The sequence below is a fragment of the Danio rerio genome, chromosome 1 (genome assembly GCF_052040795.2).
Source record: "Danio rerio strain M-AB ecotype USA chromosome 1, GRCz13ab, whole genome shotgun sequence".
NCBI lineage: Eukaryota > Metazoa > Chordata > Actinopteri > Cypriniformes > Danionidae > Danio > Danio rerio.
In genome coordinates, this window is record NC_141021.1 from 18,373,147 (window position 1) to 18,445,235 (window position 72,089).

The window sequence follows — 72,089 nt, forward strand, 5'->3', positions numbered from 1 at the left end:
ATAGCAAAGACAGTTACGCATATTTAAAAAAAAAAAATAATAAAACCACGAGTAAATCTGATAATAGGCCTGATTTAATGAGATCTTGAGAAGGTGAAACTGCGCGAATGGATCAGGATAGCAGGAGACAGAAGCAAAGCGATCTTAAGGCAGCCAGAAAACATAACAGTAGAGCTAACGCTGGGTTCTTCATGAAGATTAGACTGAGTCATTTAATTATTTGTTTTCACTTGGCACATGATTGTGAAGTGAACTGAATTGTGATTGTTAATATGATTTATGTTTGTAGATCCATGTTTTTATTATCCATGACTGACCTATAACATTAAATGGCAAAAAATAATTAAAGACCCTTCAGAAATGTGGTGCTCTTTTTTTGTGCTATCACCATTTTAATGATGTCATGTTCTGGGAAAACTGAAATTGTTTGGTGGACGTTGGTCACAGTAATTTTTATTTTCTGGTTTTGAGCATAACCATACGTAAACAGGTAGTGTGCCTGCCTCCAGGCAAATTATGTACTCCAACCTTCTCCTCTTCACTTTTTGTAAAGAAAAAGAATGGTGTCTTTTATTTCTCTGTATTTAAAAACGGAAGAGGTCCTGGCATGCAGTCTGCTGTGGGTTCACAGGCTCACATCTACCCTTACACATAATCCAGTCTTTAGAAGAAGCAACAGCAAAATGGATTTGTTTGATATATGAAGGGAATGTCCCAGAAGAAGTGGTCAAATACTTGCCTGAACAGCTTAACGAACTTGGACAATACGAAGATGGACTCAAATTGTAATTGCATTTAAGTGGTGTAGCTGTATCTACAATTTGTCTGTAATATATAAATACATTTTCATTTTTATTATTATTGTTTTTACAGTTAGCAAATGTTTGCTTCACTACAACTGTGTTTATAATCATCCTTATATGTTCAGAGTTGTGTTTTTCAGCGTGATGTTATTGGTTTACTTGCAAACCAGCTGAGCATTTGTTAAAGACATCGGTGTCACTTTTTTAAATGCACCAAAAATGAGACTTTATTCACACTGAAAGGTCAAACATGCAGATATGAAGTATAAAATACTATAAAAACTGAAAATTATGGTGTAACAATTGGATAAGAATTCAGACTGATGAGAGTAAAAAATATATCTCTGAATTAAAGCCCCAATACAAAGTGAAGGCAGTGAAGCATGGTGGTGCAAGCATTATGACATGAGCATGATTCTCCTACTATGGTGTTGGGCCTATTTATTGCATACTAGGGTTCGCAGATCAGTTTGCATATGTCAAAATACTTAAAGAGGACATGCCCTTGAAATGATTGTTTCAACAAGAAAATAACCCCAAGACACAAGTTGACTTGGTTATGAAGTGGCCAGCCCAATCCCCAGACCGTAATGCAATTGAGAACTTGTGGGATAATATCAAAAATGCTGTTTCTGAAGCAAAATCAAGAAATGTAAATGAACTGTGGAATGTTGTTAAAGAATCATGGAGTGGAATAACAGCTGAAACCTGCCACACGTTGATTGACTCCATGCCACACAGATGTAAAGCAGTTGCTAAAAAAAAAACTATAGTCATACTGTACAACTTTAGTTTAGTGATTCACAGAATTGCAATAATGTTTGTACGAATTAGTTTTAGTTTGTTCAGTCAACGTCAAACAATCAACACCCCTTTCAACTAATTACCCAATTGCACAGCCTTAAGAACTTGCATATCATGAATGCTTGGTCTTGTTTTTTTTTTTTTTTAATCTTTCTACTGGACCTACAGGTAACTTATTTGCCATAAAGCAATAAAAAATAAACTAAAAACCTGGATTATTCTGGTTAGTCATGTTGTACTGCTATTATTTTGAACAATACTGTATATTTTTTTCAGCCTTCAGATACATTTCTTGTATTATCTGCGTATGTATGCCGTTTGTATGTTTATGGTCGAGCCTTGTCCTTTTGTATGAGTTCTCTTTTGGTGTCCTGAATCAGTTTTTGCTGTGGTTTCCAGTTTTGTGTTATACTTCAAATTATTTTATTTTAACCTACATATTTATGTTTGGAACCCAAGTTCAAAAGTTCACAGACATGACATTTTTTATACAGCCTATGATAATAAACAGTTCAGTATTTGCCTTATGAACACATAACCACTTGAGGAGATTGCATTAAACCATTCTAGTTTAAAGGTAACATTTACTTTATGATTATTGTGAAATGGGAGGTTCATTCCCCTGTGGCGACCCCAGATCAATAAAGACACTAAGCCAAAAAAGAAATTTAATGAATTAATGAATTAATGATTGTGAAGTGATTCCATTTGATAATAAATAAATAATCAGATTCCACATGATGATAAATCAAACTATAATCCTACTTAAATATACATCTAAAATCCAAAATTATGTTTCTACAGCTGAAACTTATAGATATATATCACACAAAACATATACAGCATTTAATAACAACTGAAGTACAAGTGTATGCACTAAAGTAATTAACAAAGTGACTGGCACTGCCTTTTAAATAAAACAACACACCAACATACCAAAGTAATTCAAGCTATACTTCAGTCATCCACATTCCACTGCAGTCCTCACAGTCTTTGTGAAGCTTTTTTTTTTGGTCTGTGCAAAGTGTCTGTGTGCAGCCCAGTTTTTCCCAAAGCACCGACAATACCAATATAACAGTGTATAGCGCAAAGTGAATGCTGAAATAGAATGAATACACTCAGTGTTACTGCATGTGTCAAACTTATCTGTCCACACTCATCCAAAGTTGAGTACGCTTTTAAACCTGCAAGGACACAGCTGTGCATAAGACTGAACAGAACCCGGAATTAAGTGCACCTGAGCTTTTAATAGTCTTTGGCCAGTTGTCAAACCACAGGCTCTGCTTTTCTGCACAAATGGTAACCCCAAAAACTCAAACATTCCAGAAATCTGTATAAATTCCAAACCAAGAGAACATTAAACAATAACCGATCTCCCCCGATGTTAATCTTGAGCAAAAATACACAAAAACCCACCATATTTTAATGTTTACTTGAAATAGTCATAAGCACATCATGTTACTGCAGAAACTAGATATTTGAACTCATACTTAAACTCATTCCTTTTAAGTCCTGCTTAAAATGATTAATTATTGAGTTTACATATTACTTTCTCTATTGATCACAATGATCTTTAAATATATGAGTTAACATTTCATTAAGCAAACTTGACAGTTCTGTCTTACATTGAACAGCAAATATAAAATGTATTGTACTGTATTTATGTTGGTGTCATGGTGCAGTGGGTAGCATGATCGCCTCACAGCAAGAAGTTCACCGGTTCGAGTTCTGGGTGGGTCAGTTGGCATTTCTGTGTGGAGCTCCCGTGTTCACGTGGGTTTCCTCAGGGTGCTCCAGTTTCCCTCACAATCCAACGACTTGCGGTATAGGTAAATTGAATAAGCTAAATTGGCCGTGATGTATGTGTATGAAGGCAAGAGTGTATGGGTGTTTTCCAGTCTTGGGTTGTGGCTGGATGGGCATCTGCTGCGTAAAACTTATGCTGGATAAGTTGGTGGTTCATTCTGCTGTGGCGACCTCTGATTAATAAAGGGAGAATAAGCATTTTTTTTTACTGCGGTATACCTCAAAAGAGTCACAAATTTTACATCTTATTACCCAAAAAAGACAAAATGAAGCTTTTGAAAATTATTGTCAGAGTGAAAATAAAAAATAAATGTACCCAAAACAAACTTTACAGTGTCTTGTTTATCTACAGTTAGCCAAATGCATTTTTTGCTTCAGTATCTGTGCAGTGTTACCTGTACATATAAACATTATATTTAAAGGCCCATGAACCCCCGATGAGTGTCGAATAGCGAAAGAGGGAAGGGTTTGCATGATAAGAAGAGTTTCCTTGCATGCATAACAGCTGTTTTTCACATCGGCAACACAGACACAGGGGAGACAGAGATTTAAAGAGCAGCATTTACAGTGGGTCTGAGAGCTGTGTGGAAGTGGAGGATTTTAATAATATTGTAATGATATATCTGCACTTTCAGAAATAAAGATACGCAAGCTGTCACTTGGGTTGTACCTTTTGGAAATTGTACATTAAAGGTCCATATTAATACCTCAAGGGTACATATTAGTACCTAAAAAGCACAAAATTGTTCCTCTTACATTTTTTAGGTTCTAAAATATACTTTTGACGTACCAATATGGACCTGTTAAGTACAAATGTGTACCTTTTGAAAAAGTACCACCGCCAGTGACAGCTCGCGTACCATTATTTCTGAGTATATAAACTAACTAAATTATTTTGACTAAGGTATGTCTTTAAAAACTGATAAAGCACTGCTGATGATCCTAACTAACTTTGCCAACTGAATAAACATAAACAAAGAACACTGATTACACACTTATCAAATCTGTAGAGACAGGACCATTTTTGAGCATTCACCATTTTCAGATTCGAAAAGCTCTCGGGTAAAAAATGTTCCTCACAAACATACTTTTGTCGCATGTCCACACGTGAGCTGTGCTCTAATCACTGGGAATTGGAAGCAAAACCTTTGTTGGGGCACATTTATAAATGCAACACTGACGACCGGTACAGACAGCCAATTAACACTCTGAAATTTAAACAATGAGCTCCTCGTGATGTTTCTTCAAAATTTCTTTTTAAACCAGAAGAGCAAATTTTTAATTTTTAAAAAACGCACAAACAACCTACTGGATTTTTTTACTTTTAGTAAAATATATGTTTACTGTTTTTATCAATGTGGGCACACACACACACACACACACACACACACACACACACACACACACACACACACACACACACACACACACACACACACACACACACACACACACACACACACACACACACACACACACACACACACACACACATATATATATAAACTGTCAACATCTCAAAAAATGTGTTTTGGTGTTTCCCTTTAAATATTCTAACATTTTATTTATTCATTAATGTGTTTCTTTTTTGGTTGTTTTAAGGATTAAGCAAAATTTATGCTATCATTAATTATGAATCCGAAACAATCTCTGTGGGTGTAACAGATTTATGCTCTTTATAGCACAGATGCATAATTATCAGGGTAGTACAGTTGCGTATACGTATATTTAACACATCTACTTTTAACTGCAGCTTTAAACACCTCCACACTCTCTCTCACACACAAAGCCAGATGATTGCTCCACATTTCAGATCAATGCTGAGGGAGACACAAAGAGAGCTAAAGACCTCCACCAGATCAGTGCCATCACCTTTTCTTTAAAAATTATTAATTATATTCAACTTGAGACAAACTAATGAGTCTCTAAGGACGACGGTGCCAGACGTACAGTCTACCACATGCTTAAGTGGAGTCCGATGTGCTGTGATCAGAGATAGTCATCCATTCATGATGTGACTGGACACCATATATCAATGTCAGATATGAGATCACAGGTTTATGACCGGGGCAGTAAAATCCATTCTACATCTTCTCCATTTTAAATGAAGAAAGATAATTTAATTAATATTAGATGTGAAGAGGCTGTTAAGAGACAACTACACTAAAAAGGAGAGACTTGGATGTAATATGATATATATTCAGCAGGGAATAATGCAGTAAAGCAGACCATTAAAAAGCCTTTCTGAATGGGAATTATGTCACTCTAGAAGATTTAGCGTGGTTATGATCTGAAATGTATTTAATTAAAGGTCAATTTGCACACAGAGTCTTTTAAAACCAGTCTTAAGCCAGACGTTCGGGACTATCGATCAGTTCAGCTATGCATACATCATAAAAAGTACAGCTTTTAAATTAACTGACTATATATTAAAACAGATAGTGAAATAATAGTAGATTCAGGTGGCACAGAAGTCATTCCCCATTGCTCACTTATTCATTACGCAACTACTCAGGCAAAACCCACTCTCGAATCTCAACCTAGGCAGAGCAGTGAAAATTAAACCCATGTTACATGATGCATTACATGCACTCAAGCACCATCGATCATGAAGATGAAAAGGAAGAGAACGTTTCCATGCTTGTTGGAGAGCAGGAGATATATCTTTTCATGGCAGGGTAATTGGCCGGCTGAGATACGCAGAGCGCAACGGGATATAAATGGTCCTTTGATGGCTCCTCAAACGGTAATCCAGCATCTCACTTTCCCCTTCGCTTGACTTAACACTCACCATCCCTCAACTCTCAAAACACCCCGGTGTACAGAAGATGATGTTTTCCTGCTGTGACGTAAGTGATCGCAAGTGTTAGTGAACAACTCTACCACATCCTTATCAGAACATGAAAACAAGTGGAACAGCAAGTTCTGCGATGACAGCCCAAAAGTCTTTGAAAAATTACTCATAGAGTATGGTTGAGTTGAAATATGTAACCCACAAAATCAGAACGGGTAAGTCTGTGAGACTGCCAAACATGCATTACATAGGTAAAAAAAGATATTTTTAATTTTATGCTATAAAATGTTTATGCTATATAGAATATTAAGTAAAGATCATGCTCTATGAATAAATTTTGTAGAGTGGAGGAACTATGACGTCCCTTTGTAGGCTAATTGGCTGCTAGCATCAAACAGGTTCCCTCGAAAAAAATCCCTATAGGATTTTCCCATAGGCTTTTGGAAGATTGCAAATAATAAGCTCTGTGTAATAAGCTCAACTGACCCAGCCGAGGCCTGAACCTGCAACTGTGAGGGCACAGCACTACCTACTGCGCCACTGCGTCGCCTTGACTAAAGATTAAACCAAAATAAGTACAAATACTTTTTGAATAACTTGTATTTTGCATTCATTTTAGATCTAGATTTATTATGAAAACGATTTGTTATTGACCCATAAGCCACCACTATCAACCACCTTTAGTATTCTATTTAGACCTTCAACACACAATCTTCTATTGATGCACAGTCTCTTCATTCAGTGGTAGGCACACTCTCTATTATACAGTCTAAAGCTGGGGTGTCCAAACATGGTCCTGGAGGGCCTGTGTCTTAGCTCCAACCCCACTCAGACACACCTGAGCTAGATTATTATGCTCTTATGAAGCTTGTTCGACCTCATGAGGCACTACAAGAATTTGCTGCCGCCTGACAAGAGCAATGCATTCTGGTTAGACCATTTGCCCGATTTAATCGGCGCTGCAGCCATCTTGTGATCACATGTGCCGTCAAAGTAATTTGGGGCCAAAACGAGAGGAGGTAGTCAGGTGTGCCACTGCAGTTGGTCAAAATTGGCTGCTGAAGCTTTTGATGATGACACTTTATTCTCATTAGTCAGATTATATGATGACAAGGACATGATGTGTGTTACATGTTTTTTATTTTCATTTTTTTTACACATATATATAATTAAATTTTTTATATTTAAATATTAAAAAAACATGAAAGCATAAAAAAATTAATAAAAAAAATAAAAATAAAGTTAGGCTATTTAAATATATTTGTGTTGTATAAGAATAAATGTTTGGAAAACATTCTATATTAAATAAAAATAATTAAATATTTTCTGAATCTCTTAAGGTATGAGGAAAGAAAACAAAAATGATTGTAATCATCGTTACCATTTTATTTTTTTATATGCTTCTTCTTTGTTCCTTTCTTTTCTGTGTATAAAATCACCCTCTCTATATGCAGGGTAATGCTTTTGTATTATTATTACTATTTTTATTACAGGGTTCTTGTTTATATAATCTATTTCTGTCATGAATTGTACAGTGATGTTTATATTATGTTAACAATATCTAACTATCCATGCACGTTTTTTAAAATACTATACTGATAGATGACAGGCAGCGTTTGACATTAACTTTTTTGATCACCAGCCACAGTGGCTAGTAGTTTTCCAACAGTACTAGCCACTTGGCATTTTCACTAGCCACAATTTTGACTGTGGCATCCTAAAATTACTCGATTTAAATTATGTGTTATGTCCACATACCTCGTCATTCATTTAACTTTTTTTGTGTTGTGACCTTGTTCAGTGAGGATGAGCAAATGTGTTGGGGTTTCATAGTGTCGGATTGCAATTCGTTTTATTTCACATGACTTTTTAGGGCTCAACATTATGGATTTAACAATTTTCTCTTCAGCGACACCAAACTAATTATTTTCTTGCCACAAATTTTAAATAATGTGTGTGAAAAACATTCCATGTGAGATAATGAAAGGATGATCGCGCGCACACAGTTAATGTTAGGACCATTAATACTCTGTTCAAAGAATGGTTAAAGCGAAAGCGGCAACCGCTGGTGCTTAAAAAAAAATCTCAAGCTCTTGAAAACAGCAGGACTGTGGGTGTACAGAGAACCGATTTACAGAAAACGCACCAGTTGCGTTTTCAGGCATAATTACTTCTTGCAAGGAAATGGGACATGAGAGCTTTTAACCACTCGCGTACATCACATCAGCTCTTTGCGTAACACACTAAAGCTCTAATCAGTGAGTGAGAATCGCCTGTGCTTTACCATGCTCCTGATCATCCTCTTATTCTGTATTTACCTGCTTTCAGTTTTTTAACACATACTTTTTATGTGGTCATAAACTAAAATTAAAATTTTTAGTGGTGAGCCAGCACTGGCAATTTAAAAAGTATTTTCAACTGGCTAGTGGTGATGTCTGTCCAGCCAGACCTGAACTCTACCCGCATTTGGTGTGATTGTCAAGCCCTGGTAATATGTGTTTAGGTAGAACTACAAAACTACTTTTTCCGTTTATTTTGTGAACATAATTGAAAATTTCTTGCAGTTACAGAGAAAGAAGATATTAAAAGAAGACAAGCTTTATTTTTTTCAGACATCAAATGCAAAAAAAAAACAAAAAAAAAACAGCAAAACAAAAAAATTGTTTAGTTGCTTAAGCATATTACTGAAAGCACTAAGTGTCTGACTTGACTGCATTTTAAAAACAACCATTCGCAGACCAGTGTGGATCAACTCTAACAAGTCTATTGCCTTGCTAGAAACAACCTGGGAGGAGTGTTGGGGCAAATTCGAGATAAAACTTCAGGACACAGACCCTCAAGGACTGAGTTTGGGCCTCCTAGGTATTAAAACTTCTCCTACTTCACAATTTCACTACTATCATACACATGTACACATGCACACACAAACACACATACACCTTAATGATGCTAGTCACTCACCTCCTCAAGGAAACTTGTCACACAGTGCAATGCTTGAAGTTCCCATAAGGACAATGGAGTGAATCTTGCGAATGCTATCACATCCCTCTATCATCATCCTTTAGCTCAGGGCCGGTGCTGTATCCCTAGAGACTGTGTCACTGGAGCATATCACTTATAATGAGGGGCCCCTGAACCCATCAAAACTCATTTAGAGAGCAGACTGACACATACTTGTACAACCTCATATTTTGACACAAGCTGTTGCAGTCACCTGCATTTCCTTAAGGTCTCGAGGGATGAATGTATCCCAATTTTAAGGCCATTTTAGTATCCTGTGTGTCTGTATGAGTGAATAGGCATAAGACTAATAATAATACGTTTAATGCAGTTTTCCACTACCACTTGCTGATTCAAAACACTGCATATTTCGTATGTGTCCTGTATTTGATGCACCAGTTTTGTGCTCTATATTCTCCAGCGGTTGAGCAGAATCCAAGAACCAACTGTGCAACATTTATGGTGGTCCAGTATTAAGAAACACTCCACAATTTGCCTTCAAAGTACACAAAATACTTGTATTTCATTGCAGAAAATTCAACAGCACACTATTTAATGTGGTTTATTGATTTTTATTTATTTATTTTTTTATAAACACACATTCCAATTTTGGTTCTTCCAACACATTTCAAACAGAGTTGGAACAGTAAAGCATTTATCACGTTGTAATGTTGCCATTCCTTTTCATAACACTTAAAAGACATTTAGGGACTGAAGACACCAAGTGATGAAGTGTTTCAGGTGCAATTTTTCCCATTCTTCCTGCATACAAGTCTTAAGGTGGCAACAGGACAGGGTCATTGTTGTACCGCTTAAAAAAAAAATTGGCTCTCCAAGTACCACCATAAGGACCGGCATTGAAGTACAGTAGCATAGTAGCAACTACAGTTCTGCACAGTTCAAAAAAGAGGCAGATTAATTCCTATTATTAAGTATATTTATTATTGTCAGCCATTAAACATTAGAAATAGTTTGAACATTAACACTGCACTCTTAATGAATTAATAAGCATCAACGTTAAACATTTTACTTTAATTATTCTGCGAATCCTCTGCGTAATACACTAGAAGGAAGCCTGCCTACCACGTACCACAGTTTGAGAACCACTGCTCTATTGTAGACTCTTACTCTGCAGCCAGGACTTTTTAATGTGTGCAGAATGTGGTTTTGCCTTGTCTTGTTGAAATGTGCATCGGCGTCCCTGGAAAAGAAGGCAGCATATTGTGCTCCACAATCTCTAAGTACTTTTCAGCATTAGTGGTGCCACCACAGAAGTGCTTGCCAAGGGCAATGACACAACCCATGGCAGACCCTGGCTTTTGGACTTGTTGCTAGTAACAGTCTGGATGAAGCTTTTCTTTTTTGGCCCAGAGCACACAGCGTCCATTTCTCAAAAAAAAAAAAAAACCCCAAAAAAACCCCCCTGAAATACTGATTCATCTGACCACAGTACAGGTTTTCACTGTGTGATGGTCCATCCCATCATTATCCCAGAGAAGTTGACGGCGCTCATGGACACTGTTAACATAGGGCTTCCTTTTGTCACAGTACAGTTTTCACTGGCAATTGTGGGTATAACTATGTATTGTGATACTTGACAAAGGTTTGCCAAAGTAGTCCTGAGCCCATGTGGTGATTTCACTTATAGAAGAATGATGATTCTTGATGCAGTACCACCTGAAGGATCGGAGATCACGGTTGTTTAGCTTAGGCTTGCACCCTTGTCCTTTACGCACTGAAAGTCCTCCAGATTCCTTCAATCTTTTAATTATTTTTTGCAGTGTTGAAGGTCAAATCTCCAAACATCTTTCTATATTTCTTTAAGAAACGTTGTTTTTAAATATTTAAATAATTTTCTTACATATTTGTTTGAAAACTGACGATCATCACAATAGTATCTGGATGCAGCCTTTATGACGTAAGCTGAGATTGCATCACTCAGCGATGCACTGTCAGACACAATGCACTTAATGGAGTGAGTGACGTCACTGTGATGGGTAGGGTTAGGGGTGGGGTTAGGTGAGCACATTAAAAAGCATTGGATGCAGCTCAGATTGGACTGCACCGAGTATGTAGCCAGACCCCTCTCGATCCTCAGCCCATCTTTGCTCCTAAAGGACTAGACCTTTCTTGAATGCTGCTTTTGTACCAAATCATAATTAATTTACCTGATTAACAGCCCTAAACTGCTCCTGTCACAACTTTTTGTTTTTGTTTTACATGTGTTGAAAGTCTAGATGACAGAAAAAGATGTATATTTACAAATAAATTGATGTTGACCAGACAAAACATGAAATATTTTGTGTACATATTGTCTGCAATGCAAGTCAAAGTAAATTTGGAAATCACTACTTTCTTTTTTTATTTTTGCTTTCTATACTGTCCCAACATTTTCTGATTTGGGGTAGTAAGTTTGAATTAAAGTGTTACTCCAATGCCACAGCCATATCACCCTGCAGCCCCAAACAGGTTACTAGACCACATGGGAAAACTAGGTTGCTGTTGGAAGTGGTGTTAGTGAGGCCAGCAGGGGGCGCGCAACATGTGGACTGTGTGAGTCCTAATGCCCCAGTATAGTGAAGGGGACACTATATTGTCAGTGGGCACCGTCTTTCGGATGAGAGGTTAAACCGAGGTCCTGACTCTCTGTGGTTATTAAAAATCCCATGGCGCTTCTCGTAAACAGTAGGGGTATAACCCTAGTGACCTGGCTTAATTCCCCCCATAGGCCCTTACCCATGATGGCCGCCCAATTATTCCCATCCACCGAATTGGCTTTATCAGTGTCCACCACTCCACCAATAGCTGGTGTGTGGTGAGCTTACTGGTGCCATTGTCCTGTGGCTGTCGTCGCATCATCTAAGTGGATGCTGCACACTGGTGGTGGTGTGGAGAGACCCCCCCTCATGGTTATAAAGTGCTTTGGGTGTAAATGTGACAAATGCGGTATATAAATACACAATACATATTCCCAATATATGCCATGCTGTGGGACATCAGGGGCATTAACAGTCTGTGTTTTGTGTTTTTTTTATCATGATTTTACACTTATGGGATTTACATGAGAATGAACGAGGAAACAATAGTGTTTGAGGTACACCATATATCATTTCCATGTGTCCGAATTTAAGTGTTTCACATTAATATAATCACATCTTCCAACTTAAACTGGATGTACAATAAGGAACATTTTCTTAAATTAAAGCTACAGTATAGTTTGATCTCTACAGAACCTAACAATCTGCTTGTTGTCATAGAGTGAATTTCCTTGTGATTTTAAATAAGGTATGAGGTAATATGTGTACTGGTATTTGTGCTATTATTTAATATACCTAAAAAGCATATCTTATCCCATTTTTTTTTGTGGTTTGTGCACCATATCAACATCGACTCTGCTTGTTTGCAATATAAAATTTCATCTGAATCTCTACACATACATACATACAGTACATACAATAATGAATGAGTAGATATTCAATGTAAAAGACCAAACAAGCTAGCAATATGCTTTGATATGCTGATGCTGACAAGGGACTATATGGAGCTTAAACGAGCTACAGTATATACATTTGGCTAATTGGTTGGAGGGTGCTATGAATGTGAAACTATTTTATTTAGCCTAATATTTACATATATTTTTTAAACCCCTCCTTCCTAATAGAAAACGTGATATAATTCACAAACCAAAGTCATTAGCTTAGCACACAGTGCACAGGCTACAGTGTTTTTTAATTCTAAACTAAATGTCAACTCGAGCCAAGCCAGCAGAGGAAAATAAGGCATATCCTCCATTTGTTTACACCATATGTCAATTAAAACGTAAGTAAACTAATGGTAGCAGTTTACAACTAACCATATCATAAACACACAAATGTTACAGTCACAGCTTATGCTCGCAGCTACATATGTGTAAAACATGCTTGAGTGAACCAAGTGCTAAAATGCAATTGCTTTCCGTTTTCTCTCTATGTCATACGACTTTATTGGATCTGTTAATAAAAGAAATTAAATGAATTTGGTCATATTAAAGTGTCACACACCATTACTCGCATATCATTTCATCTACTGCAGAGGCAAATTATACCACAAGGAAAACTGTGGCTGTACATAAATATTTAAAGATGAACAGACTCACGGTTCAAATGATTTGTATTCTAGACATTTTAATTAGCAACAACAAATCCAGTGAAATGAGCACCTTTGAAATGCACAAGCAACTGTCAGAGTAGACTGATTGTCTTTGTTTAACTGTTTATTTTATTTATACACAGATATTAAAAGTTTGCCATTGCATCTGGTATGGAATGCAAATGCAATACTTCTTATAAATCCAAGAATATTCAAATATATTGTAAGAGTTGCTAAGTATATAAGTTAAAAACTGTGTGGGAACTTGAAAACATTATAGGTCCTCTCATACACCCAGAGCAATAGGGCCCAAGATGTGCATGGAGCGATTTGTTGCTATTTTTATACCAGAACAACTCTAGTTTTCTAAAATGTCTTTATCCACAAAAGTAACAGAGCAAAGTGTAAAAGTAAAGTAAAGAGTAAGTAAAGAGGCCAAATGGAGAAGGCTCAATCTTTATCTTGCACTGCAGATGGTCTGTTTTACTGTTTTCTGGATAGTAAACCATGCAGTTTTCCACTTACAAAGTTCACCATGTAAATGGCAAATGCATCATGGCGCGACATAACTGACTCTTAAAGGGAATGGGAGATGAGACTCTGGCCCCGTTTACACTAGTGCGTTTTAGTTTTAAAACGGCATTTTAGAATGAAAACGATCCGCGTCCACACTCGCGTTTTACCCAGCGTTTCTGAACTGTTCTCCGTCCACACCAAAACGCTGAAAACGCACATCACGTGACCACACACACACTCTTTGGCAAGAGCTGCAGCCCATCTACCCAGGATATTTAACGGGATATTTCATTCATCTTGTTGTCTTTATCAAACGACATATTCCCTGACTTTGGTCATTGGAATCTATTACTTGTTCTCAGGTTAATGTAACCACGATTTAATGATTAATGTAACCACGTAGCCTATTCTGTAAATTGACTGATCGCTTGCCTTTATTTCCTATAATGTATAAACTTATTGTACGTTATACTTTTATAATGGCCATTATCGATTATTAAAACTTATATTCAGCAAAAAAGAGGGTATGTTTTGTATTTTCACTGAAATTGAAAGGAGACAGTTGTTATCGGCTCCGTTTTGTTATAAATATCCACACAGGGGAGATGACGCTCATACTGTATATGCAGCACGGCGCCTCAACATTTCTGCTGTCTGTTTAGTTGTTAATATTAAAATGAAAATAGGCAGTTCCTTATATCATGTTTACATTTTATTGTTGAGAAAGTGAAACAACGTAGCCAGGGTGATGTGAATGAAGTTATAAAATACACTGTTCCCTTTGAAGATTTACCCGTGTCCTCGGTTTTCCATATCAAACTGAGAAGAAGAGACTGCAGCCTTGATCAAACTTGTGAAGTCTAAACTTACACGGAGAGGATGCGAGACTGAACTGTGTGTTGGGGCTACTTAATATTGAGGAAAAGCCCCAATCAGAAAGGCGAATCTCTGCAGCCCCGCCTCCGTTTTCAGATGTCTCCGTTTTCCTCCATCCACACTGAGACGGAGCAGCAGCATTTCAGAATGAAAAGGGCCTCTCCAGCGTTTTCGAAACGCTCCGTTTTCGGCGCTCGAGAACTCCGACGTAGTGTAGACGGATGGTGTAACCGTAGAAAAACGCATGCGTTTTCAAACTAAAACGCATTAGTGTAAACGGGACCTCTAATTAGTTTAATGCAGGTTATTCTCAAAACACATCCTTAACTCATTAAGAGAATAAGCACAACTCTGACCATGCTCTGGGGCACAACTGTATTTTTCCATCCTTAAAATAGCAAAAGTGGACTTGGACGTGCCCTTATTACGTTAGCATCAATTGCTTTAGACTTTGCGCCTAGATTGTTAAAATAGAGCCCTATATGTATTATCCTGTGTAAATGGATATAATGCTTAAATCCAAACTTGAAGACTTTTTTCAAATTCATTATCAGCATTACACAGCTGATTGCTTCAACAAAATACATACTTAAATTAAGTGTAAAAGCAATCATTTTCTAACATTGCTTATTTCAAGATTAATCAATTAAAAGTGTTGTTACGTTTGTCTACACATTCAGTCTTCTGTTTATACCTATTCTCAGCTAGTGATGGGAAGTTCAGATCATTTTACTGACTCGGGTCCTTGAGTCTCGTTCATCGAGATGAACAAATCTTTTTTCGAGTCATTTCCTTCATTTGGTTCAATTTGCCAAAATATTATTAAAATGTTACGAATTACTTCCACACACATCTACAACTAGCCAAAAAGGTTGATTACATGACAAATAAGTGGTAAATAGAATACTATAAGAAGGAAAGAATAATAATTCAATGTTTACCTGCTCTTTTGTCTATGAAGGTATTTTTGTCTCTTTGCACAGCTCACCTCTTCATGTCTTCAAATGTCAGTGTTTTGTTCACGTTACACTGACAGTCACATATAATCTGAACCAATGTACACAGTCTGAGTCGATAGGAGCCATGATAATTAGTTCACCTTTCAAGTCTTCTGGTTCTTGAGTCGTTCGTTCATCACGTGACAGAATGACTCAAACACAAAGACTCGAGAGTTGAATGGTTCAGTTCTTTTTCCAGCTCTAAACGCATATGATTAGCCCGTGAGAAACGAATGACTCAAACCCAAAAGAGGACTCGAGAGATGAACAGATCAATTCTTTTTCCGGCTCTAAACACATATGATAGGCTTCTGCCTTTCCGCATTGAACAAATCAAAATACATGAAATGAACAATACTATAGACATAGCCATATACTTTTCTCTCTGCTACTTTCAGGCAGACAGTTCTGCAGAATCCAGTCACGCACCAGCCGGCTGAAGGAAAGTTTATTCCCTCTGACTATCAGGGTGATGAACACTTAACACACCTCACACAATGGCAACATGGTGCGTTTTTGAAATGTAAAATCGCGTTCACTGTGATTGGAGCACTTTTACTAAAAGTTTATCATTGGCTGAAAAACACTAGCTATGCAGTTAGCTCATTGGTTTGTTTCGAAGCTTTGAAAGGCTATTTTCACCCATCACTACCGTAATTATAATGTTGTGTTTAATGTGATATTTCTTTAGGATGTGGTTTCCATGAAATATGTATTTCCGTTTTCCCTTTACTGCTTTTATTCGCGTCATACTAATCTTAACTCTTGGTTTGTTTTCTACCAATAGATTTACCTTAAATAAATATTCTTTGATCAACATTTTAGTGGTTAAATTATAGACTCAAGTTTACTTCTACTTTATGTGGTAACAACTTTAGCATTCAAAATCTAGATACACATTGTTAAAGTCTACACCTATAAAGTAATTCATTACACAGGATCAATAGAGCTTTAATTATCAAATACAGCAAAGTTCACAACTTATTAATTCACGTCAAATCCATTGTTGATAACACTGTCAACAAAATTCATTAACAAATATTTACAGTAGGTTAAATCTGATGTTAATACAATTATTAAAAACCACTCAGTTTATACTCTTTTCCTCCCTTGTAAGATGCAACAAAGAACATTCATCAATGATACAGAGCATATGATTCAAATCATCTCTCTACATCTGATTCATGCTCTGAAAAGAGTATCAAGAATTATCATCGTGGTTTGGGAGACTCATCACTTTAGAAACACAGTTCCTAGTTAAGAACTATAGAAATGATCCCTGAAAGTATACTCTTACATTTCCAACTGCAGAAGGAGGTGCAGTCCCTTCCGACCCTCACTGTCTTAGTGACGGTTACTTCAACACAAGCATTCACTCACATGCACGAAACAACGATTAGAAAAATAACACCTGCAACGTCTTTGTTTTTAAAATGATGTACGCTTAAAATATGTGAACACTTTGAACACATGCAGCTGTAAAATGCATTTTACAACTCTTGTTAATAGCTAAAGTTGGTAAATTGTGCGTAATATATTTTTATGTAATTTGATAATTATGTACCCTCTCCTCTGTGTTTTTATTTTTTTTTTTAATTTTCTTTTTCTTTGGTGGTGGGCCTAATCGCCAACAATGATAAGACGACCTACAGAGAGGAGGTGCACACTCTGATGCAGTGGTGTCAGGAAAACCACCTCTCACTTAGCATCAACAAAATCAAGAAGCTGGAGGTGGCTTTCAAGAGAGAGAAGAAAGAACACACTCTTATCACCATCAAAATGACATGGGTAGAATCAGCACTTTCAAGTTTCTTTGAGTCCACATCGCTGAAAATTTGACATGGACTGCTCAAACAGATACAGTGCTGAGGAAGGCACAACAACGCTTCTTCTTCCTCAGGCGTCTCAGGGGGTTTGTAATGAGCCCCCATATTCTCTGCTCATTCTACACCTGCACTGTGGAGAGCATCCTGACTGGCTGTATCACCACCTTGTCTGGAAACAGCACTGACAGCAATCCCAAAGGCCAACATAGGATTGTGCGAACTGCTGGATGTATAGTAGGAGATGAACCTCCCTCCCCCCCAGAACATCTACACCACTGCAGTGCATGAGGAAAGCCAAGAGAATCATCAGCGACTCTATCCACTAGTGATGGGAAGTTCGGATCATTTAACTGACTCAGATCTTTCAGTCTTCTTCATCAAGATGAACAAATCTTTTTTCGAGTCATTTGGTTCATTTGGTTCAACTTGCCAAAATATTATTAAAATGTTACGAATTACTTCCAAACACATCTACAACTAGCAAAAAAGGTTGATCACACGACAAATAAGTCATAAATAGAATACTATAAGAAGGAGAAAAAAATAATAAGATGTTTACCTGCTCTTTTGTCTATGAAGGTATTTTTGTCTCTTTGCACAGCTCACCTCTTCATGTCTTTAAATGTCAGTGTTTTGTTCACGTCACACGGACATTCACATATAATCTGAACCAATGTACACAGTCTGAGTCGATTGGAGCCATGATGATTAGTTCACCTTTGAAGTCTTCTGGTTCTTAAGTCGTTCGTTCATCACATGACAGAATGACTCAAACACAAAGACTCGAGAGTTGAATGGTTCAATTCTGTTTCCGGCTCTAAACGCATATGATTGGCCCGTGAGGAACGAATGACTCAAAAACCAATAGAGGACTCGAGAGATGAACAGATCAATTCTTTTTCCGGCTCTAAACACATATGATAGGCTTATGCCTTTCTGCATTGAACAAATCAAAATATATGAAATGAACAATACCATAGACATAGCCATAAACTTTTCTCTCTGCTACTTTCAGGCAGACAGTTCTGCAGAATCCAGTCACGCACCAGCCGGCTGAAGGAAAGTTTATTCCCTCTGACTATCAGGGTGATGAACACAACACACCTCACACAATGGCAGCATGGTGCGTTTTTGAAATGTAAAATCGCGTTCACTGTGATTGGAGCACTTTTACTAAAAGTTTATCATTGGCTGAAAAACACTAGCTATGCAGTTAGCTCATTGGTTTGTTTCGAAGCTTTGAAAGGCTATTTTCACCCATCACTACCGTAATTATAATGTTGTGTTTAATGTGATATTTCTTTAGGATGTGGTTTCCTTGAAATATGTATTTCCATTTTCCCTTTATTGCTTTTATTCGCGTCATACTAATCTTAACTCTTGGTTTGTTTTCTACCAATAGATTTACCATGAATAAATATTCTTTGATCAACATTTTAGTGGTTAAATTATAGACTCAAGTTTACTTCTACTCTATGTGGTAATAACTTTAGCATTCAAAATCTATATACACATTGTTAAAGTCTACACCTATAAAGTAATTTGTTAGACAAGATCAATAAAGCTTTAATTATCAAATATAGCAAAGTTCACAACTTATTAATTCATGTCGAATCGATTGTTGATAACACTGTCAACAGAATTCATTAACAAATATTTAGAGAAGATTAAATTTGATGTTGATGTGTTTATTGAAATCCACTCAGTTTATACTCTTTTCCTCCTATGTTGTAAAATACAACAAAGAACATTCATCAATGATATAGAGTATATGAATCAAATCATCTCTCTACATCTGATTCATGCTCTGAAAAGAGTATCAAGAATCATCATCGTGGTTTGGGAGACTCATTACTTTAGAAACACATTTCCTAGTTAAAAACTATAGAAATGATCCCTGAAAGTATAGTCTTAACTTTCCAACTGCAGAAGGAGGTGCAGTCCCTTCCAACCCTCACTGTCTTAGTGACGGTTACTTCAACACGAGCATTCACTCACATGCACGAAGCAACGATTAGAAAAATAACACCTGCAACGTCTTTGTTTTTAAAATGATGTACGCTTAAAATATGTGAACACTTTGAACACATGCAGCTGTAAAATGCATTTTACAACTCTTGTTAATAGCTAAAGTTGGTAAATTGTGCGTAATATATTTTTATGTAATTTGATAATTATGTACCCTCTCCTCTGTGTTTTTATTTATTTTTTTAATTTTCTTTTTCTTTGGTGGTGGGCCTAATCGCCAACAATGATAAGACGACCTACAGAGAGGAGGTGCACACTCTGATGCAGTGGTGTCAGGAAAACCACCTCTCACTTAGCATCAACAAAATCAAGAAGCTGGAGGTGGCTTTCAAGAGAGAGAAGAAAGAACACACTCTTATCACCATCAAAATGACATGGGTAGAATCAGCACTTTCAAGTTTCTTTGAGTCCACATCGCTGAAAATTTGACATGGACTGCTCAAACAGATACAGTGCTGAGGAAGGCACAACAACGCTTCTTCTTCCTCAGGCGTCTCAGTGGGTTTGTAATGAGCCCCCATATTCTCTGCTCATTCTACACCTGCACTGTGGAAAGCATCCTGACTGGCTGTATCACCACCTTGTATGGAAACAGCACTGACAGCAATCCCAAAGGCCAACATAGGATTGTGCGAACTGCTGGATGTATAGTAGGAGATGAACCTCCCTCCCCCCCAGAACATCTACACCACTGCAGTGCATGAGGAAAGCCAAGATAATCATCAGCGACTCTATCCACTAGTGATGGGAAGTTCGGATCATTTAACTGACTCAGATCTTTCAGTCTTCTTCATCAAGATGAACAAATCTTTTTTCGAGTCATTTGGTTCAACTTGCCAAAATATTATTAAAATGTTACGAATTACTTCCAAACACATCTACAACTAGCAAAAAAGGTTGATCACACGACAAATAAGTCATAAATAGAATACTATAAGAAGGAGAAAAAAATAATAAGATGTTTACCTGCTCTTTTGTCTATGAAGGTATTTTTGTCTCTTTGCACAGCTCACCTCTTCATGTCTTTAAATGTCAGTGTTTTGTTCACGTCACACGGACATTCACATATAATCTGAACCAATGTACACAGTCTGAGTCGATTGGAGCCATGATGATTAGTTCACCTTTGAAGTCTTCTGGTTCTTAAGTCGTTCGTTCATCACATGACAGAATGACTCAAACACAAAGACTCGAGAGTTGAATGGTTCAATTCTGTTTCCGGCTCTAAACGCATATGATTGGCCCGTGAGGAACGAATGACTCAAAACCAATAGAGGACTCGAGAGATGAACAGATCAATTTTTTTTCCGGCTCTAAACACATATGATAGGCTTCTGCCTTTCTGCATTGAACAAATCAAAATACATGAAATGAACAATACCGTAGACATAGCCATAGACTTTTCTCTCTGCTACTTTCAGGCAGACAGTTCTGCAGAATCCAGTCACGCACCAGCCGGCTGAAGGAAAGTTTATTCCCTCTGACTATCAGGGTGATGAACACAACACACCTCACACAATGGCAGAATGGTGCGTTTTTGAAATGTAAAATCGCGTTCACTGTGATTGGAGCACTTTTACTAAAAGTTTATCATTGGCTGAAAAACACTAGCTATGCAGTTAGCTCATTGGTTTGTTTCGAAGCTTTGAAAGGCTATTTTCACCCATCACTACCGTAATTATAATGTTGTGTTTAATGTTATATTTCTTTAGGATGTGGTTTCCTTGAAATATGAATTTCCATTTTCCCTTTATTGCTTTTATTCGCGTCATACTAATCTCAACTCTTGGTTTGTTTTCTACCAATAGATTTACCATAAATAAATATTCTTTGATCAACATTTTAGTGGTTAAATTATAGACTCAAGTTTACTTCTACTCTATGTGGTAACAACTTTAGCGTTCAAAATCTATATACACATTGTTAAAGTCTACACCTATAAAGTAATTTGTTAGACAAGATCAATAGAGCTTTAATTATTAAATATAGCAAAGTTCTCAACTTATTAATTCATGTTGAATCAATTGTTGATATCACTGTCAACAAAATTTATTAACAAATATTTACAGAAGGTTAAACCTGATGTTGATACGTTTATTGAAATCCACTCAGTTTATACTCTTTTCCTCCTATGTTGTAAAATACAACAAAGAACATTCATCAATGATATAGAGTATATGAATCAAATCATCTCTCTACATCTGATTCATGCTCTGAAAAGAGTATCAAGAATCATCATCGTCGTGGTTTGGGAGACTCATTACTTTAGAAACACATTTCCTAGTTAAGAACTATAGAAATGATCCCTGAAAGTATAGTCTTAACTTTCCAACTGCAGAAGGAGGTGCACTCCCTTCCAACCCTCACTGTCTTAGTGACGGTTACTTCAACACGAGCATTCACTCACATGCACGAAACAACGATTAGAAAAATAACACCTGCAACGTCTTTGTTTTTAAAATGATGTACGCTTAAAATATGTGAACACTTTGAACACATGCAGCTGTAAAATGCATTTTACAACTCTTGTTAATAGCTAAAGTTGGTAAATTGTGCGTAATATATTTTTATGTAATTTGATAATTATGTACCCTCTCCTCTGTGTTTTTTTTTATTTTTATTTTTTTTTCTTTGGTGGTGGGCCTAATCGCCAACAATGATAAGACGACCTACAGAGAGGAGGTGCACACTCTGACGCAGTGGTGTCAGGGAAACCATTTCTCACTCAGCATCAACATAATCAAGAAGCTGGAGGTGGATTTCAAGAGAGACAAAAAAGAACACACTCTTATCACCATTAAAATGACACGGGTAGAATCAACACTTTCAAGTTTCTTTGAGTCCACATCGCTGAAAATTTGACATGGACTGCTCAAACAGATATAGTGCTGAGGAAGGCACAACAACGCCTCTTCTTCCTCAGGCATTTCAGGGGGTTTGTAATGAGCCCCCATATCCTCCGCTCTTTCTACACCTGCACTGTGGAGAGCATCCTGACTGGCTGTATCACCACATTGTATGAAAACAGCACTGACAGCAATCCCAAAGGCCAACATAGGATTGTGCGAACTGCTGGATGTATAGTTGGAGATGAACCTTCCTCCCCCCCAGAACTTCTACACCACTGCAGTGCATGAGGAAAGCCAAGAGAATCATCAGCGACTCTATCCACTAGTGATGGGAAGTTCGGATCATTTAACTGACTCAGATCTTTCAGTCTCCTTCATCAAGATGAACAAATCTTTTTTCGGTTCATTTGGTTCAACTTGCCAAAATATTATTAAAATCTTACGAATTACTTTCAAACACATCTACAACTAGCAAAAAAGGTTGATCACACGACAAATAAGTCATAAATATAATACTATAAGGAGAAAAAAATTAGATGTTTACCTGCTCTTTTGTCTATGAAGGTATTTTTGTCTCTTTGCTCAGCTCACCTCTTCATCTCTTTAAATGTCAGTGTTTTGTTCACATTACACTGACAGTCACATATAATCTGAACCAATGTACACAGTCTGAGTCGATTGGAGCCATGATGATTAGTTCACCTTTCAAGTCTTCTGGTTCTTGAGTGGTTCGTTCATCACGTGACAGAATAACTCAAACCCGAGGACTCGAGAAATGAACGAATCAATTCTTTTCTGGCTTTAAACGTATGATTGGCTTCTGCCTTTCCGCGATGAACAACTCAAAATACTTGAAATGAACGATACCACCTGCACAAATGTGCGCATGTGCGGATGAACGAATCCCTCCTTGAGAGGACTCGTAGTTTCTGAGTCATATTGAAAATTCGTTCAAAATGAACAAATCGTTCATGAACAACCCATCACTAATATCCACCCAAGCCATAGACTTTTCTCTCTGCTACCTTTAGGCAGACAGTTCTGCAGAATCCGGTCACGCACCAGCCGGCTGAAGGAAAGCTTCTTCCCTCTGACTATCAGGCTGATGAACACTTAACACATCTCACATAAAGGCAGCATGTTGCATTTTTGGAATTTAAAATTGTGTTCGCTGTGATCGGAGCACTTTTACATTCATTCATTCATTTTCTTGTCAGCTTAGTCCCTTTATTAATCCGAGGTCGCCACAGCGAAATGAACCCCCAAGTTATCCAGCAAGTTTTTACACAGCGGCCTTCCAGCCGCAACCCATGCCTGGGAAACATCCACACACACACTCATACACTACGGACAATTTAGCCTATCAATTCACCTGTACCGCATGTCTTTGGACTGTGGGGGAAACCAGAGCACCCGGAGGAAACCCACGCAAAGGCAGGGAGAACATGCAAACTTCACACAAAAACGCCGAGGTTCAAACCAGCAACCCAGCGACCTTCTTGCTGTGAGGCGGCAGCACTACCCACTGCGCCACTGCCTCGCCAGCACTTTTACACAAAGTTTATCATTGGCTGAAGAACACTAGCTGTGCAGTTAGCTCATTAGTTTGTTTCGAAGCTTTGAAAGGCTATTTTCACCCATCACTACCATAATTACAATGTTGTGGTTAATGTGATATTTCTTTAGGATGTGGTTTCCATGAAATATGTATTTCCAATTTCCCTTTACTGCTTTTATTCCCGTCATACTAATCTCATCTTTTGGTTTGTTTTCAACCAATAGCTGACCCTTAAATAAATATTCTTTGATTAACATTTTAGTTGTTAAAATGTAGACTTCAGCATACTTCTACTCTATGTGGTAATACTTTTAGCATACAAAATCTAGATACACATTGTTAAAGTCTACACCTACATCGCGGTTTGTTTGACAAAAACAGCATAACTTTAATTATCTAAAACAGCCTAATTTATGATTTATTAACTAAGAGCAAATCCATAATTGCTAGCAATATTAATAAAATAAATTGACAAGTATTAAAAGAAGGCTAAGTATGATACTGATATCTTTTTTAAGATCCACTCAGTTCATAATCTTTTCCTCCTATGCTGTAAGACACAACAAAGAACATTCATCAAAGATACAGAGAATATGAATTAAATCATCTCTCTGCATCTGATTCATGCTCAGAAAAGAGTATCAAGAAGCATCATCGTGGTTTGGTAGACTCAACACTTTAGAAACACATTTCCTAGTTTAAAACTATAGAAATGATCCCTGAAAGTATAGTCTTAACTTTCCAACTGCAGAAGGAGCTGGAGTCCCTTCCGACCCTCACTGTCTTAGTGACGGTTACTTCAACACGAGAACTCACTCGTATGCATGAAACAGTAATAAGAAAAGTAACACCTGCAACGTTTTTGTTTTTAAAATGATGTACGCTTAAAATAAGTGAACACTTTCAACACATGCAGCTGTAAAACTGCATTTAATAAAGCTGCAGTCACACTGGGCTTTTCCTCCCATAGACTTCCATTCGCCACCTTGTATGGAAACAGCACCAGCAGCAATCGCAAAGGCCTTCATAGGATTGTGTGAACTGCTGGACGCATAGTAGGAGATGAACCTCCCTCCCTCCAGGACTTCTACACCAGGCAGTGCATGAGTAAAGCCAAAAGAATAATCAGCGAGTCTACCTACCCAAGCCATAGATTTTATTCTCCGCTACCTTTAGGCAGATGGTTCTGCAGAATCCGGTGACGCACCAGCCAATTGAAGGAAAGCTTCTTCCCTCAGACTATCAGGCTGATGAACACTTAACACATCTCAGACAGTCTCTTCCATACCCCTCACTGCACACCATCAATATGTAGCATGCTCTGCACCTTAACCAATCCATACTTAAAACAATACTGCCTAAAGCTATGGGTACACCTGTTCATTGTACACATCACTGTCAACACTGCCAATTTTACATTGTCCTGTTTTTTTGGAAGTGTGCTGTTGTATGTTGTTGTACTTTGCAATGTCTCTGTTTTACACTATTTGTATTTTGTCTCGAGCTAGCAGCTAAGCTTTTATTCATCATAGCACACGTGCTGCTGATGATGTGACAATAAATGTGATTTGATTTATTTTTCTTTCTTTATTTTTCTTATTTATTCCTTTGTTGTTAAGAAATGTAAAGTAATTTTGTTGTATAAGAAAAGTGTACATGCTGATTCTTGTTAATAAAAAGAATAATAATAAAAAGTAAAAATGTAAAATTGCTTATTTTTGTTATAATTTTTATATATGTTTTATCATTTCCACACAAATGATGGCAGTTAAATGGAATCCTCATATCCGAGGATTTTGAAAAAACAAAGCAATTATTATTGGATTAAATATATAGTGGTCAGTATTTCTAAAAGCGACATTTAGGTGCTTGACGTTTGGAAGAGTTTGAAGATGTGTTTCAGTCGCCACTTTTGTCAGTACCACACTAATTTTTTTGTCAGTAAAAAAGGCAGCATGGTGCTTGTTTGGAATGTAAAATCGCATTCGGTGTGATCGGACCACTTTTACCGAAAGTTTATCATTGGCTGAAAAACACTAGCTATGCAGTTAGCTCATTGGTTTGTTTCGAAGCTTTGAAAGGCTATTTTCACCCATCACTACCGTAATTATAATGTTGTGTTTAATGTGATATTTCTTAAGGAAGTTGTTTCCATGAAATATGTATTGCCAATTTCCCTTTACTGTTTTTATTCGCGTCATATTAATCTCAACTTTTGGTTTGTTTTCAACCAATAGATGTACCTCAAATAAATATTCTTCGATTAACATTTTAGTGGTTAAAACGTAGACTTAAGTGTTCTTCTACTCTATGTGGTTACATTTTTAGCATTTAAAATCTAGATACACATTGATAAAGTCTACACTTACACTATATACCTATTCAGTCTACATGATGATTCATTTGACAAAAACAGCAGAGCTTTAATTATCAAACTCAGCACAATTCATGATTTATTAACTAACATAAAATCCATGAAAGTTAATAATGTTGAATATTTCATTGACAGGCATTTACAGAATATTAAGTATGATATTGAAATCTTTATTAAGAACCACTCAGATCATACTTTTTTCCTCCTTAGTTGTATGACACAACAAGGAACATTCATCAATGATACAGAGGATATGAATTAAATCATTTGTCTGCATCTGATTCACGCTCAGAAAAGAGTATCAAGAATCGTCATTGTGGTTTGGGAGACTCCACACTTTAGAAACACATTTCCTAGTTTAAAACTAAAGAAATGATCCCTGAAAGTATAGTCTTAATTTTCCAACTGCAGAAGGAGCTGGAGTCCCTTCCGACCCTCAATGTCTCAGTGACGGTTACTTCAACACGAGAACTCACTCACAAGCACGAAACAGTGATTAGAAAAGTAACACCTCCAATGTTTTTGTTTTTAAAATGATGTACGCTTAAAATATGTGAACACTTTCAACACATGCAGCTGTAAAAATGCATGTAATAAAGCTGCAGTCACACTGGGCTTTTCCTCCCAAAGACTTGCATTCATTCGCATGCGAATGCGTCAAACCGGAAACACGTGGTCATGCTTTAAGTTTCGCAGGTTGCTGCGGTGCAAAGTTCAAGCTTGGTGAACTCTGACCTGCGAAAACGCATCACTCGACTGCATGAGACCAATCGAGGATCAAAACATGACCTCTCTGGACAGAAATTTAGAACATGGAGCAATCGCTCGCTTTTTTGATGCTGAATAATCTTGTTTATTCCCGTCCCTTTTCACAGCGCCACACAGAATATCGCACACACAAACTCTAGTGTGACCGTAGCTTTACTCTTGTTAGTAACTTAAATTGGTAAATTGTGTGTAATATATTTGTATGTAATTTGATAATTATGTACCCTCTCCTCTGTGTTTTTTTTTTTCTTTTTCTTTGGTGGTGGGCCTAATCGTCAATAATGATGAGACGACCTACAGAGAGGAGGTGCACACTGGACGCAGTGGTGTCAAGAAAACTACCTCTCACTCAACATCAACAAAACCAAAAAGCTGGAGTTGGATTTCAAGAGAGAGAAGAAAGAACACACTCCTATCACCATCAAAGGGACGGCGGTAGAGAGAGTCAGCACTTTTAAGTTTCTTGGAGTCCACATCACTGAGGATTTGACATGGACTGCTCACACAGATGCAGTGCTGAGGAATGCACAACAATGGCTCTTCTTCCTCAGGTGTCTCAGGGGGTTTAGAACGAGCCCCCATATCCTTCGCTCGTTCTACACCTACACTGAGGAGAGCATCCTTACTGGCTGTATCACCACCTTGTATGGAAACAGCACCAGCAGTAATACAAAAAGGCCTACATAGGATTGTGCAAACTGCTGGATGCGTAGTAGGGGATGAACCTCCCTCCAGAACATCTACACCAGGCAGTGCATGAGGAAAGTCAAGAGAATAATCAGCAACTCGATCCACTAGTGATGGGAAGTTCGGATCATTATACTGTCTCGGACCTTTCAGTCTCGTTCATCGAGATGAACAAATCTTTTTTCGAGTCATTTTGTTAATTTGGTTCAACTTGCCAAAACATTATTAAAATGTTACAAATTACTGGATACATATTGTTAAAGTCTACACCTATACTATATAGCTATATACCTATTCAGTCTACATAATTATTCTCTTGACAAAAACAGCAGAGCTTTAATTATCAAACACAGCATAATTCATGATTTATTAATTACCATAAAATCCATGAATGTTTATAATATTGAAAATATTTATTAACAGGCATTTACAGAATATTAAGTATGATAATAATATGTTTATTATGAACCACTCAGATCATACTATTTTCCTCCTATGTTGTAAGAGACAACAAGGAACAATCATCAATGATACAGAGGATATGAATTAAATCATTTCTCTGCATCTGATTCAGGCTCAGAAAAGAGTATCAAGAATCATCATCGTGGTTTGGAAGACTCCTCACTTTAGAAACACATGTCCTAGTTAACAACTATAGAAATGATCCCTGAAAGTATAGTCTTAACTTTCCAACTGCAGAAGAAGCTGGAGTCCCTTCTGACCCTCACTGTCTCAGTGACGGTTACTTCAACACGAGCATTCACTTACAAGCACGAAACAGTGATTAGAAAAGTAACACCTCCAACGTTTTTGTTTTTAAAATGATGTACGCTTAAAATATGTGAATACTTTCACACATGCAGCTGTAAAAATGCATGTAATAAAGCTGCAGTCACACTGGGCTTTTCCTTCCAAAGACTTCCATTCATTCGCATGCAAATGCGTCAAACCGGAAACACAGGGTCATGCTTTAAGTTTCACAGGTTGCTGCGGTGCAAAGTTCAAGCTTGGTGAACTCTGACCTGCGAAAACGCATCACTTGACTGCATGAAACCAATCGAGGATCAAAACATGACATCTCTGGACAGAAATTTAAAACATGGAGCAATCGCTCTCTTTTTTAATGCTGAATAATCTTGTTTATTCCCGTCCCTTTTCACTGCGCCACACAGATTATCGCACACACAAACTCTAATGTGACCGTAGTTTTACTCTTGTTAATAACTTAAATTGGTAAATTGTGTGTAATATATTTGTATGTGATTTCCAAACACATCTACAACTAGCCAAAAAGGTTGACCACACGACAAATAAGTCATAAATAGAATACTATAAGAAGGAGAAAATAATAATTCAATGTTTACCTGCTCTTTTGTCTATGAAGGTATTTTTGTCTCTTTGCTCAGCTCACCTCTTCATGTCTTCAAATGTCAGTGTTTTGTTCACGTTACACTGACAGTCACATATAATCTTGACCAATGTACAGAGTCTGAGTCGATTGGAGCCATGATAATTAGTTCACCTTTCAAGTCTTCTGGTTCTTGAGTCGTTCGTTCATCACGTGACAGAATAACTCAAACCCGAGGACTTGAGAGATGAACGGATCAATTCTTTTTTCGGCTCTAAACGCATAGGATTGGCTTCTGCTTTTCCGTGATGAACAACTCAAAATACTTGAAATGAACGATACCACCTGCACAAATGTGCGCATGCGCGGATAAACAAATCACTCCCTGAGAGGACTCGTAGTTTCTGGTCATATTGAAGATTCATAGAACGACCCATCACTACTATCCACCCAATCCATAGACTTTTCTCTCTGCTACCTTTAGGCAGACAGTTCTGCAGAATCCGATCACTCACCAGCCCGCTGAAGGAAAGCTTCTTCCCTCTGACTATCAGGCTGATAAACACTTAACACATCTCACATAAAGGCAGCATGGTGCGTTTTTGGAATTTACAATCGTGTTCGCTGTGATCGGAGCACTTTTACAGAAAGTATATAATTGGCTGAAGAACACTAGCTATGCAGTTAGCTCATTGGTTTGTTTCGAAGCTTTGAAAAGCTATTTTCTCCCATCACTACCGTAATAATAATGTTATGTTTAATAAGATATTTCTTTAGGATGGGGTTTCCATGAAATATGTATTACCAATTTCCCTTCACTGTTTTTATTCGCGTCATATTAATCTCAACTTTTGGTTTGTTTTCAACCAATAGATTTACCTTAAATAAATATTCTTTGATTAACATTTTAGTGGTTAAATTGTAGACTTAAATGTACTTCTACTCTATGTGGTAAAAATTTTATCATTCAAAATATAGATACACATTGTTAAAGTCTACACCTATATCACTGTTCGTTTGACAACAACAACAGAACTTTATTTATCAAATACAGCCCAATTCACAATTTATTAACTAAGATCTAATCCATAATTGTTAGCAATGATGATAAATTTTATTGAAAAGTATTGATAAATGGTTAAGTCTAATATTGATATCTTTATTAAGAACGACTCAGTTCATACTCTATTCCTCCTATGTTGTAAGACACAACAAAGTAAATTCATCTGAATCACGCTCAGAAAAGAGTATCAATAACTATCATCGTGGTTTGAAAGACTAATCACTTTAGAAATACATTTCCTAGTTAAGAGCTATAGAAATGATCACTGAAAGTATAGTCTTAACTTTCCAACTGCAGAAGGAGCTGGAGTCCCTTCCGACCCTCACAGTCTTAGAGATGGTTACTTCAACACGAGAACTCACTCACATTCATGAAACAGTGATTAGAAAACACCTGCAAAGTTTATTTTTTTCTTTAAATGATGTACGCTTAAAATTTGTGAACACTTTGAAAACATGCAGCTGTAAAAATGCATTTAATAAAGCTGCTGTCACACTGGGCTTTTCTTCCCATAAACTTCCATTCATATGCACGCTAATGCATCAGACCGGAAACCCGTGGTCAGGTTGCTGCGGTGCAAAGTTCAAGCTTAGTGAACTCTGACCTGCGAAAACGCATCACTTGACTGCGTGAGACCAACAGAGGATCAAAACAGGACCTCTCTGGACAGAAATTCAAAACATGGAGCAATCGCTCGCTTTTGTAATGCCTAATAATCTTGTTTATTCTCGCCCCTTTCCACAGTGCCACATGACAGAATATCGTAGACAAACTCTTGTGTGACCGTAGCTTTATTCTTGTTAATAACTAAAATTGGTAAATTGTGAGTAATATATTTGTATGCAATTTGATTATTTTGTACCCTCTCCTCTGTGTTTTTTTTCTTTTCTTTGGTGGTGGGCTTAATCACCAATAATAATGAGACAACCTACAGAGAGGAGGTGTACACTGGACGCAGTGTTGTTAGGAAAACCAAGAAGCTGGTGGTGGATTTCAGGAGAGAGAAGAGAGAACACACTCCTATCACCATCAATGGGATGCCAGTAGATAGAGTCAGCGCTTTCAAGTTTCTTGGAGTCCACATCGCAGAGGATTTGACATGGACTGCTCCACAGACGCAGTGCCGAGGAAAGCACAACAACGCCTCTTCTTCCTCGGGCGTTTCAGGAGGTTTGGAATAAGTCCCAATATCCTCTGCTCATTCTACACCTGCACTGTGGAGAGCATCCTGACTGGCTGTATCACCACCTTGTATGGTAACAGCACCAGCAGCAATCACAAAGGCCTACAAAGGATTGTGCAAATTGGTGGACGCATAGTAGGAGGTGAGCCTTCCTCCCTCCAGGACATCCACACCAGACAGTGCATGAAGAAAGCCAAGAGATTCATCAGCGACTCTATCCACCCAAGCCATAGACATTACTCTCTGCTAGCTTCAGGCAGATGGTCCCGCAGAATCTGGTCACGCATCAGGCGACTTAAGGAAAGCTTCTTCCTTTAGACTATCAGGCTGATGAACACTTAACACATCTCACACAGACTCTTCCGTACCCCTCACTGCACACCATCAATATGTAGCATGCTCTGCACTTTAACCAATCCATACTTAAAACAATACTGCCTACAGCTATGGGTACACCTATTTATTGTACATATCACTGTCAACACTGCCAATTTTACATGGTCCTGTTTTTTTGGAAGTGTGCTGTTGTATGTTGTTGTATTTTGCACTGTCTCTGTTTTACACTATTTGTATTTGTATTTGTCTCGAGCTAGCAGCTAAGCTTTTATTCATCATAACACACGTGCTGCTGATGATGTGACAATAAATGTGATTTGATTTGATTTATTTTTTTAATTTTTTTTCTTATTTATTCCTTTGTTGTTAAGAAATGTAAAGTAATTTTGTTGTATAAGAAAAATGTACATGCTGATTCTTGTTAATAAAATAATAATAATAAAAAGTAAAAATGTAAAATTGCTTATTTTTGTTATCATTTTTATATATGTTTTGTCATTTCCACACAAATGATGGCAGTTAAATGGATTCCTCACAACAAGTAAGCATGACATATCGGAGGTTTAAAACCACATCAGGGATTGTAAATGATGAGGTTATTTTCTCTCTTTTATTTCTCAGATAAATATCTCTTTAAGCACCATGGATCCCAGGACAAATTTTTCAACATTTTTTTTACAGATATACGAGCGTTAAATATAATTTAAGATAACCCTAACATCTTATAGCTTTAATTGTAGGGAACAACTTGCTAATTTTAAGCTTTTTCTACCTTATTTTCATTTTTTGGGTTTAACATCTACATGGTGTAGCATAACATTGACTGTGCACGTTTAATCATGACCCATTGCGTCTAATTATTATTTTTATATGAAAAGTCTGGTTGTGTGCTTTTCTGTGTCATTTGTAAGTTTATTTTTTAAATAATTTCCTACATGTTGCTAAGTAGCCTATCTGAAGATTTATTTATGCTGTTGCACCTATTATTTATAGCCTAAATCCTCACGTTAATTCTTTTTGTTGTTGATTTATTATAATGGAACAAAAAGGGCACAGGTTGTTATGGAGAAAAATAAAACGGTTTTGCTTTTTCACAACAACCAATAAATAAGCTATTATTATTATTATTATTATTATTACAGTAAAATAATTCATTAAATATGACGAGCTTGTGTCGCGGACACGGTGCAACAGTGTCTAGAACTTTGTTATGTTGTGTACATTCTGGCCAAATCTAACTCAGAATCTTTTTATTATCAATCAATCTTTGTATATATTATTCCATATATTTATAATATATAGTTTTTTTAACCAATTTAAGATGTTTGACAATGTTTCGATTAATATGTTGCATTTTGGCTTGGTTTTTGACTTATTTATGAACTATTTATGGACATAAAATAAAAAAAAAATATCCTGGATTTGAAAATATTATGTTCCTGGCCTTCACTGAGCTCAAGTGATAGTTTAATGTACAAAAATTGTTAATGAACTTGACTGTTGATGTCTTAAATAATAATGTCATATAACCAACAATTTTCAAAATGGATATATCTTGTTTTTCAACGTAACCCTTCATATAACTAGTTTCTTAATCTATGAGAAAAACTACTGTATTATTCGGTCAAGCTGTGAGACCCCACACTGAGGCACAGTAGTTATGCTTTCATGATAGCTTGAGGTCCCGGTGGTGTTGTCAAAAGTACCAACTTCTACAAGTCTGTACTGAAATGTATAAAAATGTGATGATAGTAGCATATTCTGTGTGCATTTGGAGCGCTGATGAGTGGACTCTTGAACACTGCTGATTGGCCATTGTGTCAAACGCTGGTAGACATGACTTTCAAAAGCTCCATGCCCTAGAGTTTTTCTGTCCCCTAAAAGCATTTACATGTGTGTCTAAATAAAAAAAAAAATACTCTAAATACAAAAAACTTGCATTTTCTGATCTGTTAACTCAGATTTTTAGTCAAAGTCAGTGTGGGCCACTAACAGATAACCGTTGCACTTTTCTTTCTGCCCTGCTCTTCCATTCTCTTTCCTCTACTTTCTGCGCACAACATTTCAGGCCTATTTAAGTAGTTTTTTTCCCAAAAATATGGCAACTGGACTGAAAGAGGGAGGTTTCATGACCCTTTAAGTCTTGGCAGCATTTATTTAACAAGCTTATTGGAAACATTCCTTAGAGATATTAATCCAAATGTATTTCTGCAAAACATAGTTTCTGCATATTTGTCGACTGCACATCACTGATGCGATTCATCCATTCCCCATATCTCAGAGTATCTCAGTTGGATTCAAATCTAATGACTGTGAAGGCCTTCGGATTATAGTGAACTCATTTTTAAGAAACCAGCATGAGATGATTTGATCTCTGTAGTATGTTGTCCTATTGGATGTAGCCATCTCACAATGGGCACACTGTCCTCATAAGGTTGTGTAAATGATGCTCAGTTGGTACAAAGGAATCAAATTATGACAAAAAAAAATCCTCACACAATGACACTACCAGTAGCAGTATGCATTGTTGATACTAAGCAAGATGGATCCATGCCTCTGTGTTGTTTGTGCCAAATTCTGACACAATTATTCAATGTTAATGTGAATAGAAGTTTCAGTTTGATATTTTTAGTTCTTTATTTGTTTATTTGCATCTTAAACACTAAAACCTGGACCACACTGTTCCAGTTACTATGACCATTTATGTGAAGCTGCTTTGACACAATCTACATTGTAAAAGCGCTATACAAATAAAGCTGAATTGAATTGAATCTGCTGCTGTAGCTCATCTGCTTCAAGGATATTTGTATTGTTTGTTCAGAAATTCTCTTTTGCAGGACTCAGCAGTAAAAGATGGCAATTTGACTTGCTGCTGGTTTTTTAACAGCTTAAACAAGTCTGGCCCTTTACAGTACCTTTTATCTTTGGTATTACCAATGCCCCTGTGTAGTTTTTACTCAGTGGTTTCTGAAATACTCATCCTAATCAATTTGGCAACATCAACCATGTCCAGTTCAAAGCAACTTCAATCTCCTTTTCTTTCGAGACAGTGCAGTATTCCCATTAATTACAATAACTGCTGCTAGACTGGCACATGACAACCTGCATTATGCTACCCTTTTAAGTTTGTGTTGCTTGTGGAGAAAAATAACAATATACAAAACCTTCACACCACAGCACACATTCTGAATTAATAAATCACTGAATCACATAATAATAATAATTTTAAAAATCACAAAATGTGGCCGAATGGTTAAATTATAGCCTTTGGTTGACAGACAACAATTTCATTTGATTGAAGGAGAACCTAATTTTATGGTATGCAAGAAACATATGTTTTATCAGCAAAGGTCTCAACGGACCTGTCCTGTTACTGTGCCTCACTCTCCATTTCTGACTGCTAATGGCATCTTTGCTGAAGGCTTTTTGAAATAAATATGCTTTTAATGTCAAACCAAGTAGTGAAAAGTTATATTGTGGTGAAGAGTAGGTAAGAGACCATGACAGACAATAAACACAGTAGACACAATCTGCAAACAGCTCCACAGGCTCCCAGAAAATTGGAGAGACTGTCATTTACAAACTTTATGTATAGGAAGAATCCATGCTTCTAACCATGGGTTGATGCCTGTAGTTACAATCAGACAAGTTTACAAAGATGCCCGTGAATATTCCTTGGAACTAGAGATTCACAAAACACACAGTCATTAGCTATGTTTTCATCCACAAATGCGAATTCACTTCATGCGCAAAACTGTTATATCGCATATAATATGTGCACTGTAAAACCCAACAGTCAACTTTATCAAATGAAATGAGTGTAGTTAACTCAAAATTGACTGAAAGTAAATTATACTAATTTGAAAAGAGTTTTGAACTCAGTGTTGAAGGTAATGAGTTAATAAAATACCTCATTACTTCAACTCAAATGAATTAAGTTCACAGTACTCAGGATTAGTTTGTGAACATAAATGGTTTGCTGAAATCGGTTTCCTCAAATGGTTTTGAATTACCTTAAATTTTTGGGATATACAATGTGCGAATAAAGCAGCGTTTCCATCCAATAAGTCAAAGCGAACAAAATCGTCACTTCCTGATTAACTGGTGCCAAATATCAACATTAAAAACGAAATTTATAGAAGCAGGAGAAGCTGCGTGAATCTTTGGATTATTTATTAAATGACTTGCGTCTCAGAAGACAATGTCGACATGCAATGAACACATGGTGGCTTTTGAAGGCATGAGACGTGGAGCACAGATGCTCTTGACAATTTGTGAGGTAATTAATAATATAATAACACTAATACAGAAACGATTAAGGTGTTTTAGAATGACCAAAACAACATTTCAGATGTTTTACAATATGCTCAGCCTGCTGGTTAGTCCATTCACACACATTTTTATTGTCACATTAATTTTTTTAGTGCGCATTCTGGAATTTGTTCAGTAAATGTGTTTTCATCACAGTTTATGCCACACTGTTAGACATTTCAAAGGGTTTTTACAGTAACTTACTGGCAACACTGTTGCCAGTAAGTTACTGTATTTTAGATTTACAGTATACAACTGTAAATCCGTTTACAGCATGTTACCGTAGTGTCTGAAAATGGTTAACTACTGTAAAAACCTAAGTTAACAGTTAGCTACTGTAAACCTTTTAATTTTGTCCTAAATATTTTATAATATAATTTTATTAATATTATTTTAATACTATAGACCTAAAAAAGACACAATTACAAAATATTAACAAAATAAACACTCTTTATTTAAAACATTGGAGATGCTTAACCCAAGCTTAAAAATGTGTAAAAACATTACATTTCAATCATTCAAAATATTTTATTTTAAGAAAAAAAACATTGAAAATGACAAAGCACATTAACATACATGTACAAAACTAATTTAAGTGTCTGACCTGCATATTGTTGAGAAAAAAAAAACCCAATTGTACTAAGTACTACTGACATTAAACCAGACACAATTACAAAATATTCCATTCTTTAAAACATTAATAATGCTTAAAGCATTTAAGGAAAATGTGTGAAAATTACATTAAGCAATAAAATCAACACATTAAAAATAAATCAATCACACAAAGCACTAGAACATACATGTACAATAAAAATTTAAACTTCTGAATTGCATATTGTTGGAAAAATAAATATTTGTAACTATTAGCCGACTCAGAAACAACCCAACTTTAAAATATTACTAGTTCTGGTGTCAAATGCTCAACAAGGTCTGAATTCACATGTTCAAATGCAATTCATCTTTATTTCTATTGCACTTTTACAATGTAGATCAATGATGTCAAAGCAGCTTAACATAGAAGTTCTTGTAAATTGAAGCTGCTTCAGTCCAGTTTTCAGAATTGAAGCAGTAAATGTCACTGCTGAAAGTCCAAACACAAGAGCAAATCCACCGATCCACCAATCGTAGCCAAGTGATCCAGTGGCGACAGTGGCATGGAACAAACTTCACCAACTGACAAAAGTGTAGAATAAAATCCCTTGAGAGATACCAGGCTCAGTTGGGCACGACCAGTTCTCCTCTAGCCAAACTTGTGCAAGGCCGCAGTCTAGGCACCGGAGGCTTGAAAGTTCACCAGCGGGTGGTCAGGCTGGCCCATTGGATCAATGCGGAAACTCATTGATCACGTGTGTCTTTTAGGATTCACTCCTCCATGACCACCACAGCATCTGGTCAGGATTTGGCCCAGTCCCGGATTATGAAGAACTCTGGATAAGGAGAAACAGACTAACATAAGCATAGAAGAAGCTTGTTTAAAAAAAATAAATCATATACTGGTTAATTATTTTGAAGCATGGCAGCTAGGTTGGGCTAGTTTTCAGCTGGTACTGAGCAACTGGCTCCTGCTCATAACCTGCTCACTACCATGTTTAAAAGATAACTAACCAGAATGTCCTGTTTATTTTTTCCCTAACAAGGTTTTACAAAAACATTGTAGCATTTGTGATGGGTTGATTCACTGCAGGACAGATTAGACTATTTGTTTTATGTATTCCTAATAAACTAAAACTGACTGAATACTGATACAACTATTGAGAGTGTCTCACCTAATCCAAGTTCTCAGTTAGCTGGTGAAAGAAGGATAACTCACTGTTGTTCATGGTTGTCATTCTCTTCACTACTTCTCCTGCTATCTTCTGGCTCACTCTGGTTGTTGCTGTGCATTTTGTTTCATCCTCTGGAATTATTTATATAAAAATTTGTATTATTTTATTTATTACAAAATATTTAGGCAACATGAAATGGGGAAAAAGACATTTAATACATAGACAAATGCATGTATCCCAATACTAATTATTGTATTTTGAAATGTCTGACCCATGACAGACCTCAATCTGCTCAAAAATATTATAAACAAAGATGAAAAAAACCCTACTAAATAGTTTAATAAAAAAGGGGAAAAGATTTTTTTTATTTAGCTAGCAACTAAACATGTGACACATTTGGTATTAAAAGTAACGTTACTATATTGAGAAACAAATAGATGTACAGTACTTACTGTTGTATGAGGTCCAGTTTGCACAGGCAGGCTCCCAGTATTCTATATTGAGACCACAAAAAAGCCAAAAATACAGATAAGAATACCATGCTACAATCCACAACCTCCACACAACTTTTTTTTATTTGTTTACCTTGGTTGCTTACTGGTCTTGCTTATTTTTTAAGCATAAGGCTGTGCTGATCAAGATGTTCCTCAGAAATGCTGTTTGTTTCTTCAGACAAAACCTGCTGCTGTGCCAGTGCCATATCTAAACAGAAAAAATATATAATGGTAACAATTATGTTAAACCAAATGTCAAGAGTTGTGATAAAAAATAATTAGCAAACAATAAATAGCAAAAATGTGGTTATTAGCATAATGCATAGAGGTAAAATTGGTTTTATATTAGCAGATTCAGACTTCCCCCTTAATAATTTATTTTCATAAAAGTATTATTTGCAAACTCTAAATAGCGAAATCATTTTAGCAGCTAATGACTATCAAAGTACAACATGCTCACGGTCAAATAAACAGTGTTAATGTTGATTTCAAGTCATACTGGCATGCTAATTCTGATCGAATATTCAAAGTAACATGGTAAACAGTATAGAGTCTTCTAAATGAACGAATGTGCGAATATAAAACCAACTTTACCTCTATGCATATTGTATAGATTTACGTTAACGTTCTTATAGGTTACGTCGCGATGTTATTTTCTCAAGCTAACGTTATAAGTTACTCTAAACCAGAGAAAAATAAGTTCACAACGTCTAATATATATAGTATTAATCAATATAAGTTAAACGTTGCACGTTAAAATGAGTTTGAGTCCAATTCAGTATAAACTTAGCTCAGTTTAGCTAACAGTTAACATTACCATTTTAAGATCGCTTCAGCCAATGTTGCCGAGCAAACAAATGCTAATAGAGGTGCTCAAATCAATGTCGAGTGTTGTCAGCACAGACAGACTCGCTTTTACCTGGATTATTTGATGGTCTTTCATTCATATTCTTCTGGGGGAAAACACTCTCTGCCGGACCGTTGTCTCGTTCTAAGTGTCCTCCAAAACTGTCTGCATACCTCTGGTTCCCTCCTAAACCAAAACCCGCTGCAACACCGGTTCCTATGTAAATAAATAAAAAGATATGACGAGAACAATGGCTAATAGTCATAAACAGTCTTATTTAAAGTAATAGTAGTGTATAATGTAATAAATTAAATAAAGGTAACATCTTAATAGATGATATATTTCTCAAATGGGCAAAATAACGCCAAGCCAGAGAAAATAATAATAGCCAACTTTATACTTTACTTTGTTCTATTCTCGTCCACAAAACATTCTGTAAAATGAAACACTGCCTCAGCTTACCAGAGTAAAGTTTGTTAAATCCAGTATGTTCTTCAGGCACACTAATAAATTGTCCTCCAGAATTGCTCCAGGGTCCTCAGGCAAAATGTGGTGCAGAGTAGTCGAATCGCCGCAAGGTGGCGTTGAAGCAGTTGTGGAAAATACAGTATAATACACGAATTTTTACAAATACAGTACATCGCTGTATATGTTGTTCGACGTCACACTAAATTCCCATAATGCAACGGTAAATACAGTTATTTACCGTAAAAGGAATTTGCAGTATTACACTGGGTGAAATACAGTAAATAACTGTGTAATTTACAGAAATGTCTAACAGTGCACCTTTTCTAAATTAAATAAAGAAGTTTATCCTACTCAGTAATGCATATACATTTTTATGCGCCTCTTCAAAATGTATGCATATCTTGTTGATTGATTTTTTATGCACATATTTAGAATGTGCATAGAAATGTGTGCATGCAAACTTAGCTAAGGAACCAAGTTGACAATGACATAATTTCTGACATAAACAAGTCGCTATTGTTTGTTTGTCACTGTTTGATTAGTCATATCAACTGTCAATCGAACCACAACCAACAGGTGATATTTTATTTTCAATAGACCTGTTAAAATATGTAACGCTGTAACTAAAAACTATGAATAATGAATCATACCCTTGTTAAGCACTGCAGTTTCTCCTCATCTGTAATAATTAGCACTTAGCGGGATTCTAACCCCAGATAGTTAGCATTTCCCACTGAGACAGCAGTTCTTCATGGTGCTTGATAATTCAGAGAGGCAATATCTGCATTTTTTTGGTGGGCATTTTTTTTTTCTTGCAGATTTCGCAGATTTTTCTCACCCTGTCATGAAGACAAAAAATTGGGCCAAAAATGGCTGACAGTAGAGGTCAGAATCGATCTTTCACTGTTTATGTTTGCTTTTTCAAGGTCTTTTGACAAACACAGGTGCTCCGAAAGGGGGGAAATAGTATTTTCTCCTAAGATGGGAAATCGTATGTGCTCTAACAGGAGACAAAAATAAAAATAAATAAATACTCAGTGGAGAAAGAGGTCACTTAGAGAAGAGTGGTTGGCTTTCAGGGTTGCTTTAGCCCCTTCTTGACCTAAAAGTGTCAAAAAACAAACAAACAGCTATGGTGTTTCAGTTTGTACTTTATGTTGTTGATTATACTCTTTAAAATTATCTGTTATTTTAGGGGTTTTTCCGGAAGCTGGGGAGGTGGAAAAAAAAAAGTAAAATAACGGCTGTTAAATGACAGACATTACCGTAAATTTCTGTAATTTACCAACTGTTTTTTTTTTTTTTTGGCATATATATATATGTCTGATAATATTTTTTTTCTTCAGGAAAAATTCTTATTTGTTTTATTTTGGCTAGAATAAAAGAAGTTTAAAATTTTTAAAAGACATTTTAAGGACAAAATTAATAGCCTCTTTAAGCAAAATTTTCCCAATAGTCTACAGAACAAACCATTATCATAAAATAACTTGCCTAATTACCCTAACCTGCATAGTTTACATAATGAACCTAGTTAAGCCTTTAAATGTCACTTTAAGCTGTATAGAAGTGTTTTGAAAAATATTTAGTAAAATATTATTTACTGTCATCATGGCAAAGATAAAATAAATCAGTTATCAGAGATGAGTTATTAAAATCATTATTATCATGTTTAGAAATGTGTTGATAAAATCTTCTCTCCGTTAAAAAAAAAAAAAAAAAAAAAATATATATATATATATATATATATATATATTTATATATTAGTGCTGTCAAATGACTAATTAATCTCACTTTTTTTTTAAATTAAAAGACTGAAACTTATAATTTTGGTTATTCAAATGTAAAATTAATGTAAACGCAAGACAAAAACTATTTAAATTCAAAATATAATTGTTTATTAGAAGTTGTGTTTAAATTTTAACACAGATTTATTCATGTAAACAACGTACCCACAATAAACCATCAAGATCCTGGCTTGACAGCCATATTTATTTCAGAAATAAAACACAGGCATGTTTGAATTTCAAAACAATATACCATATATATATATATGCCATATGCTGCTTTTTATTGTCTTTTATGCAACATTTCATTTTTGCGCATACATTTTATTTGCATCTTTGAATGGAAACATAGCTAGATTGCATCTTTGAATGGAAACATAGCTGATTCCCTGAGTGAAATGAGTTACAGTTGTATATATATATATATATATATATATATATATATATATATATATATATATATATATATATATATATATATATATATATATATATGGGCAATTCTTCAACCAAGGGCACTTTTAGCCCTGTGAAGTTAAGTAAAAAAAAACTTTTTCAAAAGTTAGGTAACATAGCCTCATACTGTAAGTTAAAAAAAAATTGTTTAGTCTTAAGATATGTAAGTAGATAAACTTTAATAAGCAGAGAAATTGATAATATTTAACATTCAGCAGTGAAATCAACAAATGTCATTTCTACCACATCTCAATATATAGCTTTTATTTCAAAAATAAATATATTATGGCAGTCAAAAATTGTCTAAGATCATTTTGTATCTAGCTTAACCAATTGTTCCACAATATATACAATAAAATGTTTAAAAAAAAAAGTATTAAACTCTGGTTGTGCAACAAGGCAAAACCAGTGATTTTAAAACCTAAAAGGAGGTTAAATAAAAAAAAACACAATAGAAAGGTATAATTTTTTTAAAAGTAAGTTTTATTGTTAGTTTGACAAAGAAAGAAGAATTTGAACAAATTTTTTATATATTTATATAAGTACTCGGAGTTGAAAAATTACCTACAGTATATTTTATTAGAGATTATTAGATATTATTAGATTTCAGTCCTAATACCTAAAGGGACTCTTACAATGAATAGTTTCTAAATATTATATATATATATATATATATATATATATATATATATATATATATATATATATATATATATATATATATATATATATATATATATATATATATTCAGTTGACGTCAGAATTATTAGCCCCCTTTGAATTTATTTCTTCTTTTTTTAAATATTTCCCGAATGATGTTTAACAGAGCAAGGAAATGTTCACAGTATGTCTGATAATATTTTTTTCTTCTGAAGAAAGTCTGATTTGTTTTATTTCGGCTAGAATAAAAGCTTTTTTTAGTTTTTTAAACACTATTTTAGTTAAAAAGCAAATTTTTTTTTCTCGATATTCTACAGAATAGATAGTCGAACAGATAGTCTGTATAGAAGTGTCTTGAAAAATATCTAGTAAAATATTATTTACTGTCATCTTGGTAAAGATAAAATAAATCTTTTATTAGAAATGAGCTAATAAAAATATTATGTTTAGAAATGTGTTGAAAAAATCTTCTCTCCACTAAACACAAATTGGGGAAAAAGAAACAAGCGGTCTAACAACTCAAGGGGGCTAACAAATCTGACTTCAACTGTATATATATATATATATATATATATATATATATATATATATATATATATATATATATATATATATATATATATATATATATGCAGCCTGGTCTCACAAGAAAACGTAAGTATTTTACGTTTTGCCAGTTTAGTGGCTAATTTGTACAAATTCGTATGAGTTCAGTCGTACAAAATTGTATTGTGCGATTTTAAATAGGAGGCGCAGCACCTAACCCCACACCTAAATTCAACCGTCATTGGGGGATGAGCAAATCGAACTAAATTGTATGATTTAGATTGTACAAATTCGTATGAATTAACAACTAAATTAAAAAGCTACGAATTGCCGTGAAATTGTGTTGATATATATGATACGTATATATTCTCTAAAAAATATAGATATTTTTCCTTATGTGAGGAATTTTATTTACATGTTTTTACATTGTTTTTTTTTTTTTGCAATGCAGGTGATCAAAACTGTTTTAATTATTAATAACACTTTTGACACTAGTAATGGTTTTGTATTTCATATTCCCAAATATGGGAAATACTAATACATGGGGAATCCAAAACTAACAATTAATTAAAACAAACAAACAAACAAACAAACAAACAAACAAACAAACAAACAAACAAACAAACAAACAAAAAACACACTGAAAACAAATTTACAGATATTCAATGTTACTGATAAGCTTTGCTTGCATGAAACAGCAGCATACTGCCTTGGAACAATAAATGGTGAGTAATTAAGGTATTTCAGTTTTGCCAAATTTGATGTGAAGATCATTCTAAAAACATATTAATCTAAGAAAAATCAGATCTGCTCTGAAGAGTTGAAAATCAGGCCAATTAAACTGCAGCAGCAACAACAGTACAATTTTCTACAGAAACGGGTCATTTCCTCTTTGAAATAAATGCATGGATGCAAACTCATCTAGAAGCACTGTGGTTTTCTTCGCAAACTTTGAGAAATTCATTCAATTTAAACGTCTTTTCCTCATTAGTAAGCTGAACCACCCAGACCATCTCCTTAATGCCCTAGTGATTTTTCATCTCCGAAATAATTTTCCCTGGAATAAGAGGCTGTGTTCGCTGACTAAAATATTTATACAAGTCTCTGCTCTGTAAAAACATCCTAACACAATCTGTTTCATGGCTGCTTGTCAGCCTGGCACACGGAAATGAAATTTTCACATTTGCAAGTCCATTTGTTCCAGCAACACGGTGTCACTTTAAATTTTCAGCTTTCTGTTTGAGCGGAGGTGACTGTACACTGACACCACATCTACAAAAGAGTTTGTGGCTGACGCTGTGATGATCACCATAGTGATCTCTCTGCTAGCAACGTTCTAGAGTATTTAACCTGTTGGAAGCCTCTTAGAAAGCTGTCAGAGGAAGAGGCCTCCAGGCAAGAGTTGCGGCAGACCAAAATAACTCACATGTACATTTACAGCACTGATTACACACTGTAAAAAACGATTCAAACAGCTTCCACTAATTATTATTTATTAACTACTTCCACAAATTTCAATTCCATGCCAATTTAATTATTGTACTAAATGTTGCTTTAATTGTTACTTAAGAAAACTTGAACCCAAAATTGAGTCCAATTTAAAATCCTGTTAGCCATCACTCACTTCTGGGGATTTACATCTACCTAACTTTAAATAGTAACAGTTCTTTACTCCATCATTAAGGTATTACTAGAAAGAAGACATTTTGAGCTTTACTATGGTCCATCTAGAAACTTTGCGAAAAACAATTGTTCTGTGTTCAATATTTGTTTTTCCATATAAGAACACAGGAAAACATTACTGTAATAACCTAAAAATACGCCTTGAAAGCCAAGTGTTTCATGAGTTTATATTTCAAACATGACGAAGATAGCATGCAAAATAAGATTTCTGTAAATGATTTTCTGAGACTATATCGGTGTTCTCTTCTCCCTCACCATCATCATTTTCTCACTGGCACTTTCTCAAAAATGACCTTCCAAAACTAAAATAGTAGGAGTTGCTGAATAATTTGGTCTACATTCACAGTTCATGTATTTTTGGAAAAAAATTATTACAATATTGGCTTGATTTGTTTATTCTGAATAGCGACTGAATTTAAAACTTTATTGATCATTTTATTATTATTATTATTATTATTATTATTGTTGTTGTTATTGATATTATTATTATTATTATTATTATTATTTATTTTTTATTTATATATCTGAGCAGACGTAATATATCATGTCTTCTTAATAAATTTCAAGCAAGAATATTACTCCATAGTTGAGATTTTGGCTCTGCCAGCATTTAAATAATCGGCACAATAACAGTGCAATGGAATATGAATTGCAATCTATTTTTAGGACAGTACACCCAGAAATAAAACTCTCATCTCTTATGTATAATCATGTTGTTCCAATCATGTTTTTAGAACAAAAATGCAGAAACTTTGAAGAATGTAACAATTCTTTTTTTTCTCATATAATATTGCAATGGGGCAGCGTGGAGGTGCAGCGGGTAGTGCTGTCGCCTCGCAAAAAGAAGCACGCTGAGCCTTGGCTAAGTTGGTATTTCTGTGTGGAGTTTGCAAGTTCTCCCACTGTTGGCATGGGTTTTCTCCAGGTGCAAGTCCAAAGACATGTAGTATAGGTGAATTGAATAAACTAAATTGCCTGTAGTGTATGTGTGTGAATGAGAGTGAATGGATGTTATGAATGGAGAGTGAATGGAAAATATATCCTGGATACGTTGGTGGTTCATTCCACTGTGGCGACCTCTAAATAATAAAGAGACTAAGCCTGAAAATAAAATAAATTAACATTACAATGAGGGAGATTTTAAGCTTCTCCCTTAATCTTACAGAAACAAATTTTGCACTAGATGTCCAGGTTTCTTCTCAGGACAGAATGTTTTTCTGTGTCTTGACTTATTGTTTAAAAAAATATAAACCAAAACAATAAATAAACAAACAAACAAACAAACAAACAAACAAACAAACAAACAAACAAACAAACAAACAAACAAATAAATAAATAAATAAATAAATAAATATATAAATAAATAAATAAAATAGTACATTTTATATAATAAATTATTGCAAATTAAACTGCCTCAAAGCAAGGTCGCAGATTCGAGCCCTTGCTCGGTCAGTTAGCGTTTCTGTGTGGAGTTTGCATGTTCTCCCCATGTTTGCAAATATAATATAGTATCAGTGTTTCAACTGGGTCTGGTGTCAATAAAACAGCTTGTAAACAACAGCATGTATGATATTTACCTAAAAAAAGGATGTATTCAGTACTCATTAGTTATCATCAGTAATAAAAATATTATACTATTACTGTATTTCTTCATCTCATATGAAACTGTGTTTGAGTAAATCAGTTTCTAGCCACAATTTAAATGCTATAAAATGATCTGATATGTGCACTGCAGTCTGTTTTGTGCTCAACGCTGAGAAATCTGGACACCCTAGCTATTTTTCAAGTCAGCTGGTAGCTTTGTGTGAGGCAGTTAACATTTAAATCAATAAATTGTCTTGAATTGAACACAACATCTCCTTGGTATGTGAATTAGAGTTCATGAGAAAGTCACAATGTTCCATTTCTTAATAAATCATTCAGTTGAGTACACAAAATAATAATAATGAAATTCACAAATTAATATTCAATAAAATCAAGCACGATACCAAACATATATGTAGCTTTAAAATAAAGCTTGCTAAACCTAACCAGTTGTATAACAAAAGCAAACGTCAGATAAAACACTTATTAAAGTCAGTATGCTACCTGCTGTGGACTGTCATTACAAAGCAATGGGGATTGTCATTACAAAGCAATGTGAGTACATCACAAATGCAATGGTGCGCAACTGAACAAGACTACTACATCAATTAAGCTGTGCATATGGAGCTGGTAATATGATAAAAATGTCAATACACTTTACAAAGGTCATAGCATAGTATGAAGTAAATTAATGCAGTGGTGTTGGTTCCGTTAAAAAAGGTCACACACACTAGATGAGTAAAGTAACTCACAGGTTTTGCACGCCTGACATGTTGTATTCTGTTAAGGACAGCAGTTAATATATTCAATTCATTCATTCAACATTTTCTTTTGGGCTTAGTCCCTTTATTAATCGGGGTCGTCACAACAGAATGAACAGCCAACTTATCCAGCATAAGTTTTACGCAGCGGATGCCCTTCCAGTCGCAACCCAACACTGGGAAACATCCATACATTCTCATTCACACACGTACACTACAGACAATTTAGCTTATCTAATTCTCCACAGTCTTTGGACTGTGGGGGAAAATTGAGCAACAAGAGGAAACCCAGGCCAACACGAGGAGAATATGCAAACTCCACACAGAAATGCCAAATGAACTCAGCCGAGGCTGGAACCAGTGACCTTCTTGCTGTGAGGCGATCGTGCTAACCACTGCGCCACTGTGACGCCCTAATACATTTAATATAATTAACAAATATGCAAGATGATTTAGTTCAGTTCAGTGAGATTTAGTAAAGTAAAAAGTAAAGTAAATTATAGTGATGGTTCATTCTGCTATGGTGACCCCTCATAAATAAGGGACAAAGCTGAAGGAAAATGAATGAATTAAAATTATAGCTCTATCACATTGCCACAACTAAAGCGTTGTAAATTTAAGCGTGTAGACACAATCAAAAAGAGCTTCTGAAGTTCAAACTGAGCTCCAAAATGGAGAGGAAAGAGTCTGACTCCCTATGCGCTGTTGGTATTTCAAAGCATTTCAAAAATTGCTGATCTAATGGGATTTTCACACAACCATCGGTGAGGTTTTTAGTTTACAGATATAATAAGAGCAAATGTCCATTGGGCTAGAGTTCTGTTAATCCGCTTGTCAAGTGTCCTGTCCATTGAAGCAGCCTCTGAGTCCAAACGCTCTATTAAACTGTATGGGCATCCTCAACAAATGGAAATAATAAACATTTACAAACAATGTAATATTTTCAAAAATCAAGATCGCAATATATATATATATATATATATATATATATATATATATATATATATATTTCAGTTCAGATGCAAAAACCTCTAAATCCATCAGACCTCTTTTCTTGTAAATGAGTGTTTTCTATCAGGTTCTTCTGATAAGGTTCAGAATTTTCATTTTATAGGTAAAGATATTATGATAGGGTTATTAGCTGGTAAATAAAATACCTTTTTTTCCCCCCAAAATGTCACTTTAGACAATTATTTGTTTTTTAACAAGGTAAATTTACTTTTGTGTCAAAACCAGCTAAATCCATCATTGCTTTTTGTGCAAAACCCTCTAAATCCATTTATTGGAACAAGACAGTGTAATTAGTTAAAAATGAAGATGTCATTAGAAATTATTTTACCAAACATAAAACACATTACACAAACCACCTAAAATTTAAAGTATATAAATCTGCCAAGTAAGTGGTGGTTCATTCTGCTGTAATAAACCAGGGACAAAGCAGAAGGAAAATGAATGAATGGAATTTGTAAAGTGCATTAATCAATAACAATCAAACTAACATCAATTAAATCCTAACAATCTGTTGTCATTTCTGATATTTGGGATTTAGATTTAATGTAAGCGGAACAATGTAAACATTGCAAACATTGTAAACCAAGCTTGGTAGATTCAAATAATGTAGTGTAAAACATTGTGAAACATCAATATCTGTGCATTGTCCATTAATATAAAAAGTTTATCAGATGTATAGGTATTATGAAGTAATACAAATAATGTATAGTTTTATATATTATATTTATCTTTTAAAAAAATAGCTTAAATTACCAAAAAAAACAAACAAAAAACAAACAAATAGGAGGCAAAAAGGGAATGCCTCTCAGATAATTTTAGAAGCTGTCATTCATTCAGTTTCACCATACTTAAGGTCTTGGTCTCCTGTTTATCCTCATAGCATCCACATGGGATTAAAGAACGGCATCTTAACTTTTGTGAAATGGAGTTGCAGTTTATTGTATAGTAAATCGGACTCATTCAAAGTAGTGTCACTGCGCAATAAAACATGAATGGATGTTACACTTTCGACTGTACATCAAACTTTGTCATTTAAAATCGAAATCGAAAGCGGAATATGTCTCCTCATAATAGCTGGCGCATCAGCGTGCTGCTACATTAAAAACATATGATTCGATTTGCGCTTCTGATTGGTTCTCGGGATCAGCGGCGTAAAGTAACTAATTACAAATACTCAAATTACTAGTAGTTTTTCTCAAAAATTGTAATTTACTAAGAAGTTTTTAAAATGTGTAATTTTACTTTCCCTTAAGTACATTTTTACTGCAGTATCTGTACTTTTACTCCATCACTTTCCTTCAGCCTGCAATCACTACTTTATTTTTTCTTGTCTATGAGAATTAGAAAAGTGCGAAAACCACGTGACGTGATGGTGGGGAAAAAAATTTGGTTGGGAGAAAAAAACTGAGTGATAGGAAAACATATTACTAAGGTTTTTGCATTCCCTCGCAAAGATGTTTTGCGTTCTCTCGCAAAACTGTTTCTCCACAAACACTTCCTGTTCACTTCACGTAAACCCTCATGTTTTTTGCCGAAATTCTCCCGTATTTTACCATTATATCCCACTTTCTTTACATTAAAGTTGTACGTCGATCGTCACCTTTCTTATGCAACCTCTGAACCAGTGAATGCATGTATAAGCGATGACTGGCAGACGCACTCCGTGTTCGCATGGGATTCCTCCAGAAGTTCTGGTTTCCCCCTGTTGTGATGAGTCAGAAGGCATTGAATCCATTTGCAAGCTTTATTAAGAGCACACATACAAACAAACACAAAGGGGCAATCCAGGAGACAGAACGTGGGACAGGCAAAAGTTCAAAGGCAGGCGGATATCTTACTGGTCAGAATAACAGGCTGGAGATCAGGGGCAGGCAGATGTCTTTCGTAATCGTAGAACAAGCACAGGGTCAGAAACACAGATCAGTCCGAAGCAGGGAGTATGGAACGCTCAGAAATGACAGCCAGGCAAATCAAGACTTCGCAACGAACCGGAGCGTGAGTGCGGTATATATACACGAGAGCTGATGAGTTGCACCTGGACCGTAATCAGTGCCAGGTAGCAGGGCTTATGGGATTTTGAGTCCGTGAGTCGAATCAGAATTCTGGCGATGGTTCCCTCTGGTGGTGCACAAGAGGGTTGGCATCGCCCTCATTTACAACAGAACCCCCCTCCTGCGAGCGGCTCCTGAAGCGAGAAGGCACCTGACGCCGGGGTCTACCGCGCTGTCGGGGGGCTGGTTTCTCTGGGAACCTTTGATGAAACTCTTCCGTGAGAGTTGGGTCTAGAATATCTCTAGCATTCACCCAGGACCGTTCCTCTGGACCGTACCCTTCCCAGTCCACCAGATATTGGAGGGCGCCACCCCGACGTCGAGAGTCCAGCACTTCTCGAACGAGGTAAGCTTCCTCGCCCTCGATCATGACAGGTGGAGGGGTCCTGGTTTCCGATTCCTCCTCAGCCGCCTCCTCTCGTGGACCACCAGCGGGTTTGAGTAATGACATGTGGAAAGTAGGAGAAATACGATAATGATTAGGCAAGGCTAAGCGAAAAGACACTGGAGTAATCTGGCGTACAATTTTGAATGGCCCTACATACCTGGGACTGAGTTTGCGGCAGGGCAATCTCAGACGAAGGTCTCGTGTCGACAACCACACCCACTGCCCCGGTTGATACGTGGGTCCCTGGCGTCGGTGACGGTTCGCCTGAATCTCTCTCCTCCTGACTGCTCTCATGAGATGTCTGTGAGCCTGGTTCCAGACATCCTCACTCCGCTGCAGCCAATCCGTGACAGCAGGTAACTCAGTGGGTTCTCCGGACCATGGAAACAGGGGTGGTTGGTAGCCAAGAATACATTTGAATGGCGTAATACCCGTGGCTGGCTTTATTAATGAATTTTGTGCATATTCTGCCCACATCAGATAGCGACTCCAGTCGTGCTGTTGCTGATGACAGTAGGAACGTAGAAATCGAATGACTTCTTGATTCATACGTTCAGTTTGGCCGTTGGATTGAGGATGGTACCCTGAGGTGAGACTAACATTAATATTTAGATTTTTACAGAGAGCGGACCATACCCGGGAAGTGAATTGGGATCCCCTGTCTGAGACGATATCATCAGGTAAGCCAAACATTCGAAATACATGATTGCACAGGGCTTCTGCGGTTTCAAAGGCAGAGGGCAATTTGGGCAACGGTATTAGGCGACAAGCCTTGGAGAAACGATCAACCACCGTGAGAATGACTGTGTTGTTCTGGGAAACAGGGAGATCCGTAATGAAGTCCACCGCTATATGGGACCAGGGCCGTTGCGGAACCGGTAGCGGTTGTAACAGGCCAGCAGGGGTTTGGTGAGATGCCTTCGTGCTTTGGCAAATTTTACATTTCTGGACATAATTAATTACATCCTTCGTGAGGGACGGCCACCAGAAACGGGCTTTGACTAACTCCAAAGTTGCAGTGATGCCTGGATGCCCCGAACTGGGAGTGTCATGAATATGGGTCAGTAATCTGGTACGTATGTTATTGGGTACAAAAATCAGGTGATTCGGACAGTCTACTGGAGGGTTGTTTTCTCGGTTGGCCTCTTGGATCTCGGTAAGTATGTCCCACTGTACTGGAGCCACTAGTAAGTTCGTAGGAATAATAGTTTCATCACTAATTGGGGTTTTATCCTCTGATAGCCTGGATAGTGCATCTGCCTTACTGTTTTTACTCCCTGGTCTATAGGTGACAATGAAGTCGAATCTGGTGAAGAACAAAGCCCAACGAGCTTGTCTGGGATTTAGACGTTTGGCTGAGCGAAGATATTCCAGATTCTTGTGGTCAGTTAATATGGTGAATTGCTGACTAGCCCCCTCCAGCCAGTGTCTCCATTCTTCCAGGGCTAATTTCATTGCCAGTAATTCGCGATTTCCCACATCATAGTTTCGTTCTGCGCTGGTCAATTTACGGGAGAAGAAGGCACATGGATACATTTTGGATGGTTGACCCTGACGTTGAGATAACACAGCACCGACTCCTGTGTTGGATGCATCCACTTCCACAATGAAAGGTAGGTCTGGGTTGGGATGACGGAGAATAGGAGCTGTGGTGAATTGAGTCTTCAGATCGCTAAATGCTTGGCGTGCTTCAGAGGACCAGGATAGTTTGTGGGAATTTCGTTTGGTCATGGCTGTTAATGGTGCGGCTATTGAACTAAAGCCTCTGATAAACCGTCTATAGAAGTTGGCAAAACCTAGAAATCGCTGCAACTCCTTGAGATTCTGGGGTAACGGCCATCGTTGAACTGCCTGTACCTTCGTATCATCCATGGTAATCCCTTCTGCACTGATGACGTATCCCAAAAAGGCGATCTGTGTCTGGTGAAATTCACACTTCTCTAATTTGGCATACAGACGATGTTGAATCATGCGTTGCAACACCATACGTACATGTTCAACATGTTCCTTCATCGTGTTTGAATATATGAGGATGTCGTCGATGTAAATGATGAACCAGCGATCCAGCATATCCCGAAAGACATCGTTCATAAAAGATTGGAACACGGATGGACAGTTTGACAGGCCGAAGGGCATTACCGTGTACTCATAGTGCCCCCTAGTGGTGGAAAACGCGGTCTTCCACTCGTCACCAGCACGGATTCTGACAAGGTTATATGCACTGCGAAGATCAAGCTTGGTATAATATCTAGCCTTTCTTAATTGTTCCAGGGCAGGAGGTACGAGGGGTAAAGGATAGCGGAATTTTACGGTGATTTTATTGAGCCCTCGGTAATCAATACAGGGACGTAAACTGCCATCTTTCTTCTTTACAAAGAAGAATCCAGCTGAAGCAGGAGATGTAGAAGGTCGGATGAAACCCTTGGCCAATTCCTCGTCGATATATTCAGACATTGCCTTGTGCTCAGGTTGTGACAGAGGGAATATTCGACCCGTTGGAGGACTTGAACTTGAATGGTACTCAATGGGGATTAGTTCATCAACGAGTTCAGGTAACACATTGGTGGTTCGTAATGGAATTTTGTGAATGGGCTGGATGCACTGTTTCATGCATGACTCACTCCACTGCAATATCTGTCCGTCCCTCCAGGAGATATGAGGATCATGTCGCCTTAACCAGGGCAGTCCCAACACCAGTGGATGATTAACTGAATCAATAATGTAGAATTGCATTTCTTCAATGTGTAAAACACCAACTTGTAACTGTAGCTTATTCGTAATCATACGGATGCGTCCTTCACCCACAGGACGACCGTCTAGTGCTTCCACTGCAAGACAGGAATCATATGAGCTGAGAGATAGTTCGTGACATAAAGCAAATTTCTTAGATATAAAGTTTCCGGCAGATCCAGAGTCGACAAGAGCCGTAGTATTAATCATTCTTTTATCAAATTTAATAATCACAGGAATCAGTACACTGAAAAGTGCAGGAACATGGGAAGGACTCACCGATTGAACTGGTGTCTGAGGTCGTACGCTGCAGGTGGATTTCCTGTGCCCTGATTGACCACAGTACAGGCATAGATGATTTTGCAATCGATGCATTCTTTCTTCATGGGTGAGACGGGTGAAACCCAGTTGCATGGGTTCATCAGGGGGCGTGTCACTTGAAACATGGAGCTGTGTGCGAGGATTTCTACGGCTGCGAATCAGATGATCAAGACGGATGGTAAGTTCAATGAGTTCGTTCAATTTCTTTCCTTCGTCACGGCAAGCCAATTCAGATTGTAGATTGGTACTCAGACCCCGTCTGAATAGTGTCTTCAGTGTATCCTCAACCCAGTTAGTTTGAGCGGCGAGAGTGCGAAATGACAGGGCGTATTCTGCAGCTGTGTTACGCCCCTGTGTAAGAGAAAGTAACTGCTCACCGGGGCTTCTCCCATCTGCTGGGTGCTCGAACACTTCCCGAAATTGCTTGAGAAAAGTTTCAAATGTGGGATAGTTACATTCCTCCTCCTTCCATATCGCTGTAGCCCATTCCAGCGCTTTCCCCGTTAACAGGTTGCATACAAAAGCCACCCGACTAGAATCAGTGGGATATAATGCAGGTTGTTGGTTAACAAATAGTTTGCATTGCAATAAGAAGCCTTTGCAGCGAGAAGGTGACCCATCAAACTTTTCAGGAAAAGCTAATCGGGGACTTACGGTAGCCGGAGCATTGGAGACATGCGTTGGTTGAGAAGCTGTCATGGTAGCAGGCGGGGTAACTGCAGGATTCGGATGACGGAGTTGCTGCATAGCTCTCACCAGTTCCTCCGTGAGAGAAGTTAGATGGGTGAGTTGTTGATGATGGGTGGCTAACTGAGTGGCTTGAGCGGAAAGTTCAGTCGAGACTTGGGCTAAAGCTGCTGGATTCTGTAGTGGCGAAGTCTTCTGTTGTGATGAGTCAGAAGGCATTGAATCCATTTGCAAGCTTTATTAAGAGCACACATACAAACAAACACAAAGGGGCAATCCAGGAGACAGAACGTGGGACAGGCAAAAGTTCAAAGGCAGGCGGATATCTTACTGGTCAGAATAACAGGCTGGAGATCAGGGGCAGGCAGATGTCTTTCGTAATCGTAGAACAAGCACAGGGTCAGAAACACAGATCAGTCCGAAGCAGGGAGTATGGAACGCTCAGAAATGACAGCCAGGCAAATCAAGACTTCGCAACGAACCGGAGCGTGAGTGCGGTATATATACACGAGAGCTGATGAGTTGCACCTGGACCGTAATCAGTGCCAGGTAGCAGGGCTTATGGGATTTTGAGTCCGTGAGTCGAATCAGAATTCTGGCGATGGTTCCCTCTGGTGGTGCACAAGAGGGTTGGCATCGCCCTCATTTACAACACCCCCGCAGTCCAATGGCATATGCTTTAGGTGAATTTAATAATCTAAATTGGCCGTAGTGTATTTGTGTGTGTGTGTGTGAATGAGTGTGTATGTATTCCCAGTACTGGGTTGGGGCTGAAAGGGCATCCGCTGTGTAAAACATATGCCAGAATAGTTGGTGGTTCATTTCACTGTGCAACCTCTGAAATAGAGACTAAGCCGAAGGAAAATAAATGAATGAGTGTTTGTTTTACCATGCTAGGCAAACCAGTTCTAACCATTTATGCCACCATTTTATTTATCTTCAGTTTTTTTTCTAATCATAGATTTTTTTTTTCTATCATTATATGAACATACTTACACTTTTAATAATACACCTTTAATAATACACTTTTATTTATTACTGTGCAGTCTAGAATATACTGTACACTTTAATAACACACCATTGCATCGCTGTGAACCAAGAGGTGTGTGTTTGTCCGTTTCTGTTTACGTACACTTGGAGTAGGGCACAAACACTGAGTTCAACTCAGGTGATTCATGTGTGATTTCTGAAGTAATTTTTAATGTGTCTGAAATCTGAATGCCGATTGGGACAGATCAATTGCCTCTATCTTTCCACTGTGTACACTGCACGAACACAGTTCAACAAATGACGCAAGACAAAGCCGGAATTCAGCCAGATTCAAAAGAAGAGTTGCATGGGTCAGAGTTGAGCTCAAAGTGAAGACAAAATCATACAGTGTGTGTTTGCATAGAAAGGCAACAGTTACTTAAATAACTATTTATTACAACCAAGAACCTGAGATGGACACCAAAGCAGTGTAGACTGTAATATACAACATAGGCTTATATTGAAAACATAGCCCAATATACAGTACATTTCTGGAGTTAGTGAATTATATAGCCAGGTATGTATGGCTGCATTTCGTCATTAAAACGAACGCTATGGGGCGGTATGATGCGGTTCCTTTTTGCGCTCACTAGCTGACGGCTTACCTCCTTGTGGATAGCTTTCCTGCTGTTACCAGTTTGTCCGGTAGCTCGTCATGTACATCAGCGGACTTAAGACGCAGAGAGGAGTTGACCCCTATGACAGGGTTCAAGTGCAGGGTTTGAGTTCCTGGGGGATTTACAAGAGAACAGCAGGCACGAATGGCACTTGCGAGAAAATTTGAGATCTCAAAAAGCGTACACAGTGGCCTCTGTTGAATTCGCAAGAACAAAAATGGGACGTATTTGGTGCTCTCCAAAAATGTATATAGAGGTACATTTTTAGAATGAGCCTGGGTTGGTAATACATTCAAAAATTTAAATAAATAGTGGTGCTCTGTTCCTTTTTTCCATTCATTTTTCATTTCAACCAGCAATGTGAGCAACATTTCAAACTTTACACACACACAAAAGAAAGAAAGAAAGAAAGAAAGAAAGAAAGAAATAAAGAAAGAAAGAAAGAAAGAAAGAAAGAAAGAAAGAAAAAAAGAAAGAAAGAAAGAAAGAGAGAGAATCTGACTTATTTGTACCATTTTTGTATGGTGCTTTTTAGCGTCTTGTGCCTTTAAAGGTTTAAAGTTTAATGCTAAAAATCTATTTACCCATAGAGTAAATTAAACATTGCTTTTACTTTCACATTTTGACAGCTACACGGTTTATTGCACAAAGAACTGTATGAAATGACATCTATTAACTGAAAAGTTGTCCAAGTAATAGTATGTAATAAAATTCATTCGGAAATGTATGTACACTGTAAAAAGTGCAGGGTTCCACACAATTCATTCATGTTGTCCCAACACAAATTGATCAAGTTAACAACACTTTTAACAAATTTATGTGGATTGACCATGAAAAATTATGTTTAAAATGCTCATTTTAAATGAATTTGAATGAGCAAAAACATTTTTTTAGAGTGTAGGAAAAGCATGTTAGAAAATGAAGTTCCTTGTGAATTGTGTAGATGTGGTGGATTTACATGAGAACAGCAGGCACGAATGGCACTCGCGAGAGAAAATTTTAGATCTCAAAAATTGTTAAAACATGTACCTCCTGAGACGTATTTGTGCTCTCCAGAAATGTATATAGAGGTACGTTTTCAAAATGAGCATGGGTTGGTAATATGTTCAAATATTTAAAGAAATAGTAGTGTTATGTTTCTTTTTTCCATTCATATTTCATTTCAACCAGCGATGTGAGCAACATTTCAAACGCACACACACGCAAAAGAAAGAAAGAAAAAAGAAAGAAAGGAAGAAGTGTAGAGAATCTGACTTAGTTGTTACAGTTTTTTCTTCTATTAATTGGAAAGTGGTCCAAGTAATAGTATGTAAGAAAATTAATTAAAAAATGTATGTTGAAAAGCTTTTCGTAAAATGAAGTTCCTTGTGAATTGTGTAGCTACATGTTTGCATATTTTTTCACTGCAGGGTCAAACATTATTAGTTGCACATACAGTACAGATAGTAGTCTGCAAAATACTATGGATGGCGCAATTCTCTTTTCACGACTTTCACACAATGTCATCATAGAAGAACGGCATGAATTTATTACAGAGGCAAATCCCTGGAGCAACCTGAGGTTAAGTGGCTTCGCTCAAGGGCACAGTGGCAGCTTTCAGAAATAATCGGCAACACTCTAAAAAAACCAACAAAAAACTACAACCTACTGTGGATCAGTAATTATGCTTTCAGCCTAGTTGTGGGTAAATCAGCCTAGTTTATCACGCTCTAAAAAAAACACCAGCCGCTGTTTTTAACACCAACCCCATGCGCTTGCCAGCAATTTGCCAGTCCTTCAGAACAAGTAAACATTTTTTTCAGCCTCTCCCTTATCTCGCAGGCACCTGTTATCATGAAAACACTTTGAGAGATGTAATGGAGAAAGTACTAAATACAAGTCTGGTTTCTATATCAGCAGGTGGCACAGATTAATCTCTCCTTGTGTGAATTCGGACAAGGAGCTGCTGTTTCAGCCGTATTGGAAAATTGATCGGTCAGCTTAAGACGAGCTCTCCACTGGGTTTTGGAAGAGGTCCTGAGAGGATAAAAAGGGATTGTATTTTAAAGAGTATAAACACACATAGGTTAAAAACACACGTAGACACATGAACATGCATACACAAGTGAAACTATGCTACAGATATTCTCACGCAATCTGCTGGACTAGAGAGAATCTGGGTTGGGAGAGGTCAACAGATGTAGAAACACTGACCCTTGACCTGGATAAAGAGATCATTGATTTGGATCTTAAAGCTGCTGTATGTAAGTTTTCGACTCTTCTAAAGCATAAAAATACCATATTATGTTTGCAGATATTTAAGAAACATGCTAAGTGAACATTCTTATTAATCTGAGAAACAATTCCAAAGTCAGTTATCAGCTTTGAAAAGGTCTGTTACATGCCAGAACGTCTGTCTGGTCCTATTAACCCACCCAAAGCCAGTCTAGCCAATTGTAAATCATAATACCCCAGCCATCCATGGAAAACCATGTATTTGATTTATTCAGTCATGAAGGCTCTCATAACATGCGTCTTCGACTGAAATTAACCTCCAGTGGATAGTAGCAAACACCAAAATGAGATGCAGATTCAGAGTTTCACATGAGGTGGTTAAAAATTAGAAAATAATACAAATATTACACACATAAACATTAGGTGAGCAGGTTAAATTATAACCCTGTGTCCTAACAACACGCTACATGATTTGCAGTGATAAACAATTTGAAACACGATAGAAATGTAAATACAGCCATTCAAAAGCACAGAATAGTGCAATCACTGCACTCCAATGTAATGGTAAGGTTTATAATCTAATTAATACATATTAAACCTCTTTATCATAAGTCAATGTACATGCTGAATCATTGATAAATGTTGTCTTGCACTGAGTCACAATTCTAAAGTTCAATTTCTATCAGTTTATTTTTTTCTTTAAAATCTAAGGTGAACTATCTGCTGCTGTTTTCAGTAGTATGGCAATAAAAGCCACGTAAAATGCCATTCAAACTCACATTATTAGCATGTAACACTGAATAAAGCAGTACCTGAGGTGATCGGTGTCAGTTTATCTTGCTGTTTAGCTACAGAATTGTAAGCCATTTCTAAATGACAAATTTAAGTGTTGGTTAAGACACAAATATTCGTTCTATTGTGTGCCGTTGCTTTTATTTAGAACACGGCTGAAATCAACCTTAAACCTGCTTTTAGGCTCTATAGTCAGGCACACTCCTGTTGGTGTTAATCTGGCAACCTGCGCATGCTTGAGTGTTGAACCAAGAGTGCAATATCTAGTTCAACCACTGTGTCAAACTCACTTATTCTTTAAATTAATTCATTTATATTGTATATATATATATATATATATATATATATATATATATATATATATATATATATATATATATATATATATATATATATATATAAACCCAAAACATGTACAAACATTTTAACGTCCCCGACTGATGAATATTTAAAAAAAAATTTTTTTTTTTAAGTGCTTGTGAAAATATTGGGGTTATTTTTTACTGTTTATATTATGAAAATTCCTATTTAAAGGAATATTTCACACAAAGAATGTACTTTATGTATTACTGTAGATTATTATTTTCTTTTTAAATAATATGATAAAATTTGAGGGTGTTTTGATGCTATTTTGTATTGAGTACACATCAAACATTGATTACTGATATTTATATTTCTGTAAATACCCCATAATGTTATATGAAAAAAAGATATGTATGCCATAAATTGATATGACAAAAAAATAATTATATACTGTAAATTATATATATTTTACATATCAATTTATATATTTTATAAAGCTTCAGAAAACAATTTACCCAAACAGTTGACACTACTTCTTAAAACGTCTATAGTTCTAAATTAAACTATAGTTAATAAAATGTAGAATTCCAAAGTCAAGTAAATATGTATCACAATTGTAATTTTTTTACAGAAGCCATGGGTGTGATGATCTGACTATTATTTACTGATCATTTTGCTCACAAATCACGTTTGCAATTTAGTTTTACACTTGGCATTTGGATTCCTATACACCATAGCCAAACACTATATGGCTATCTAAATATATAGAATGGATAATGAGATATGACACCTTAATTACAAAAGTCTTAATGTTCCTAAAAATCAGTAGACACATTTTAGGCTGCATTACATTTGCGTCCACCTGCTTCTTGTTTTAAACAATTTATGTCCACATACTAACTCAGATGGACACTTAATCTTCTACCTACAAAGTACCACGGGAAACACATCCATAGATGAGAATTAAATGATGTTCATGTCAATAAGAATGTTGTTCAAGTCCTTATCCTCAGCTAAACAACTTAATCCTTATCTTAAACTTAAAACTAAAATCTGATTGGTTGAAAGAAATGTTCTATTCCATGGATGACGGTTCAAGAACATGCCCTAAATGTTTGAATAACATTAAAACTAGCAGACCATCAAACTGAACTGTGCTGCATTTACTAGAACTGCGCACTATGAATTATTTATTAAAGATTAGCAAATAGTGAGTTCATCATTTGTTCAAGTCTTAACTCTACATTATGGACATCAGTGAGCAGTTTTTAAATACAAATGCTGCATGACTTACAGGCTCGTCATTTACCTAATGAGTGTATTTTATTATTTATTATAGAGTTTTTTTTATTACTTAAGTATTACATTATTTATAAAGCAGTTTTTTAATAGTTGGTGGTTTAAGGATCACTCAGTATGAGTAAGTAAATGATTAATAAACTTCTAAAATTTACATTTTTACATCTTATTTTCTTAGGCATATAGTTATATTTAATCTGTATATTAATAAATGCTTAACACAAATTCTTACAGTTTTGTGAATAAAGTGAGATCTGCTTTGTAAATCCCAAATAAATTATATTTAAACAGAGATGGGAAGTAATGAAGTACAAATATTTTGTTACTATACTTAAGTAGATTTTTCTGGTGTCAGTATACTTCACGATTTATATACATTTTGGATACACTGTGTACACTGTAAAAAATTGCTGTTAAAAAACGGTCAGATTCTACAGTAAAATAATGTTTTTTCACTAAAACAGTAATATTCTGTTAAAAACAGTGCTTTCTGGGTAACATTTTTGTTTTCGAGAAAGTAACCAACTGCAGAAAACTGTGAGCTAACAGAGTTCAGATTCGATGTTTTGAAGTCTGTGTTTGAAATCACACTTTGTGTCCTTGTTCACTATTTCATACACTAGTTAACTAATATAGTTCACCTGACAGTTTTAATGAACACTAATGAGTGAATTCAGACACTGATGAACACCTGCTGTTAATAATTACAATTACTGAAGAAAATAAACAAGAAACACAAACAGTGACTTGAGTTACAACATTAAATAAAATAAAATCAAATAAAACACCTTCAGTCTCAGCAGAGGATCATTAAACAACTCCACAAACAACAGCAGACACACACTTATTACTGACTGATTTGACTTCCATACTATTCACATTGAGATCCAACAGAAATTAAGGTGTTTTTTGTGTCACCGTAATGGAGTGAGGGGCTGGTTTAGTTGGGCTCTTCACCCTTGAACTGATTAATTCAGACTCTCCAATTACTATAATAAAGAGTTAACAAAATGCTTGTATTATAGCAGTCAAGTTGGAAAGTCAATAAATAGAGAAATATATTTGTCTGAAATTAGTTCTGATAAATGTTTTGGTATAAATCTGGAAGAAGGGCCTCATGCAAAAGATTTTATGTTTAGTTACAGGTATTAATTAAATTAATGAGAAGTGAAAACAGAAAGATACCTCAATAATTACTTAACAGTTAAGAAATAACATACAAAAACAGTTCAGTTATGACAAATACACACTCAGACCTCATGAATCTGACCTTGTATCTCAACAATGGTAACATCTCAAATGTTTCATGCTGCAATGCATGCTGGGAGTGGCACGGTACAAATATCCCAGCATGCATTGCGGTATAAATAAATGTTGTATAATGGTCTAAGAGTTTTCTTTACTTGTGTTTGATTCTGCTGTTGTTTATGTTTAGACTTTCAGTTGCCTGTTTGTGAGTTAAACTGTTAATTTTGTTAGTTGTCACCATTATTGAGGTTCATCCGCTGATTATTGATGTCTCTTTGAGTGCGATATACACCATAGAGCAGTGTTATTGTCCAAGATATTCTTAAAAACTTCCAGAAATCGTTGCCATATATATACATAATGTAAAACAATAGATTTAACATTGAATGGGAGCAGTAAATTTTATTATACTAAATGAGAACAGACTCTGCCATTTAATATCAACATGAACATCACCAGATCTTATTTAGGTTTTTGGCTGGCTTGCCTCAACAAAGGAGCTTTTTAAGCAAAGTTCTTAACAATTGCAGCAGCCAAGATATATAAATGTTAAAAATGACAGGGCTAAGAGCCCAACTAAAGCAAACTCTGTTCTCCATGATGGTGACGTAAAACTTTAACTTTTTCTCAAGAAGAACTTTAGTAGATGTTATACAAAAATACATGTATTAAGTAATAAGTGTAGCTGGTGATGATGTTTGTAGAGTTTAATCATCCGCTGATCATTTAAATGATTTAATCATTTGTTGTTCTTCAGGTTATTTCATTATAAAGCTGTGACTAAAGTTTTGCATGTTCTGTTCTTGTTTTTTCCCTTCAGTATTTCTTCATTTGTTCATTGTTAATCCTCAATTATCATTTAATTAGTCAGTTAATTAATGAATTTTCTTCAGCTTTGCTACATGTTTCTTGAACACTCAGTAGTGTGGACACTTCAATAAAAACTGAAGTATATGCTCTGGGGTTTAAAGGGTTAAAGGTGTGAGAGGTAAAAACACAGTGTAAAAATGTATTTTAACAGTAATATACTGTTAATTTACACAACGGAAGTAGACTGTTAAAAAACAGTATATTGCTGGCAACCACAGCTGCCAGTAGATTACTGTTAAATCACGGAAAAAACAGTATTTTACTGTAAAACCTAAAGCTAATTTCTTCTGTTTGTCACCGTTGTGGAGGAGAGTAGAGCCAGTGTATGAGTTAAAGATGAACAATGAACTGCTGATGTTATTCTGCATGTTTCTCTATTTAAAGATAGCGGCTGTTTAGTGGCTAATGCAGTCAGAATCTCTCTAGTGATTCCAGATTTACATGTATGTGTGCTGTTGTGAAATATAAGACATTAGAGTTAAACCGAACTTTTTTAATTAACTAAAATAAGTTATCATTATAAGTATGCTTCTAAGCATATATAGCACATTACTTCATAAACTCATTCAGCAGTTGACCAAGTTGAGGCAGTTGCTTTCAGTAAGCAAAATGAGTTCACTTGAGTATTGTGTAAATCAATGTAGTCCATGTATTTTTACAGCAACATACTGTAAAATAACAGTACATTGCTGGCAACTGCAGCTGCCAGTATTTTCCTGTTTTTTAACGGGACAATTTTTAACAGTGTAAGGCATACATGATTATTGCGAATGTGTGGTATAAGTTGTGTGTTATATACAAGTTGTTACATTTTTTTGGACATTTAGAATACATTTTTAGATGAAAATGTGAGTACTCACATTTCATGCAGGGATCTGGGCATATGCTTTCAGTAAATGAGACCCAACTTTTTCCTAAATTAAAAATTAATAAAATAGCTGTTAAGAAATTTTACTTCACTCAAAAACGTTTTGTGAGTCAGGCATGATCCCCATCAAAAATAGCAAATTTTATATGTGGTGGAGTAAGAGATCTCCATCATAGATTTGTAGTCGAAAAATCTGCTGACTAATGTCTGAGGGATGTTTCATGCACTTAGATCCTCATCACAAGTTAAAGCAGTTATGAAGGTCCATCCTGTTACAGTATGAGAAATTTGAACCTTATAAGTGGCTAATGAATGTATATATTATTTATGTATTTATATAAAAAACCTAACACTTTAGGCAAAAGTGCCATGCATTCACATTTTTGATAGAGGCATCACAGCACTCAGTATGGCAGCTGCTGGAATGGAAGTCCTCTTTATCCTACAGCAATGGCTGATAGACGTGCATTGAGACACAGGGGGAGAGTGGGGGATCAAGACAAAGAAATAAAGAGACAAGAGCAAGCTGATCAAGGAGGAGACATCAGCTTTGATGCTCTGCAGGCTCATTAGTTGTGGTTTGGTTATCAGGATGAAGTTCTTTGAGGGTGTCAGTAAATGAATGTTGGATGTCAGAAGAGGGTAATGAGAGGTTAAGACACAGTACTCCACCTCTCCCGCTCCACTCGCTGTTTATCAGCCCCCAACACACCAAGCCTAAAATAACATTGATCGGCTTCCAAAGAGAAGCATTCCGATGCATTTGTGAAGTTTTACAGTAAGGGTTTATGTACAAAAATGAGCAAAAGACACATTAAAGCAGCAATTTTTTTTATGCATTGTGTTAATATGGGAATATTGCATGGAATTAAAGTCCAAATCTTTTGTGTGCATTATTACCAAGGAATTATATTTTTTCTCTAATAATTATTCATTTTTTTTATTTACTTTTGAGGTAGTGTGTGATTCTATAATTGTAAAAAGTGCCAAAGTAAAATGTAAGGAACAATTTAACAAAAAATTTTTACATTTTTGACATAACTCTTTTCCGAATTCCATCAAAATGGTTCTGTTTTGTACCTGTCAGATAAATAATAAGACAAAATGAGTCCCAAATCAAAATATAACAAGATCCTGAAAAACAGTAATATTTAAAAAAAAAAATATATATATATATATATATATATATATATATATATATATATATATAAATCCTGAAAAAATTCAGCCATTTTCAAGTTAAAATTGTGAGTTTAATAAATAATAAAAACAACATAGGCTCATTCTGGAAACGTAGCCCTATACATTTTCTGGAGATTGCAAATTATGTAATCTAATTATGTAGCTATGGGGGGGTATGACCCCGTTCCTTTTCTAACTAAACAGCTGACCGCTTACCTGCATGTGAAAGCCTTTCCCACTGTTACCAGTTTGTCCAGTAAGCTCAAAATGTACGTTGGTGGACTTGAGATGCAGAGAGGAGTTGACCGTAACAATGGGGTTCGAGTCCAACGTAGAACAGTTCAAGAAAGCAGGTAATACAAAAACAGAAACTAAAAAATAAAATAAACGAGTAAATAACGGTAAGAATATGGTAAAATCTGAAAACGTGGTAAAAATCAGGCGAGGGCTTTTCTTCTTCTGCATTGCTTTTTGAAACACTGCGGTAAGGGGGTAGGGAACGGAGTGGGCGGGTCAATCGGTGCTTTTCAAAATACTATTGGTTGGGTTTAGGGAATGGGGAGGGGGGAGGATTTAGTTGGTTGGTCAGTCAGTGAGTCGACAACAGCCTCTGGTGGATTTACGTGAGTAGAGCCAGCGCGAATGACCACTCACAAGAGATATTTGAGATCTCAAAAAGCGTACACAGCAGCCTCTGGTAGATTCGTGAAAGCAAAAACTGTAAAAACGGAAAAAAAAAAAGTCGCTCCTGGGTTGTATTTTGCTCTCTTCAGAAATGTATATAGGGATATGTAATCAAAATAAGTCTGGGTTGAATAAAAAGCGGGGACCTATGCCATTAAAAGAGCTACTAACAGTAGCTCATAGAATAGCCCATTTAACAGCTTTGTAGAGTCTTCTTGAGGCTCTCACACAATACAAAGCATTGTCAAATAAATCTGAGTGACCTTTTTAATTCCTAACAACTAATTAATTTCCAGATCCTATCCAACACGACCTTCACAAAACCATTATAAATAGGAATCAATATACATCTGAGCTCTACAGAAAGCAAGCAAAATATCCTTTATGGAAACCACTATTAACTCACTGAAACAGAAAAACATTGGTCATTCATAACCCACACATTGTTACAAACCCAGACTTTTCTATTTGAAGATATGCCTGAGCTTCTAATTACCATATACAGTATGATACATTATTATATTTACACAAAAGCATAATTTCTCATACAACTTCACTTCTGAAGACTTAGATTAATCTTGTGGATTCATTTGGATTTATTCTACTCTTGTGAACTTTTCAGGTTTTGTTTGTGAAAAAAATAAAAAATAAGCCAGCAAGAAAAAAGTCTGCTGCACTGACCTAAAATTATTTGTTATATAAATCAAAAAACATTTCGTTTGGTTTACATAAGATGATAAGTTTTCTGGAGAGGTGAACTGTTCTGTAACAAAACTTCTTAATGTTGCGGCAACTGAACATTTTTGGTCTGCAGAACTAGAATGCCCGAAGTCGAGTGAAAGAAAAAAAAAACATAACTCTTATTTACTTTAGTTTTTTTCTTGTGTACTCAACTTTAAGAAACATCAGTTGCAATGACCTAAAATGTCTGAAGTTAAGTGAACAAAAAAAAAAAACTATTTTGGAAAATTGTAGTAATACATAATACATTATCAGAACGAAAATACGTAGTTCAATTAAAAATAGCAGGACAAACAGGGAAAAATGCTTTGTAGCGCTTCATATGGAAAAACAAGACTCAGCAGAGTCTAGTGATCAGTCCATCATGAGCTTCCAGCTGTGTGCTTAATCAGAAACTGGTTCCTCCATTTGAATTATGCTGCGTTCATACTAGAGTTTGAGCTTGCAAAATTCTGTAGTACGGTTCTGCAAAAAGGGATTAAACGGGATGATTAGACATTTGAAAAAAGCGAGCGTTTGGTCCATATTTTACATTTCAGTCCAGAGAGGTCATATTTTGATAATCTCACGCAGTCATGGTGCGCTTTTGCAGGTCAGAGTTCACCAAGCTTGAACTTTGCAAAGCAGTGAACTGCGAAGCTTGTCGCATGAGCTTACATTTCCGGTCTGACGCATTTGCGTGTGTATGAATTGAAGTCTATGGGGAGAAAAGTCCAAAGTGACCACAGCTTTATAGTTTGAGCATTTGATTTGTCATTTAATTATTACAGAATTTTTACAGAAGTTGCTCATAAAAAATAAAATCAATTTAATTTGTCATTTTAGAGTGCATTGTGATGTATTATTTAATCATTTGGATGTTTGATTTATCTTTTGGGTAGTTGTTTTGAAAGTTTGATTATTATTTGATCTTTTTAGGCATTTGAACGTTAATTTTAATTTTGTTTGGAAAAAAACTTCCATAAATGTATAACAGTTAAAAACAAATTAACAGTCTACATGTGCTAAGCGTTTCTTTTTGTAGAGTGATTAGGGTTAATGATGACAATCAATTTTTGCGTAAACTAACCTTTTTTTTAAAGTATAATCACACAATATTCATGCTCTGGCAACATCCTTCTTATCAGTTTAAAGAAACATGTTAACTCAACACATTTTCAGCTCCAATAAATTCTTCCTGACAGATGTGGCATCTACTGTTCCACACATCAGAGCCTCCCCAACATCATGGCGCTGTGGCGATCATCATTTACATTTCAGTGTAATTACAAAGCATCTGGCCAAATCTGCTCTCCCCACTTGTTAGTAATTAATTCCAAACGAGACGCTGCTGTGCCATCAATGCAAAGTCACAACCAATGACCAACATCTCCGTGGCAGAATACCCTCACTATTTCATGCAGAGTACATAACAGCAAGCCATGTGTCCTTGGAGGCAATTAACCCACAGTTAATTAGAAAACGAGTTCTTTGATTCCATTGGACGAGACAAAATTAAAGGACTGGATGAGGCTGATGTACAGCAATACTATAATAGTGGCAAACAGTCTTGGAATTAATCACAAATGAGTATGTATGTGTACAACTCCAGAACAGGGGTGCGTTTCTAAAAACCATGGTTAACCAACTAATGTCGTAATTTCCAGTGTTACAAACATAGTTCGTTGATTTGGTGTTTCCCAATTCCATCGTTCCAACAAACATTCACAAACTGCACTGCAAATTTGTACGTTTGCAATTACACCAGAGGTGTAGTTAGAAGCATAGTTCCTGGCTTTGTTCTATTCCCAGTTATCTCCCATTTGATCTATTACTTTCAAACGTTTCGAACATTTAAAATTAAAATGATTAAAGTAAAAAGCCTTAAAGTCATCTCTCTTATGTGTAATTTAGTTTTAAACTAATTTTACAATTCAGTTTTAGCGATTTCTATACTGACAATTGCCATAATGCACTTTGAAAACATTTATGCCATTTTGAATGCAGCCGTGGCTCAGGTGACCTATTATTTAAAAGTGGAATTTACGTTACGTCTCCAATGCTTGTGAAAACAAAAATATATAGCATATGTTAATGCTTTTAATTTGTAGTAGGTTATTTATTAAGAAATGTATCTGTACTGTACATGGCATGGGCCTATTGGTTAGAACATTTCTACAGTTGCTTGAATGTGTCAAAGTTTCAAAAGTGGACTTTAAAAAAACAAATAAACAATATCATTTTTAATAATAAATAAATAAACAATATCATTCTTAATAATAATAATAATCATTATTATTATTGTTATGAAGTCAAATGTTTTTCTTTTCTTAATAAATTGCCCACTTTAAATGACAACCATTAGTTTAACAATTTTTATGGTTTATATATGCGATTATAATACGTGCTACTAAGTAGTTTTATGTTTTAGAATAGAATTTGGCATATTTTCTATAATATTTGTAAAGGAAACATAGGCCCTATACAGTATGTGACATTTACGTATGTTTCTATTAATATGGAAAAGAAGTGCACGTTTTAACCAAAACTAATATTGGATTTTTTTTTTAATGCGTGTGCTTGTAAAACAATAAAAATTGCACAAAAAAAATTATGGCTTTAAGAAGTTTTTACTCCACCCCATTTAGGGCGTCATTATGGACGTTAAACCAATCTTGGTAACACTTTATAATAATTACACGCTATGAATCATCTATTAAGCATTAGCAAATGCTGAATTCATTATTTGTTAAGCTTTAAAGGTGCAGTATGTGATCTGCCAAAATGCTAATCGGTTAGCATATTAGCTTTAAACGGCAGGGGAGGGACTCTGTTTTTTAAAGCCACATCTCCTGAAATCACAAAGGCGCGCACCTCAAAACGACAGCTATCGGTCATTTGTTGACAGATTAAGCTACTTATTGGAATTATGGGAGATGTCTGCCCGACAATATTTAATTGGATGAACATTTTTTTGTTTTATGCCTTACCCAGAATATAAAAATACATTTAGATCATTTGCTTTAATCATTACTATTGGACTGTGAAGAGACTTTCAACCAGCACAATAAAAAATGTTTGTGAAGACAATCACCTACAGCACCTTTAACTCTACATTTTTAGACATTAGTAGGCAGTTTATAACTGCCGATCCAAATGCTCTATCCTTGAATTAAATACATATTAATAATGTGCTTAATAATTGTGGTTTTACATTTTGTTCCTGAGTAATTTTTCATGACTAAATGAAGGACATCTACAAATAATTCGGAATGAGTTAGTGAATGATTAATAAACTATTCAAATGAACATTTACATATCTTATTATTCAAGCATGTATTAATAGTTACTTTGTATGTCAATAAATGCTTTATTAACTTAACTTCATCCAGTTTTGTGACCTAAAGTGAGGACTATGTATGCTTTATAAATCCTTAATAAATGACATTTAAAGGCTTAGTATCAATTGAACAATGATCTTTGAAATCTTATCTAAAAACTACAATTACTGTAAAGTGTAATTAGTGTTGAATAACAGATGTGACAAAATATGACATAAAATTGGATAAAACAACAACAATACAATAATTTAACAACATATTATGATACAACATTTCAATGTTATAGTGATGTTTAAACCATATTCATAAATTTTTTGATACAGTTTAATTTGTGTATCTTCAAATGAACAGAAATGAATGAAGTCATTTATTTTCTTTTTTTCCTGTTTAGAATATAACTGAGCCTTTAATTATCATTTATTTATTAGGGTTTTACAAAGCACAAATAGTCCTCACTTTAGATTAGGTCACAAAACTGAATAAGGTTAAGTTAATAAAACATTTATTAACAACAACAAAAAAATACTATTGATATATGCCTGGATATTAAAATGTATAAATGCTAATTTAAATAGTTTATTAATTATTTACTTACGCAATTTGAGTAATCTTTAAAAACCACCCGCTACACTTAATTAACTGCTTTGTAAATAATACGATACCCGATTTAGTAATGAAAAAAATAATAATTAAAGTATAAAAATACAAACCTTAAGCACATGTGCTTGCAAGTCAAGAATAAAGCATTTGTATTTGTAAAGTGCTTACCAACATCTGTTAATGTAGTGTTACCGAAATCTTTAATACTTGTTAGATTAACACTGAAGTTTATCTCTTCGAGTTTTTTAAGTATGTCAGTTAAAATGTATACCATGGTACCTGTTCATCAATTATGAAATGAAAATATAACACTGGCATTTGTTCCTACTGTGACCATCTCCTGCTGTTCAAGGACACCCAAAAAATACTTTAAAAAGTCAAGAACTCCATTATACATTTAGAATTATTCCAAGTATAACATATTTTCAGCACATTTTTCTGCCCATTCAATTTCCTCACCAGTTTGGCGTATTACACAGAATAACATGACGGGCTGACTGTAAGTGAAATATGACAGTATAATTGAGTGTCCATTTTGTGGTTATCAGCCAGTGAAAAGTAGAGATGTGAACGTGTGAAAGGACTGCAGGTCTGTGTGAAAGTGAGCTCAGCCTTGTATTGAGTCTCTAAAGGACTGAAATGGCGGGCAGACCCTGTGAGCAGTTTGCTGTGCCCTGAACACCTCCGTGTGAGCCAGTGGACAGAGTTTTATGTCCCAGTGCTCATCCTCCATCACCTTATCCTCAACCTTGAGTAAACCTTTAACAACAGGACGCAGACTGACATATGAGCTGCATGCTGACAGAACATTTCCCATGGGGTTACATACATATATCAGTCTCTGCTCATTCTGTACTCTCATTTCAAGACTATATGATTATACTGTACAGTTGAGGGCAAAATGTTTATTTCTGTGAAACTGTAATTTTTTTTTTTCAATTATCTCCCAAGTTTGTTTAAGAGAGAGAGATATTTTTTTTCAACACATTTTTTGGTAACATGTTTAGTTTAGGTAACAATTTAGACCATTTACTACTGGCTTATTATCTGCCTTATTATTATTACCTGTTTATTACCACTTATAAAGTATTAAATTATTGCACATCTTTAAACAAGGACCCAATACCAGAACAAAAATGTATTTATAGCTAGTGAGGTGGTTTTGTTTAGGTATTGGGTATCTGTAAAGTGAATCTGTATTATTAAAGTGCATCTGGCAACAATGACTGCCATTTTTTCATTGTTATGTTGTGGTGTGTGTTTGCTTCTTTGTTGAAATTTGTATTTGCATTCTTCAAAAAATTTATTTTGGTATTAAATAAACCATAGTCCATAAAATTAAAATGGTCCCTGGTGGCTCAATGCTTAGCACTATTGCTTCACTGCAACCACTGGTTTCGAATCCGTAGCAAAACTTATGCATTTTCAAACTAAAACGCATTAGTGTAAACAGGTAAACACCAGAATAGCTTAGTCACTTCCTTAATTTAGCTTTTTTGTGCATCCAAAGGCAAAATGGATGCATCCATGGAAGAAGAGCAGGGGCCTCATGTACTAAGATTTGCGTGGAAATCATACTAAAACATTGCGTACGCACAAAGCTGTAAATGTGCGTACGCAGAAAAAAATTCAGATGTATGAAACACTGCGTGCGCCGAATCTCATGCATATTCTTTTGTACATCCGAATGAACGTAAAACTGAGCGCAACATGCACAAGCACAAAACCCCATCCTGCCTCCTCCCCCGTATGAATATGCAAATGACTCTACTTTGGCAAAACCCAACGAAAAAGCAACGGCAAAAGCAAGCAAAAAGAGAAACTTTGAACAGAAAATGAATTGGAGGTGCTCCTTTCGGAGGTAGACCGGAGAAAAGCGATGTTATTTGTAAATTTGTCCTCCGGAATTAACAAAAAAAGAAAAATAGAGTGGGAGAGTTTAGCTGATGCGGTTAACACAGTTGGGTCTGAACATCGCACTGAGTGAATTAAAAAAGAAATAGTGTGATTTAAAAGTGTAAAATTTTG

The 72,089-nt window shown here is 36.0% G+C and overlaps 1 long non-coding RNA gene, 6 other non-coding genes and 1 pseudogene across 8 annotated transcripts; all 8 read right to left on the bottom strand.

The window, feature by feature from the left end:
* Positions 1-16,807: 16,807 nt before the first annotated feature.
* On the bottom strand, positions 16,808-17,020 carry LOC137489990 (small nucleolar RNA U3). Its single transcript, XR_015477312.1, has one exon. It is a non-coding gene; the product is annotated as a small nucleolar RNA U3 (small nucleolar RNA).
* Positions 17,021-19,248: 2,228 nt separating this feature from the next.
* On the bottom strand, positions 19,249-19,464 carry LOC137489992 (small nucleolar RNA U3). The gene has a single exon (XR_015477309.1). It is a non-coding gene; the product is annotated as a small nucleolar RNA U3 (small nucleolar RNA).
* Positions 19,465-21,682: 2,218 nt separating this feature from the next.
* Positions 21,683-21,901, bottom strand: LOC137489987 (small nucleolar RNA U3). Its single transcript, XR_015477311.1, has one exon. It is a non-coding gene; the product is annotated as a small nucleolar RNA U3 (small nucleolar RNA).
* Positions 21,902-24,505: 2,604 nt separating this feature from the next.
* LOC137489989 (small nucleolar RNA U3) lies at positions 24,506-24,721 on the bottom strand. The gene has a single exon (XR_015477310.1). It is a non-coding gene; the product is annotated as a small nucleolar RNA U3 (small nucleolar RNA).
* A 1,818-nt stretch (positions 24,722-26,539) lies between these two features.
* Positions 26,540-26,755, bottom strand: LOC137489991 (small nucleolar RNA U3). The gene has a single exon (XR_015477313.1). It is a non-coding gene; the product is annotated as a small nucleolar RNA U3 (small nucleolar RNA).
* A 1,527-nt stretch (positions 26,756-28,282) lies between these two features.
* LOC137489986 (small nucleolar RNA U3) lies at positions 28,283-28,498 on the bottom strand. The gene has a single exon (XR_015477308.1). It is a non-coding gene; the product is annotated as a small nucleolar RNA U3 (small nucleolar RNA).
* Positions 28,499-30,331: 1,833 nt separating this feature from the next.
* On the bottom strand, positions 30,332-30,507 carry LOC137489988 (small nucleolar RNA U3; annotated as a pseudogene).
* A 5,981-nt stretch (positions 30,508-36,488) lies between these two features.
* LOC147846776 (uncharacterized) lies at positions 36,489-39,288 on the bottom strand. Of its 2 annotated transcripts, none has more exons than XR_015476466.1 (5): positions 39,236-39,288; positions 38,408-38,524; positions 38,275-38,316; positions 37,867-37,953; positions 36,489-37,483 (listed from the first exon to the last, which is right to left on the bottom strand). It is a non-coding gene; the product is annotated as an uncharacterized LOC147846776 (long non-coding RNA). The 2 variants fall into 2 exon arrangements; XR_015476467.1 differs by having other exon boundaries at positions 37,823-37,953.
* Positions 39,289-72,089: the final 32,801 nt, after the last annotated feature.